Source organism: Eucalyptus grandis, chromosome 9 (assembly GCF_016545825.1).
Source record: "Eucalyptus grandis isolate ANBG69807.140 chromosome 9, ASM1654582v1, whole genome shotgun sequence".
Classification (NCBI taxonomy): Eukaryota; Viridiplantae; Streptophyta; class Magnoliopsida; order Myrtales; family Myrtaceae; genus Eucalyptus; species Eucalyptus grandis.
The window spans coordinates 35,886,361-35,955,233 of record NC_052620.1 but is presented as its reverse complement, the minus strand read 5'-3'; the positions used below and the strand labels follow the sequence as shown (position 1 = coordinate 35,955,233).

Sequence of the window (68,873 nt, the reverse complement as noted above, 5' to 3'; positions counted from 1 at the left end):
TTGGACCAAACCAACAAGATCGCGGCTAGGTCGTGTTTCCCATGACTCCAACTTCGTCAAAGAATCACTCGTGTCACATGGTTGCAAAGCAGGGTGGGGACCTTTGACATCAATAAATAAATTTCGGGGTAGAGATGAGCAACTCGTACTACATGGTTGTAGTCTAAGTGGTATCCACCTCAACACCATCCCAAGTGATCTTATGCGACCCAGGTCCGGCGGCAGGTAATGTGTCATGGTGTAGTGCAATACAAGGAATACATGCACGACAATCTATAAACAAACACCACTTCAAAAGTTTAACAGATAAACATTTATTCACAACTCCACACTTGCAAGACAAGGGGTTAACAATCACTTCTCCCCTTATAACTCCCATCTGCAAAAACATTTAATACTCACATTAGGGACATACCTAATATCCTCACTGCCAAACAAAAATGTTTTTTGAACAAGATCAATTCCGACCTAAGTCCTCTAAGGTCTAAAACCAGTCCCTAGTGGAGTCGCTAAGCTGTCGCGACCTACCCCTCAAGGAGAGGGGATAGGTTTAGGGGTATTTCTTAAAGGACAGACCTAAGGTCCATGATTAGGCACGGGCTCTCCCAAGCCCATACTTCACGCGACATTAGGAAATTCTAGAGAATTTCGCAAAAAATGAGTTGTCATTAGCTTATTGGGGTCAGTTAGAAACCAAGCGAGGCATGGGAGTATGCTTCACTTTCTACGCAACCAGAGAATCTAGGATCGGGAACTTAATTACACTAATTGACCAATTAGTGCTCTTTCAGTACCTAATTTTATTCATTTTAAAAGAAAAGATTTTTGTTAGGTAATTTAGATTGATTTTACACATATCCACTAACATGTGAGATGATCATACGGGTGCGCAATCATTAAAATAATAATTATAGCTATAAAGATCATAATTGCAACAAACTTGAGCATGTGCAATTAAACATAATAATATATGCAAATTACACATTTGATATAATCAATATACAAGCAAATAAAGACCTAATTATACTAAGAATGCAAGACATGGCAATTCCTAACCAAACCCTACTTTTTTTTTAGATTTTCGAAATTTTTTAATTTTTTTAATAAAAATAAAATAAAATAATTCTTTTTTTAAGGAACTAGGTCGGGTCCGGTCTGACCCAATCGGGGCGGGTCAATCAAACCCGCCCGATTCGGTCTAGTTTGGGGCGGATTGGTCAACCATGAGCATTCACTTCATCTTTTGAGTTGTCTTCCCATGTGCCATCTTTATCAAACTTGACATCTCTGCTTAGATACACTTTCAAAGTGTTAGGATCAAATAAACGATAGGCTTTAGATCAGGAGTCATACCCAATAAAAATGAGCTTTTTACTCTTGTTTTCTAGCAATGATCCCGAAAATTCTCAAATGTGAAACATCTGGTGTTCTCCCGATCCATGCTTCCTGTAGAGTTATGCCTTCAAGTCCATATGTGGGACATCTATTTTGAAGATAGACCGCACACGAAACAACTTCAGCCCAAAGCTCCTTGGACAAATTTTTACTCTTCAACATGCATCGAACCATGATGGTTCTATTTTTTCGTTCAGCTACGCCATTTTGTTGAGAAGAATATGGAGCTGTCAATAAGCACTAAATGCCATGATCCTCACAAAATTTGTTGAATATGGTTAATGTGAATTCTCCACCACGATCGGTCCTCAAAGCTTTGATAAAACGACCACTCACCTTTTTAGTCAAGGCTTTGAATTGTTTGAAAGTATCAAACACTTATGTTTTTTCTTTCAAAAAATATACCCAAGTTTTCCTAGTATAATCTTCAATAAAAGTAACAAAATATCAATGATTACCACATGAGTGAGGAGTGATTGGGCCACACATATCATAATGAATCAACTCAAGCAGCTTCTTCACTCAATAAGTCACTTCCTTTGGAAAGTTAGTTCTAGAATGCTTACCGATAACACACCCTTCACATAATTGATTGGGATGATCAATATGTGGGAAGCCATAAACCATCTTCTTATGAGAAAGCAAATTGAGTTCGCCAAAATTGAGATGGTCGAACCTTAAATGCCACAACCATGAAGGATCATATACATACGCCTTCAAACATCGAGACATATCATTCTTTATATTGAGAGTAAGCATCTTGTTCTTCGACATCTTTACATTCGCAATCAATTTATTATTCATATCTCTTAGCACAAGACTAAGATCTTTCATATGAACAGTATAGCCTTTCTCCAAAAGCTGTCCCAAACTCAAAATATTATTTGACATTTTCAGGACATAATAAACATTAGTAATAAACTGAAGTGCACCATTCTTCAAGCGAATCAAAATTATACCTTTGCCTTTGACAAGAATTTTGGAGTTGTCACCAAAAGAAACTTTCACTTTAATTGTCTCATCTAACTCAGTAAACATCTCTTTCTCCCACACGTGATTGCTTGCACCGGTATCCAAATACTACGTATCAGTTTGGCCTCCTTCATCTTCTTTGAACGCCAATAATAAAACTTGATTGGCATTATTCACCAAGTTGGCCTTTTCATCTACTTCATTACTCTCCTTGTTCCAGCAATCAGAAGCATAATGACCAAGTTTATTACAATGATAACATCGAATTTTAGATTTATCATACCATTGGCCTATCAAGTTCTTTCCTCTTCCACGAACAACTCTTTGAAACTAGTATCTACCGTCTTTTCGAGCAACATCTCCTCTGCTTTGCCAACAACCTCTTCCTTGAAAGCAACCTCAACCTCGACCACAATCACGATCTTGGTTTGTCCCACAAGTTTGCACGGGATCTCTTCTTTGCTCTTTCTCATCTCGAATGGTTAATCACATATGGAGAACTTCCTCCACTGGCTCAATATTTTTTCCTCTAAACCTTTCTTCATGGGCTTGTAATGAACCAATAAGCTCATCGATCATCATGGCATCTAAGTCTTTGGATTCTTCAATTGCAACAGCAATGTGGTCGTACTTCTTGTCTAAAGACCGAAGTATTTTCTTGGCAATAAGAACATCTGAAACGTCTTCTTCGTTTCTTTTCATCTGATTGACAATCACCAAAGCTCTTGTAAAATAATCGACAATCAATTCAAATTATTTCATAAGAATTACCTCGAATTCGCCTCTCAAAGTTTGAAGGCAAATCTTCTGAACTTTTTGTGCTCTTTGATGTGTATTGTGAAGAATCTCTCATGCCTCCTTAGCAGTGGTGGCATTCGACACATTTTCGAACATGAAATCATCTAAAGCTTGATAGATGATTGATAGGGTATATTGATATTTCGAACAAACCTTCTCCAAGGCATCCCTCTAGTTCTAGTTCAAGGTAGCTTCATCCTCTAGCTCATCATAGCCAGTCTTGACAAGTTCCCACACACCATAAGCGCCAAGTAGAGCTTAAATTCTAATGGCCCAATTACCATAGTTGCCTTTGGTAAGACAAGGGTATTGAAGAGGGAGTTGATTGTTTGTTGACGCCATGATCACAAACCATAGGCTCTGATACCACTTTGATGGAAGTAATTTGAAGATGAAACGTTCACAACTCACACAAGGAAGAGAAGAAGATAGATAGGCCTATAGATTTATTTTACCTTAACAAAAAAACAATTACAAGACTCCCCTATTTATAGACTTGTTACACGACCTTTACTCTTCATAATATAAAAAACTAGCATTCCGGATAAGATCTAGAAACTAATAAAAAAAATCACCATATCTCACATTATCTCTAAAAACAATCACTACACCTAGAAATAGTAGTAGACTCATTATAGATAATGATGAACAAACTTATTAAAGATAACGCTGCAATTATAGCTCTTTTTCAATGTAGGTATTGAACAGTTATCTGCATTGATGAATTTGGTTTAATTTCGAGAAAAGTACATGCCAAGTGTTAAAACTTGGCATGAAATGACACTTAAGTGCCAAAAGTTAGAAAAGTGGGACACTTAAGTGCCATCTCTAACGAACCTCGCCTAAAATCTTACATGACAATTTTTATTATTTTTCTCGCCCATGTGGCTCGCCGAAAAGTTGACACAGCAAAGAAACGTAAAAACAACGTCATTTTGGCATGAATTCGAATTTTAATATAAAAATTAATTTAATTAATTAATTAAAATAAAAGGGGGAGGGAGGAGGGACGCGATTGAGGGTTAATCTCTCACCGCCATTGCCTCCTTCCTACCATCACCAGGGAAGGGCCGAAGACGGCGGGGAGCGAGGGGCCGGCAACCCCCGGCCGACCGGGCGGCGAGGGTCGTGGCCTCCCGGATCCGTGAGGGCTGCCAACCCTCGCCAAATCTGGGTGAGGGCTCGCAAGCTCTTACCGCCGATCAGCGGGTCACCAGCCCTTGGCCTAGGGTCCGCAAGCCCTCCCTAAATCTGGGGTGAGGGTCACGGCCCTCCCAGGATCCGACGAGGGCTCGCAGGCCCTCACCGACATTGCCCCCACCGTCGCCAGCCCTTCTCAATGATAGCAGCGAGAGCTCGGCCCTCAGCCGTGTGCCTCCTCTCTCCCCTTTTTTAAAAATTTTTAAATTTTTAAATGTTTTAAATAAATTTAGTTTTAAATTAATTTAATTAATTTTGATTTTAATTATTTACCACGTAACAACATCGTTTTTTGCATTTTCTAGCCATATTAGCATGTAAAACAACGTTATTTTGCACTTATCTCGTCGGAAAATCACCACGTCAACATTTTGGCCAGATTGACACTTAAGTAATCTATTTTGCTTCAATTTTGGCACTTAAGTGTCACTTTCCTAACTTTTAGCATTTAAATGTCCCTCCGTACTAAGTTTTGGCACTCCAGGTATCCGGCACTTGTTTAATTTCTAACACTCTTTGGGCTGTGATGTCGCCCCATAAGTACAGTTTATGCTGATGGGATCCCATTCGCTGTGTGGTCTCTGCACCTCGAAATTGCGGGACCCCGAGGCCACGAGTCCTTCATACTCGCAAATGCCTGAAGGATGCAGAGGAACAGATCCATCCAATTCAGAAATAAGGACTAGAATAGGCGGTTCGGTTTCTGTCTTGTTGAACAAATCAATTGCCTGGCGAGCAACTTCGAGTAGCTGACAGTCCACGAAAATGATATGGGCTTTCGAGTGTTTCAGAAGCGTCAACACCATGGACGGGTCGCGCCGGGCGTTGAAAGTGCAGAGGATCGCTCCAGCCATGGGGACCGCGAAATGCAGCTCGTACGCTGCGAGGACGTTGGGAGCCAAGGTGGCTACCTGTTCAGAGACACAACACCCAAAGCTTAATCCTCTCTCATCTCTCATCCGTTAATCAAATCACTGCCATGAACTAGATGAATCTTTATCACGCACTAACAGAGAAGACACTTCCTAGGCGGCTACCTGTTCAGAGACACAACACCCAAAGATTCACCGGATCCCGGAGTTGATTCGAGCAAAACTAGGAAGTTTTGAGTGCATCTTTTTTCAGTCCGTCGACTCCCGTGACCGTTACCAAGGAGGAAATTTTCCATTTTACCAGGTCATATTCGAGAGGGACGAATTATCGAATATGCGACTAATGCGTTGGAAAGTAACACGTGAATTTTGGAAATAATACATGAACGCAGAATTCACGTGATTTGTTAGTGTCCCCACCCCTAGAAAAGATCGATCAAATGGTTCTATTATAGACAGTAAAGAGAAGATTACAATCATTCGTAATGCTCAACTTCAAGTGGTTCTGGGATTCGCCCCAATGGTCACCCTTCTAACATGGAAAGGGGAGGTGAGGAGTTCAAATCCCCACCTTCTCGGGGGGATGGGATGGGGACGCGTAAGTCTTAGGAGTGGGTTTCGACTCTCACGCCCTGCAAAAGGTAGGGCAAAAGTCTGAGAGTGAGTGTAAAGTAGGAATAAGTAGGGAGACCGACCCAAAAAAAAAAAAAACTTCAAGTGGTTTCTATCGTAAACACACCCAAACGCACAATAAATAATCATAAAAAAGGATAATATTCACTCGCTTATAATTCTCTTGGAGGAAGCTCTCAAAATCTCTAGGTTTTCATGACTTTCCCTACTAAAATAAGCTTTGAAAATAAAATTTTCGACAAATCCGGAACTAGGCAAGGCTGTCGCCAAGATAGGCCCGAGCGTTTGAGTAGTGCTTTGAAAAACATAATAGATATTGGACACTATCCAGGAGCTCGACCAGCTTTTTCTAAGCCTAGCGGCCGAGTTCACCCAGGCACCACGCAGACCGTTTCCTCGCATTTTCAACTTGAATTTTTTGTCTACCTAGCATCGAAAAAAGAAAAATTGGTTAAAAAAACTTCTTCTCTCACACCCACCCCCCAGGGATGGCGGGGCTGCCCAGCTTGCTCACACGAGATTTATTTTTGGCCTGAATCCAGGATCTCGGCAGGATCTCCGCCTTGGAGGGGTGACGCATCTAATTGGGGTGTTGGGAAATTTTCAAATCAGGAACCGAAAGTCATTTGTTCAAGTCCAACCAATTACATGCAAATTACCTTAAATGATAGTAATTTGCACAGTTCAAATGCTTAAGTTTAATCAGTTTACAGAACTTGTACGGTGTTTTATGGACCTCCAAATAGTTCGATCTCCATGTCTGTGTGTCGAATTACAAGGTAAGTATTCCCATTTGCTTACATTTTTTTCTCCTACGATCTATACAAAGTTACGATGCCTTTTATTCTGTCTTTTTAAATTACTTTTCCAGTTATATTTATGTCTTCTTCGGTCGAAAAAAAAAATCTACACGTCCTTGCCCTCTCATATTAGGTGGACCTAGGCACTCAGCTAGGCCGGCAAGTTCATGTCGGGACAAGCAAGTTGTGGTCATGGAAAAGCTTGAGCCCACGTGGACCCGACCCAAGCCCGCATGCTGAGTCCCACTCACTTCTAACTCAGACAATTCATCGATACCATTAATGATATGACGTATCGATAACAAAAACGATATGCCCACCCGACTCGAGCACACACCCACCGAGTCTACTTGTACCTTTTGAGCTCCTAATTCTAGTTGAAATTGAATGCCTCAATCTTTATCAAATCTTGGATGTTGATATTTAGTGTCACGTGAAATTTTCTCTTTTTTCATTTCCACGGGACGTAAAAGGAAAAATATATTGCGCGACTAAAGTGAAGTGCCGTGAGAGGTGGGCCCCTACGCTAGTGCTCTCCCTGATTTACGCCTCCGGCTGCCAATGATACGGTGATTATAGAGTCAACAAAAAAAAACAGAAAAATAGATTTTAAATATTCGAGTCAAAACAAATACATGTATAAATTGCTCATTGCCAAATTTATAGTCGTATCGTCATTCATCATTTCAATGGATATCGAAGAAAGTTTTGCTTGGAACATCGGCATGCTACGGTTGCTACGGTGATCATTCTCGAAGGAGCTTTGTCTGCCAGTATGCGCAAATTTTTTGGCAACCGCATACAACTAGAAGGAATGAAAGTGAAAATTTCTATATATCCTTTGTCCGCTTGTGAATTCCATCCCCGCCCCGTTGACATTTGCATCACGTCGACTTGTATTTTTAAGGACACGCTTTCCTCTACCCTTAATTGATTGGAGGATGAAATGGTTATATAAGAAGTCAACAACACGCTCTCATTTTGCTCCATTTTAAGCTATAAATCGAAAATTACATTTAAAAAAAAAAACTCATAAACATATCGTACGGATATTAAATCAACCATAAACCTTTTGATTTAATCAACTATGACCTAAACATTTTGACAATTTACAATGTAGTCCTTTTGACAAATTTTGGCCGGCAATCATTAAGTTGGATACTAGCTATTCTATATAATACAATTGCCATTGACATAGACAATTTTTTTATTTTTTTAAAAAAATTAAAATATATAAAAAAAAAAATTCAATCTTTCCTTCTCTTTTCTTTCATTCTTCCTCCATCGTTCACTGAGTTTTGGCGATGGCCTATGACCGGCCTCGAGCAAGGCTCGCCTAGCCAAATGGTGATGTCAAGCCTCTAGAGCTCAAGGCTGGCAAGGTCGACCCTTGCCAACCCTCCTCTATAGTCGATCGCTAGCAATGGTGACTAGGGAGAAAAAAGAACAGAAAAATGTTTAAAAAATTAGAAAAATTATAAATAAATTTGTCCATGTTTGCAATTGGCAACTAAAATTAGCCGTAATTGCTATATTGGCAAATCATCAAAAAGACTCATTTGGCTAAATTTAAAGATTTTAGTATTGACGTCCGTAAAATAGATTTGAGATTTTTTATTTTTTTTTGGATAATTATCCCACTATAAACTATTATCGCATTCATGCCATGTCCTTCATTTATCATTTTCCAAACTTTCCACTAGTCGATAATGGTAAAGCCCCAATAAGGGAGACCTTCGACCTGTCCCGGTCTCTTTTTAGTCTCTGCGTTGTTTGATATAACAGTTACACTGTGATTTTTTAAAAATTATAGAACTTTAGAACATTTTAATTACGATTGGTCTTATATATCAGGATTTGTATTGAGTTATTCTTATCATAAGAATAACAGTTACACTGTGATTATCATAATGATACTTCTTCGTCAAATATCCATCTAGAACCATCTGCAACAATGTGATGAAGTTTAATTTTGTTCTTTTGTTCGTCGTACTCCATGTTCCTCCACATCGTTGCTGTTTCCTGGCTCCCTCCTTCCTTCCTTACTTCACTTCCCCCTCCCCCCCTCTCTCTCTCTCTGTGACATAAACATGCACATTAAGATCGATATGTAAACTTCATTGCAGGGATTAGCAGCTTATTTTATGCAAGTTATTGTGAGAGGTATCCAACACGCATATCCTCAAAAAGGCCATCATTAGTGCATAATCTCTCCATCCATCATAATTCTCGCAGTGATTCCCGCTTCTTTCTTAGACTTTGTGTGTGTGTGTGTGTGTGTGTGTGTGTGTGGTAAATGGTCCAACTCAGATATTCATTTACTAGGTGCGGCTTTATAAATTCTCTATGCGAATGCATATAATCATGCTCACTTGTCTCGCAAGCTAGAGATCCCAAACACACGTATAGAGACAGATCATGGAAGGTTTACTTCAGTGCCCTGCGAATTACGTGCCTTTGACTCCCATAAGCTTCTTAGAGAGAGCAGCTTTCGTCTATGGCAACAAGGTTTCCATTATCTACGGCAATACGAGGTACACATGGAGACAGACCCACCAAAGGTGTTTGAAGCTCGCCTCCGCTCTGACGGGGTTGAAGATCTCGCGCGGCGATATCGTAAGTCTCTCTATCTTGTATCCCTCGTCTTTAATTATATTCTTGTGTTTCATGCAAATAAAAAGGGGTCCTCGCTTTCTTTCTTTTTTGCTTCCATTAGCTTTTAGTCTTCCTAAATCTCATGGTCTCAAATGGAGGGAATAAGGTAGTTGATCAGGGTAATCCTGTGACAAGGTATAAACCTAAGAAAAGTGGGAGGGACAAAGATCTTTCTGGAGATAGATTGTTCTTCACGGTGTCGAGTTCATGTGCATTTTGTGCACATGAACCATCGTCAGATCAGGCGAACATCTCGCTGGATATGCATGCACCAGAGATGCTACCTTGGGTCTTTTTTTCTTTCCCCGTCCCTTTAGATGGTATATCAAGAGGAGGAGAACCCATGGAACCGTACAGTCTGCCAAATGAGGTCGAGATGAAGGAGGTCAACGCGTCGCCATGCCACCTTCGAGCTCCTTCCATTGTCTATGTCATTTCATAGAAGTCCACATGCTGTGTGGAACAAACCATTAAGGATTGTCGACTACAACCACCACGAATATTAAACTATACTCCATAGACCAAAAACAAGGAAGAACTGTTAATACGTAACCTAGTTCATGTTAGTACTACCTAAAATGAATAGAAAGGATGGTTAAACAACGCATTCTTGTTTGGACAAAGGGAAAGAAACAAAGTGAAAGGATTAGAAGAGGTTGGTGATAGGGGGTGAGCATGGTCCAGGTTGGGCCAGCCCATCCCCTAACCCTAAGACCAACCCGCACAGTGTTGGTCCTCAATTCTTGAGATCGAGGACCAACCCTATTGAGCTTGGGACCGAGGATCGGACCAACCCAGTGGGTTAGGTCCGATTCCAGAGTCAACCCGAGACCAACCAATAATTTATTTATTTCCTTTCGCTTTATGTGATCAGAAAGCAGAAATTATCGAAACAGTAATCATGTCGAGTTAGATGTCGCGGTCTCAAAAGAAGAAAGAAAAAACCAATAGGTTTTCATCTGGTGAAAGCTGATGCGCATGCGTGCGTAAGTGTATGACTTAAGCGCACACGCATGCATGGCGGCGATCCCGGCTGCATATTTTCTTATCCTTTAGACTTCCTTGTGTGGTACTTCGAAATGATAACATTGATTGTACTTTCATCATATTGTACTTTCCTCGGTTATATAATATCTTACGAAGACTTACGCATAGAAGGAGAAGATAAAAAATATATGAAGAATTAGTCCGATACATAGTCATAATCTATACAGAATTCCCAAAGTTATTGATAGTGGAGCGTTTAAATGAAACCCGTTCCATTTTATCATTACACTTGCCTGGGGTTTGGCTTTTTCTTCATTTACTAAATCAGTCTTTAATACTCTAATAGTAACAGAAGTGATCACATGATGGATCTTAAATTACTGTTAGAATAACGATCTATTTTGGACCAAAAAAATCAATTAATAAATAATTATAAATTATTATGGAGCTCACTCCTTCAAAAACTTGTGACTCATAACAAATTATTATTTTCATAGTAATCCAAAGACTATTATGCCAACAAAGCCCAAAAATTAAAGAAATTACCTTATCAATCCTAAACATATTGTACAGATATCAACTAAGTCATAAATTTCTCAATTTTGTCAATTTAGTTATAAACTTTTATGCGAAATTTCAATCCTCCTAGCCAAATAACTAATGCGACGATTCAATCATTACCGGTTGTGCTACATGCAAAGGATTTGGAATACTCACTTTGGTTGGGACGATGCATGAAGTCGTTGTGGTGGGTTCTACGTAATCAGATAAGGCATGGAATGGGACTTATCTGTTTCCCTTTTTGTGGGTAAGGATTGCGGCATTTTCTTCATCTCGCACTCATTATTCTCAGAAGGGAAGCTTCAGCGAAGTTTGACAAAACCCCAAAGAATTGAATGGATGCCTATCATCATCTTGTGGGTAGCGACAAATCTCGATGCTTTCCATGGTCATCAAGATCTGACTTGAGAAAAAGCCTGGTGGGTGCTGTTCCATCCTAGAAAGAGGGTTGGACGGTAACAGCGTGTAGATTGTGGAAGTTACGTGCCTATTCCATGTGGGGTTTGATCAAAAGTCAGAGGCCGAAGTTAGTTTGGTGATCTGATCATGGCGATGACCCACGAGGAAGTCGTCTGCAGCCCATTCGCTTGGGCTGTACGTTGATTTTCCGGATATTATCATTTATTCAGAAGTACTGTCACTTGATAATATCTGAGAAAATTTTCTAACATTTAGTTTGTGTTAAAATAAAGCGGAAAAGAGAACTGGAGAAGTTTTGAATCTTTGAATATTTCTTTATGTATAATATTAATGATACATGAGCCTATTTATAGGCTGTTCTCGAGAACTATGTGAAGCACAAAATATTACAATATCAAATACAATCAATTAGAATCAAACAAGGAAGATCTAATAATATATCTAACATCCCCTCTTAAACCTAAGGTGATATAGAAGAGGTTAGCTAGAGTTTGGAGAAATGATCTTCAAAACGTCCAGGTGGACGTGCCTTAATGAAAATATTAGCTATCTAATCAACTAAAGAAGTGGGAACAAGATATTGCAAGGGGACGACATCCTGGTTTTATAATAAATCGAGCAACAGTGGTCTATTTCTTGCTCTACTAGGATATAAGGGAGTTTCCTAAGAATAAGTAGTAGCATGTAGTAGAGGGACGTTCAAGAGGGTCACCAGCCCAGTCGGCATCAGAACAAGTCGTCAACTCAAAGGTTAAGTTAGCAAAAAAAGTGAAAACTGTGAAATAAGGTACTCTTGACGTAGTGAAGAATTCAAAGAACATCAACAAGGTGAGTTGTTCATGGCACAGTCACGAATTGACTTACAATATGAAATAGCATAAGTGATGTCAAGACGAGTAACAGTGAGATATACAAAACTACCAACCAATTGTCAATAAAGTGTAGGATTCAAAAGTGAAGTCTCATCTTTGTGATCAAACTTGGCATTAGTCTCAATGGGAGTTGTAGTGATCTTGTTATTAGTAAATCCAGCCCAAGAAAGGAGATTAATGGCATATTTCTCTTGAGAAAGATAATAGCCGAAGGAATCTGATTCAACCTCAAAGCCTAAAAAATAGCTAAGTTGGTCAAGATCTTTCATTTCAAGTTATTGACTCAAATACTTTTGTAGTTTCATAATATTGTTACGATCATCGCTGGTAATAACCATGTTATCAACATATAAGGGCAAAAGTATACCTGAAGTACCAAAACTTAGCATGATAAAACACGTAAGTGCCAAAAGTTACCAAAGTACCACTTAAGTGCCATTTTTTTTTTAAATTAGACACTTGAGTACCAAGTTCGGCGAAGGTGGCCAGAAATCTTACGTAATAATTTTTTAATAATATAATTCACCTACGTGACACGCGCGGAGAGTTGAGTCAGGCGACAAAGAATCAAAACTACGTCGTTTTGTCTTTTCTTGAATTTGAATATATTAAAATAAATTTTTAATTTAAATAATAATAATAAATTTGATTCAAATTCATAAATAATAATAATGTAATAGTTATTTAATTATTAAAAAAGGGGGAAGATGAGGCAGAAGGGGAGGGCTAAGCCCTTGTTGTCGCCGAGAAGGGCCAATGACGATAGGGGAAGGGTTGGCCAAAGTCGCCGGCCCTTGGCTAGGCCCAGCCCTCATTGACTGCAATCTCCATCTTGCCTTTTTTTTATAATAACTAAATTTAGTTTAAATTTTATTTAATTAATTTTTATATTAATTATTTACCCACGTCGACAGCAAAATGACATCGTTTTCACTTGCCTAGCCACGTCAACGTGCAAAACGACGTCGTTTTGCATTTGCCTCGCTGAAAAATTGCCACATTAGCATTTTGGCCGAATTTTCTCGCCGTTGGCACTTAAGTGATCCATTTTGCTCTGATTTTGACACTTAAGTCTCACTTTCTTAACTTTTGACACTTAAGTGTCCCTTCATATCAAGTTTTGGCACTCAAAGAGTCCAATACTCACATATAAGAGTATCATATCAATAAGATGTTTGTTGAACAAAGAGAGCATTTTCATAGGGACTAGATGTAAATCCATGGTGTTCCATGGTGGAACTAAACTTGTAATACCATGCACAATAAGCTTACTTTAGTCCATATAATGCTCGGCATAGTCAATGCACTTTATTAGAAGTGTGAGTGTATCCAGGAGGAGGCTCCATATAAACTTTCTTAGTAAGATCCCCATTAAAAAATGCATTTTTGACATCCATTTGGAACAAAGGCCATCGCTTAATAGTAGCAACACAAAGGAGGCTACGAACAAAAGTAAGACTTGCAACTAAAGCAAACCTCTTATCACAATCAATGCCATACTCCTGAGTGAAGCCTTTTGCCACTAGTCTAGTTTTGTAGCATTCCATCGTACCTTCTACCCTCATTATGATCTTTTACACCAATTTGCAACCTATAGCCGACTTTTCAAGAGGCAAACAATTAAATCCCAATTATGAGAGTTTTCTAAATCTTGCAACTTATCCACCATTGATTGCTTCCAAAGAGGATTAGTACTAACTTCTCTATATGTGCAAGGCTCGTGAAAAGAAGCAATAATCGAATAACGGTGAAAAGCATGAAGCCTAACAGAAGCTTGACTTACACAAGTCAAATGACAAACAAGAGAAGAAGGAATATCTAAGGGTGGAGAATTAGCAAATGGCATAGACATGTTAAGAGCAATTGAAATAAGATTACCAGAGACATCTACATCAAGATTTGGAGAGGACAATCCCAAAGAGGAAGATTCAAGTGTGTTATCTTTAGGAAATAAATCGATGGAAGGATTAGTGAAGAAGCGAATAGTTGGAGAGGATGCAAAAGACAAAGAGACATGAATATCTCATGTTCCCAAAGGGTACCATTATGGGACATGCGAAGTTGATTTGAGATAGGATCCCAACATCTATATCATTTATGCTCAATGCCATATCCAAGGAAACAACATAAACGAGCATGAGATTCTAACTTCATGCATTCTTTAGGGAGAAGATGCACAAAACATGCACTACCAAAGACTCGAAGTAGATTGTAATTAGGAACACCGTCATATAAGTGCTTGTAAAGAGAAATATTACCTATAGTAGGTGATGGAATACGATTAATAGTAAACGGTAGTATGATAGGCCTCTCCCCAAAACTGTTCTAAACAAGATGCTAAGACTAGAAGATTGTGTACAATATCTAAGATGTGCCTATGTTTACTCTCTAGTCAACCATTTTGTTGAGAAGTCCTTGCAAGAACGATGAATAATAATACCGTTCTAAGAAAGAATTCTAAGGAACTCTTTGTCTCTATGTTACATGGCATTATTAGTACAAAAAGCTTTAATATCTCAAGAATATTTTGTCTTGATCATGGCAACAAAATTACTATAGATATGAGTGATTTCTTATCAATTCTTCATAAGATAAAGTCATGTATAACGAAAATAATCATCCACAAAAATCAAAAAATAACAAGATTCTCCCATAATGGGAGTAGGAGATAATCCCCAAATATCAAAGTGAATTAGATTAAAGGGAGCATAAGAGACAAAAACACTAATATTAAACAATAAAGCATGATATTTTCTCAACTTACAAGGCAAGCAATCAAAAGTTTTTATTGTCAATAGAACCTAAATGACCACTTCAAATCAGAGCACCTAAACTAGAGAAAGAAGGATGTCCCAATCGAGAATGTGAAGTTTCAAATAATACCACGGCAGCACAATGAGTGAAGGAATTGGAAAGCTTTAATGAAACAAGATCAAACAAACGTCCTACTTTATGGCCTTTCCCAATCGTCTATCTCGTCTATGGATCCTGCACACAACAACCATTCGAAGAGAAATGAATGTCAAAATCAAGTGCACATAGTTGTCCCACAAATATCAAGTTTAGTGAGAGTTTAGCAACCATAAATATATCAGGCAAGGACAATTTGGACATTGAAAAATGCCCCATTTGAATAACTATCTATATGAATAATAGGTGCTTGTGAAGTATATGACTTTGACTTGAATAAATAGGAATTAAAGATCATGTAGCAAGCAGAATCAAAGAACCATGGATCAGGATTTACCTAGGGTGACTGACCAAGTAGAAGGGTTAGGTACAAAGGAGCTGAAAGTACTAGATTCTAGAATGATAGAATGAACTATGGACCGAAGATCATCTATCCTCAATGGTAGCAGCAACGATGGATAGACGTGCATGCGGATCTCTAAACTGGGATAGATTGTTCCTTCCCATAAGTTGCTTAGGTTGTAGCTGATAACAATTGGATGATGATGACCAAGAGGACGACAATGCACACAATAAGGCTTGCACCATGAGGAGGAACTAGTAAGGGCAAGCACTACATCTTTAGGGGTAAAGACGAATAGAATAACACATTGCACTTTTAAAGTAGTAGCAAGTTGAGTCTCCTCCGTCAACAATTTCGAGGCAATTGCATCAAGATTAGGTAAAGGATCTCAATGCAGAAGTGAAGCTTGCATAAATTCAAAGGCACCATTAAGTGCCATTAGAAAATGCATAATACACATATGACCGTGGCATTCAGCAAACTAACAAGCATCAAAAGTCGTCTCCCATTCAGGCTCAGACAAAGCTTAGCTAATCTCATATAGCATGCATGGAAGATAAAAATTTGTTAATAGACCGACCTATCTCTTGATACATAAGATGTAAATTCCCTAAGAGTTGATACTGATGAGCAATGTCTAATGCGAAGTAACAATTGGCAAGAAGATCCCGGGCTTCCTTTGTTGTATTTAGGCGATTAAACCGAAGTCTGATAGATGGACTTGAAGTGTTTCAAAACCATGTGAGTATTCGATGATTCTTGCAATCCCACTCCTTTAAACGTTCAGCAAATTGATCATTGGTTCATCAATTGCCTGCATAGGTTCACGAATATTTCCAGTGACCCACTCCTTTAAACGTTCAGCAAATTGATCATTGGTTCATCAATTGCCTGCATAGGTTCACGAATATTTCCAGTGACGTAACACCAAAGCCTACATCCTCTTAAACTTGATACTTCCTAAGCCCATAAAATATAGTTTGATCCATTTAGGATGGTGTGAATAAGTACTGAGACTTCTAATTTATCCGTGATATGCAATATACATTTATAAATCAATAGATTCTATAAGGAATTCAAAGAAAATTGGTACAAAGCCAAAAAAAAGATTCAGGATGTCGAAATACCTCGGGAATCAATTTGAAATGCCAAAAATCAATCCAAAATAGTTCAAACTAGTCTAATCTACGACAGTCAATGTGGGTCAACATATAATTATTTTGTACTAAAAATATTAATCCAACAATTGTTAATATCATTCATTGTTTTAATTTGACGGCGATTGAATGAGGAATTCAAAAATTGCAAATACAAAAGAGTAAATTTGAAGGAACATGTCTTGTTTTATTACACTTGTCAAAGATTAGTAAGATTTCTTATAGTCTCAGACAGAGTTTGGAGTTCATGATATAGACTGGCTTGGAGCTCCTTTTGCAAAACAAGGTTCAAGAAAAATGAAAATCCAGGACAAGAACTCTCAAAGTATGACCAAAAGAAAAGGAAATAACTAAATTCGCCATGGAAAATGTGAGAGATAACTCACAAGCCAATGACATAGACCAAAAGAGATAACTCACAAGCAACGCCTGCGAGAGGCGAAAAGAAGCAAAAAAAAAAAAAATCACAACTTTAAGTCTGTGGGGGCGGCGGAGCAATGCCGACAAGAAGAGAGGTGTTCCATCATCACTCACGGGAAAGTCAAAACTTATAAGTGAGAAACTTGAGAGTGAGAATTTTCTTCTTTGCCCTTTATTTTTGTTATTTTCATTGTCTTTTCATATATATATTATTTTATTTTATTTTATTTTATTTTATTTTTGTGACCTGAAACCGCCGTACAGTCGGTAGTCGGCGGCATAAACCCGGGCAAACCAAGCCCACCCACCTGACCAGACCGCGGGTGAGTCGCACAAGCGACCGCGGGATTTGAACCCGTTCTCTTTGCGGGGGAGCAAAGTGCAACTGCACAACCACCAATGGGGTGGGTATATTTATATTTTGACCCCTCAAGTATTGAAAATTTTTAAAATTGGCCCCGTGCATGTCGGAATCACGTGTTGGAATTTCAAACTCGCGTGTCAAAGTGTGTCGGGAAGAGTTGACCACGTGTCGGATTTCCCGACACTCATTGACCTCGTGTCGGAACGTATCGAAATGTGTCGGAACGTGTCGAGTGTGTTGAACACATGTCAAAGTGTTGAACACGACACGAAAGTTTCCGGAAAGTGTCGATGCTTCTTAGCTAAGGAGTGGCGTTGACACGGAGGATGATGTAGGATAATGACATGGCAAACAACTTGGTTGAAAAGTGGCACTGACATGGAAGATGACGTCACTTGTTCAATGGACGCAGCGGATTAAGCGCGAGGCACATGGGTAGTTGGATCTCACGTGCAAAGGACTTAGGCGGCACGTGAGGGCATGTAAAAGGGATCCAGTGACTTTATATATTGGGTTGGAGTCGTCAGAGGATATGGGCCTGTTTGTTTATTTTTGTTTCTGTTCCCCGGAACAAAAATTTATGTTCTTTTGTTTTAGGAACAAAAAAAGAACAAAAATGTATTTAGTAAAACTTTTTTTCTCAGGAACAAAAAATATATTTTTTTATTCTCGGAACAAATTTGGAACAAAAATAAGAAGTAGAAAAAACTTTTTCTTGTTCCCGGTACAATTCCGAGAAACAATTTTTCCCTTTCCTCTTTTTTTTCTCTTTCTTTTCTTTTCTTCTTTTCTTCTTCTTCTTCTTCTTCCTTTGCCGTGCTGGCTTTAGCCATGGCCGGCACCGGCGACCAGCCAGACAAGGGCTAGTAACCTCGCCAAAGCGTCACCAACCCCCAGAGACACCAAGCCTCGCCCAAATCTGGCGAGGCCGAGCTTGCCCAACCATCAGCGAGGCCGACCTCGCGCCGCCTAGGTGAGGTCGAGCCTTGCCGGTGGCCTAGGTGGCCGGGCGAGGCTCGACCTCACCCAAGTGACGCAAGGCTCACCTAGCCACTGAAGCCACCGGCGAGGCAAGGCTCCGGCAAGCTCGCCCAACCGATCACCGACCACCACCGTGGTCGGTGACTGGCCACAAAGAGAAAGAAGGGAAAAGAGGAAAAAGAAAGAAGAAAAAAAGAAAAAGAAAAATATAATAAAAATATTAAAAAACTAAAAGAAACAACAAAATTATACAAGTTTACCAAACGCATTTCTATTCCTGGAGTAGAAATTTTTTTGTAGTTACTCAGAAATTGTTTCCGGGAACAGAAACCAAAAACAAAAAAACTATTTCTATTCAAAAATTGTTCCTTAGCACAGAAACGTTACCAAACGCGCCCTAAGTAACCTGTTTCTAGTGGATTTTGTTTATAATATCCAATTATTGCTTCGAAAAGAGCACTTAAGGCAACAGCATTAGCGGCCCGTGACTGGCGACGCATGGTGGCCTGTGCGGCAGATTCCCAAGTCTTAAGGTGACAAATTTTCAAAGTCTGACTCGTCCGAGGGCAACGAACTGATGATGGGATTTGTTTTTCAAAATGAGCAACGAGATTACCTGAACAACAATCGATGGCGGCGGTTCGATGATGTTATGCTCACAATTCGTTGTCATGTTAATGCAGGTTGCAGCTATGGCACCAAACGTCCCTGCACTGTACGAGCTCCACTTTGCGGTTCCAATGGCAGGCGCAACTCTTTCTGCGCTCAACGTAAGCCTTGACGAGCACACTTTGACGATCATTCTTCAACGGATACGACCCAAAATCATCTTTGTCGACTCCGAGCTCGCACACCTCGTCTCCAAAGTCATCCACAAAGAGAATGACACGCACCTCCAAGAAAACTACCACGATCACAAGCCACTCCTTGTCGCAATCCACGACGTCTCACCGGCCTGTCGAACCCACTGTGATCTTGAGGTTCGAGAGTATGAACAAACCCTAGCTATGGGAGAGAGCGATTTCCAAGCCATGAGTCCGGCCGATGAGTGTGACCCTATCTCGGTCAACTTCACTTCGGGGTCGACAGGGATGCCCAAGGCAGTGGTGTACAGCCACCGGGCGGTGTACTTGAACTCTCTAGGGCTGATCCTCCGATACGACATGGGAAAGTCGCCTGTGTTCTTATGGACGGTGGACATGTTCAGGTGCAACGGTTGGTGCTTCACGTGGGCAATGGCAGCACTCGGCGGTGTTAATGTGTGCATTAGGAATGTGTCGGCGAAGATCATCTTCGACTCCATTCAGCTCCACAAGGTCACTCATCTATGTGGTAATGGTCCATTTTTTGTTTATTTCACTATGGACAGCCCTATTGCACCACGGCATGACATATTAAACGTAGTCGAATGATGAGAATGATAAAGCTAATATGAACACCTAGAGTACGGTGAATAGGTGTTTAAAAGGATTTTTGAAAAGTAAAATAAATTTCAAACAAAATCTAAGAACCAAATAGAGTCTAATAAACAAGTCACTAGACTTCTGAAAAATATTTAGAATCAAATAAGAGATGGAATTGATTTTTGCAATACTTAAAAAAATGCAACAGATTTAAATAAAAAAAGTTAAAAGAAGAGAAAATTGCACACGAAATTTATAGTGGTTCGACTTAGATTAAGTTTACGTCCACTCTTCTACGCTAACAGCCTTCTAGCTGGAATTCACTATAGCATCAATAGAGAAGTACAAGTTTTCAAGTACAAACATTTAGTGGAAGATTCATTTTCTTTCACTAAGTCACTCTTCTTGTGATTTTTTCTCTTGAATGCAATTTGTAAGGACCGTCGATGAAGAACAAGTGGTTGGAAAGACTTCAAACTTTGGAATTTCAATTTTCACGCATTATCTCAAATAAACTAAATGACCTCCTTAAATATTCCTCCACGCCTCACTAGCCATTGGCATTTTCCAGAGAAATTTCTTCCAATCAATCTATTGGATAGAATCAATTAAGGAAATCTTATAGCCGTTTGAAGATTGAGATAAAATCCATTGATTTTGGTTGCCTATACAATCAGAATCTAGGTTTTCATAAGTAGATACTTCCCAAAAAGAAACTTGTCTTCAAAATTGATTTCATCAATTTGCGATTGATTCCATTAATGTATTTATAAAAGGTAAGTGAAATTTTTCACCAGAGAGCCAGGTATTGAAGAATAAATTCCTACTGCATTCATTCTGAATCATTATCGCAAGATTAATAAATTTGAGTCTAATTATATCTTTATTCGAGACTTGGTTTCAGTCTAGATTGTATTAGAGTGGCAAAAACTTTTGGAATGAAGACTTTGGCAAGAGTCTGCGATATAACTTCAGAAATATATTATTCTTCAAAATAAGAATAATAATAAGAATAAGAATATAAAAAATTTGTCAACTTCAAAACTTTGGTGGAAGTTTTCTCAACAGAATGCCTTTAACTTAAAATAAGTTACAATATACCATTCACATTAAAAAAATAGATAACTTGTGTTGAGATATGTCGATAACATATCATTACCTTAGTGTAGCAAAAATATAGAGGTCGGGACACACAGAGTGCCAAAACTTGGCACGGAGGGACATTTAAGTACCAAAACTTTGGAAAGGTACACTTAAGTGCCAAAATCGGAGTAAAATGGATCACTTAAATGCCACTCCGGCCAAATTGCTGACGTAGCAATTTTCTGGCGAAGTGAGTGCTAAAACGACATCGTTTTGTGTCTAATGTGTAAATAATTAACATAAAAATTACTTAAATTAAATTTAAACTTAAATTTATTTAAAAATTCTAAAAAAATTATAAATTTAAAAAAAAAAATTTAAAAAAGGGCAAAGGGGGCCGAAGGAGGTGGCTGAGGGCTAAGCCCTCACCGCCGCCGCCAGAAAGGCCGGCGATGGAGGGGGAGGGTCGGTGGGGTGGCCGACCCTTAGCGACCGGCGGTGAGGGCCGCGACCCTCGCCCCAAATCTAGGCGAGGCTCAAGCCCTCGCCGCCTCCCCGCCGTCGTCGAGAAGGGCCGGCGACGATGGGAGGAGCATCGGCCCGGGTCGCTAGGCCCCTAGCCGGGGCTAGCGACCGGCAAAGAAGGGCTTGTGACCCTTGCCCCAAATCTGGCGAGACTCGCGAGCCGTCACCGCCAATCGCGAACCCCTAGCCAAGGTCCGACAACCCCGGCCAATGCTCCCCCACCGTCGCCGGCCCTTCTCGACGACGGCGGGGAGGCGGCGAGGGCTCGCGGCCCTTACCACCGGTCAGCCGGGGCTGGCCACCTAGCCAACCCTCCCCCCTCCGTCACCGGCCCTTCCCGACGGCGGCAACGAGGGCTCAGCCCTCTCAGCCGCCTCCTTCTCCCCCTTTTATAATTTTAAGTTTTTTTTATTTTTAGAATATTTTAGCTGGTAGTTTAATTTTTATTTTGCAGACGACGTCGTTTCGGGTGATTTTGAGCCGAGTCAACTCTCCAGCAAGCCACGTAGGCAAGTAAAAATAATAAAATATTGCCACGTAAGATTTCCAGCGAGGTTCGCCGAAAGTGGCACTTAAGTGTCCCACTTTTCAAAGAAAGTAGCACTTAAGTGTCCTCTTGTACCAAGTTTTGGTACTTGGGCTATATTTCAGCCCAAAAATATATAATCAAGTAATTAGGAGGATGCCTACACTTTTTGAAACATGTCGTATGAAAGTATGGGTAATCGTAGGTTCATGCAAAATCACCCATGAAAAAGTAGAATTTTGTTCTTCTTTTTTCCCTTTCAACAGGTAAACCCACTATCCTAAATATGATTGCTGAATCCCCACTGGTCGACCGAAAGCCACTGCCTTCAGTGGTGGATGTAATCATCGCCGGCGCATTTCCGACGACTCCCGTCCTCGAGAGAGTCCAAGAACTTGGGTTCAATATTGTCATCGGATATGGCATGACAGAAGCCCTAGGGCCCGCCATCATCAGGTCCTGGAGGTCATCGCAACACCACCACCATGAGGAGGAGGATGACGACGACCATCATAACCTGAAATGTAGAGAAGGCCTCCAAAACATCACACTGGAAGCTACCGATGTCAAGGACCCGACCACCATGCGGAGCGTTCCAAGCGACGGGGAAACAATCGGAGAAGTCATGCTCCGAGGGAACACCCTCATGGTGGGCTACTTGGGCAACCCAATGGCAACACAGGAGGCCTTTTCTGGCGGGTGGTTCAGGACTGGTGATGTGGGGGTGCGGCATGCAGATGGTTGCATAGAGATGAAGGACCGAGCGAGGGACGTCATAGTCATAGGGAAGGAGGTGATCAGCACATTGGACATAGAAGCCGTCTTGTTGAGCCACCCGAAGGTTGCGGAAGCTGCGGTTGTCGCCCGAAACGACGTTGTTGCGGGGCAAGTCCCATACGCATTTGTGAAGTTGAAGGAAGGGTGGAGTTCGGACCCCAAGGAGATAGTAGGGTTTTGTGCGGAGCGGCTGCAAAGGGTGGCGATGGTTCCGAAAACGGTGTGTTTCGGGGAATTGCCAATGAATTCCACAGGGAAGGTGCAGAAGTCTGTGCTGAGAGAGAGAGCCGATGCTTGTCCATAGAACGAGCACAGCTTCGTAAGAACCAAATCATAATGTTATTGCTTCCCATTGAACTACTTGTGTGTTTTTGTGTTATTTGTCCTGACATTGCATAATTCGGATCGTCGTTAATTTCTCTTTGATGGAAGCATAGCTTTTCGTTTCTTTCTATTTTTAGTCAACCTTTTTAGCTAGAATCTGACCAGTAATTCGTAGTTATTCTATGAAAGCAAAGGTTTAAGTATTGGATATTGTTGACATGGCCATCCTCTTACTCGAAAGACAGTCTCGTACAAATAACCAGTTGTGATAACATGTGACAAACGAATCTAATAAAAGAAAGAAGAAAGGAAATAGGTCAAAACACTATATTTACAAAGTTTGATCCGAATGTTGACAACTACGTTCATGAGAAGAGCAATACATAATTCCACTATAGAAACAAGCAATATTGTGATATCTTGGAACATCACCCGACACATGTTCTCATATCAGTACTCTCTTTTAGCATGCGGAAGTGAAATTAAATATTTACGAATATTCTTTTAGCAATTAAAACCTTACAATTAACCCTTCTTTTATTTATGCCACATTTCAATTCACAACTTTATTACATTTCAAGCAAAAGACAAAAGTCTAGGAAGGAATAGGGAACAGACGTTTGGGTAATGGTAGGGAGACCTATCTCCATACTATACTTTCAAAAGTTTGCCTATATAAAGACTAGACTGAGTCATGAGTTGAAGCCACTCGATGGCTCGACTAACTCACCGTCAAGGTTCCGGTACCAGGTAATGAACCAAAAAACAACTCACTCTATGAAGCCTCCTACATCAACCCATATTGTAAAACTACATTTGGTATAATTCCAAACTCTGGTTCAAGCACACTTTTATAAAAGGTTTCATTATACACAGAGACTCCATAGTGCAAAGGTTGAGGGTTGTACATCCTGCACGTCTAAAAAATATAAAAGGGATGAGCTGAAGCCCAGCAAATGAAATCTCTAGTTTTAAGTTAGAAAAATCATCTTAACACTTCACCTGATATACAAAAAATGAAGGCACAATCATCCAATAAGTATGACACAAATATAAATAGATTTTACCTTTCTCATTTTCATTTATCGTAGACGTCATTAACCAACAGAACGTCCATCCAGACTCATGCACATGCACATCATATTCACAAAAATGTTTTGGTTCTACACATGACAATGCATTTCATTCTTTAATGTTTCATCCTCTCGAATACTCCAGGGGCATCCCAAGCACTGGGGCATATCAACTTCGAGACATCCTACAAACTTCCACCACATGGCATCCCCATCATAGGGGCATTTCGACTCTAGAGGCATCTCAAAACACTTCCCGGGACATCCCAATTACTAGGGCATTTTGCAAACTTCTACTACGGGTCATCGTCACTCGCCACTATACAAGTGACGAAATCACATTAATTTCATTCAAGCTATGATATATGCAAACTCACAAGCATAACACACATATTTTAACTCAATTTAATGCATTAGCCAAATAACTGCATATCAAATAACATATAATCATATTATGGTTGTCAAAGTATGAATATTTAATAAGTACATTCTGAGTCTAGACGTTGAGATGGTTTGGGACATTTAAGATCAAGTAAATCAAACAAGTATATTTTGAGTCTAAACATTGAGTAACACCTGGACATTTAAATCTGGTAAACCAAATGGGTATATTTTGAATCTAAACATTAAGCAGGTTCTAGACATTAAAAATCCGGTAAATCAAAGGGGTATATTTTGAGTCCAAGCATTGTGCAGGTTCTGGATATTAAAATCCGGTAAATCAAATGGGTATATTCTAAGTTTGAACAAACAAGTACATTCTGATCGTAAAATCTGAACAATCAAAAAGGTAAATTTTGGCTTGATAAAAGCTTATAGAACAAAAGAACATATTCAACAATGAACAAATTTATAAATGGATAGATTTAGTAATGGACAGAATCAACTAATGAACGGATTCAACAAGGAATAGATCTATTTTCAGTGAAATCTGTTCGAACCAATAAACAGACTTATCAACGAACAGATTCATAAGTTGATAGATTCAGCAAGTAAATAGATTCACAAATGAACATATTCGATCAAATGAGTAGATTCACAAAGGGGTAGATGCACAAATAGAAATATTGTATAGTAGAAAATTTCAGCAGAAACAAGTGAAATGAACAAATTCTTACTAGTAGAATTATAGTATAAAGAAGCAGAACGAACGTGTAATAAGTTATCAATATAAATATGGCAGAAAGACCAGTTTCTAACTACCTAGAATGAGGCAAAAATAACAAAACAAACATGCAATGGATTATCAAAACAAATATAATAGAATGACCAGATTCTAACTACCCAAAATGAAATAAAAAGAAGCAAAATGAACACATAATGCATTATCAAGACAAATATGATAGAATAACCAGATTCTAACTACCTAGAATGAAGTAGAAAGAAGCAGAACGAACATACAATGGATTGTCAAGACAAATATAATAGAATGACGAGATTCTAAATACTCAGAATGAGGCAGAAAGAAGCAGAGCAAACATGCACCGGGTTTTTAAGGCAAATATAACAAAATGACCATGTTTTAGGTATTATGAACCACATAGAACGAACTAAAACGAATCAAAGCGAAATAGAATGAACCTGCAAGAAACTATCAAAGTCACTTAACAACCACCATACCCACATCAAAACTTCACATCTCATCCAACCAATCAAGATAGAAGAGCAGAAGTACACCACAAGTCCATAATCAAGACGCCACGGACACTTAAGTGCCATAACTTCAAAACGGTACACTTAAGTGCCACTTTTTTTTTCGAGTGGGACACTTAAGTGCCACCTCCGGCGACCCTTGCCGGAAATCCTACGTGGCAATATTTTATTATTATTTTTTGCCTACGGCTCATTGGAGCTCCAAATCAAAGCATAAAAATTAAAAAAATTTAAAAAAATTAAAAGTTTTAATTTTAAAAAACTTTAAAACTTTTTTTAAAAAAAGAAAATTTTAAAATTTTAATTTTCAAAAATTAAAAAATTTTAAAAAATAAGAAAATTTTAAAATTTTAATTTTAAAAAATTAAAAAATTTTAAAAAATAAGAAAATTTTAAAAATTTTAATTTTAAAAATTAAAAAATTTTAAAAATAAGAAAATTTTAAAAATTTTAATTTTAAAAATTTTAAAAATTTTTTAAAAAAGAAAATTTTAAAAATTTTTTAAAAAAGAAAATTTTAAAAATTTTAATTTTAAAAAATTAAAAATTTTAAAAAATAAGAAAATTTTAAAAATTTTAATTTTAAAAAATTTTAAAAAAATTTTAAAAAAAGAAAATTTAAAAATTTTAATTTAAAAAATTTTAAAAATTTAAAAAAATTTTAAAATTTTTTTAAAAAAATTAAAAAATTTAAGAAAATAATAAAATTTAAAAATTTTAATTTTAAAAATTTAAAAAATTTAAAAAAATAATAATAAAAAATTTAAAAAAATTAAAAAATTAAAAAAAAAAAAGGGGGTGGGGGGAGGCGGCGGCGGCGGAGGTGGCGGCGGTGAGGAGCCGGCGGTGGCGGCAATGGAGCCGCCCGTTCGGCCTCCCACTCCCCACTTTTTTATAATTTTTTTAATTTTAATTTTTAAAAAATTTTAAAAATTTTTAAAAATTTTAAAATTTTCTTAAATTAAAAAAAATTAAAATTTTCTTAATTTAAAAAAATTAAATTTTCTTAATTTTTAAAATTTTTTAAAATTTTCTTAATTTTTAAAATTTTTTAAAATTTTCTTAATTTTTTAAAATTTTTAAATTTTTTAAAATTTTTTAAAATTTTTAAAATTTTCTTAATTTTTTAAATTTTTAAATTTTTCTTATTTTTAAAATTTTAAAAATTTTAACATTTTAAAAAAATTTTCTTAATTTTTTAAATTTTTAAATTTTCTTAATTTTTAAATTTTTTCTTAATTTTTAAAATTTTTCTTAATTTTTAAAATTTTTCTTAATTTTTTAAATTTTTTTAAATTTTTCTTATTTTTTTAAAATTTTTGAATATTTTAAATCTAATTTAATTAATTTATATACTATTATTTACACGTAGACGCGAAACGGCGTCGTTTTTGCATTTTCTCCGCCACGTCAGCGTGCAAAACGACGCCGTTTGGGACCGAGCTCGCCGGAAAGTCGCCACGTCAGCCATTTGGCCGGATTTTTTGCCGGAGTGGCACTTAAGTGTCCCATTTTACTCCGATGATGGCACTTATGTGTACCATTTTAAAGTTATGGCACTTAGGGTGTCCGTCTTGAGTTATGGCACTCAGGGTCCCGCACTCGGATAGAAGTAACTAAGTGAATTTAAGCTAAATTAACACTAGAAACTTCACTTACCTCGATACAACCACAAACCACGAACTATCAATTGCCTTCATCACCTTAATCGGTCTTGAATACGAAGTTTTGATCTCCAAATTCTTGGATCGAAAAGTGGAAATAACACTTGCAACTTCTGTTTTAATTTTGGAGGAACGAAAATGGGCTCTTTGGCAAGATAAAATAAGTTTTATTAAAATTAATTAAGATAATTTGATTTTCTCTCATTTCTAAGTGTAAAATTGCATGTAAATCTTTAACTTGATATGGCACAAATGCAAGGCAAGCTATTGCACGTGGCCAAGGGAAATTCAAGACGATAATGAGTCACCTTAAAATAATTATCACTTAATTTAAGCGTAAGAGAAATTAGACACGAAACCTTACTTTGTAAGAACACATGGCCATGCAAAGCTTTGTTCAAGGACATGTGGCACTTTTAATTTTAATTAATATATTTTGCAAGGGAAGACGTGGCAAGAAAACGTAATCTTATTCTTCTAGTAATATTAACACAAATTATTCACTATTATTATCAATTAACTAAAACTTACACAATTAATAATAACCATTAACAAATAAGACAATAGTAATTTAATTAATACCATTCTATTATTAGTGCACACATAATTCAATTCACACGTTGAACTCGAGGCGATTTACGTTTACGAAAATTACCTGGCACATCCCACCAAATTCGCGATTCAATTAAAGTCTCCGCGTGCTCGTCCAAATAAAAGCAAATAATACTTAGTTCAAAATCTAAGTATCATTATCATAACATGAATTTCCAAATATTACGTAATTATAAATACAAAAATTCCGAATGGCATTAATATAATAGAGATTACAATCGCTCAAGTACTTAAACACTCTCTTAATGTTTCTCAACTCTTGATTACTCCCAATAACTCACTCAATGTTTAGCCCCTCACAATTTATAATGAAATCTCACTCAATGAATTATACAAATTTTACTCACAAGAATTTAACTTACTAGAGAAATAGGGTACAATTACAATAAGCAAACTGCTCTAAAATCTCTGGAGAAGAATCCTGCACACATTTTTCTGGACAAAACATTAGAAGTACCAAAAGCTATGTACACTTTAGTGTCAAAAGTTTTCTTCAGATCACTTAAGTGCCAAATTGAAGAAAAACGATCATTTAAGTGCCAACGGCAAAAAATAATGCATGACCTTTATTATTAAAAATTTTATATGACTTGGAATGTTATTTAAAAAATTCAGTCCACATATCATTTTTGGCATTGAAGCGATCACTTTAAACAAAATTTTGACACTCAAACAATTACTATTTATAATTTTTAGATAACGTCGTTAAAGCACACTAACGAGTCGCATAGGACTGAGAAATTAATAAAATATGGTCACATCAGATTTTCAATTATCAAGATCAAAATTGATGTTTAAGTTATCGTTTTCTTAGTGATTCGAAAAAAACTTTCTTACACTAAAGTATCTGTACATAACTTTTGATATTTTTAATGCCATTATCTCCATTTTTGTTTAGCCTATTTTGTGTAGTGTCAAAGCTCTCTTTCTCTCTTCTCACTTCCTCTCCCATGAGGAAGGAAGGAACAAGACGAGGAGAAATGGCCATACTCATGATTGCGCTTCATCTCACTTTCCTCCGTCTTCACGATGGCTCCTCTCTTTTCTCTCTCTTTGACCCATACGATGAATGCCCATCAGTGCACTCTTCTTCATGCACAACCAACTCCCATGCATTCTTTGAAGGAGTCTAACTTGCTCCATTGATTGAAAAGAACAATAGGACAAACCCCTTTCATTGAATGGTAGCTCGTGAGCTTGCTGCTTTCTTTGACTTCATCCTTCCCCTATGGAGTGACATGTGGTAAGACAGACTTAATATTTCCCCTTCTTCCTTTCCCCATCTTCCTCTCACATGCAGACCATTTAATGTATGAAGTACAGCCAACATGCTAAACAAAATCGCAGAGGCGATCACAAAAGTCCACCTTGGACTTTATTTATCGAGAGAGGCTCGCGTGCTATCTATGAGATATATGGTTAATGTAGCAAGGGTACGAAGCTGGACTAATTTGGAAACATTGGGCAATTTACTTTCTTACCTACTATTCCGTCTAGTAGAATAGTCTAGATTGAGTAGATCCAATACTAACTCAAAGATCGACTCACACAATATTGATCCTCAATTTTTAAGACCAAAGACCAACCATATTGAGTTTGAGACCGAGGATTAGACCAACCCTATGAGCTCAATTTGATTCCAATGTCAACCTAGGACCAACCAATTATTTTTTTTTTTTTTTTAAAAAGACAAATATATTATTTCAAATTATATATCCATTAACCACACGATATTGAGTAACCAAACTATGAACACTAATACATATTAAACATAAGTATGAGAAAAGGTAACAACAAAAATTCCACACTTGCTAAAAGTAACAAACCATAAAAATGAACACACGAGGCAAGGCGAGGCAAGGGAATAGAGGCAAGTGACAAGGTGAGCAAGGCAAGCGAAGAGAGGATACCAGAAAATTGGCCTATGATATGATCTAGGGAAAACGAAAATAGAATTTGTGGTAAGTATGTTATCTCACACGCACAGCCCTTCATTGACCTCTGAATAGGAATTCCCTGTTAGCCACCAAATTCCTTTATACTAGGTAGAAAGGAAGAGATGAGAGATTTTAGGGATTCATAACAAATCACACAATATTATTTCTGGAAAGAGTGCATTATGTCCCTTAATGTTTACATATACTAACTTTTAGTGGCATAAAACAAGCAATAAAGACAAACACGCTATAATTTTTTAGACCCTTTTGTTCGATAACGGCCAATTATTTGCAAATGACAAGCTTCATACTAAGAGACTAACTTTTCTACTCTTGACAAACTTTTATCCCACTTTTTTTGCTTTTGCTATAGTGCCAAACAATGTACTACAATGCTATAAACAATACCAAACAGTGCCAAATAGTATGCTATAGTTCTGTGAACAATACTAAACAAACGCTACAATGCTATGAACAGTACTTTGAGTCAAAATTTTCAGCTTCCTTACCTGAACTTCTTGACTCACCTGGTTTGTCTGAACAGGTTCCTCAACTCCTTTGCTTATTGTGCCTATGAATAGGCTCCTCAGAGTTGTCTGAATCGTCCAAGTCTCATCTATCTTTTTGCCTTCAGTATTCCATGATGAGTCTTTTGACTTCTACAGCATCAAGATGTTCAGTACATGTATCATCTAGGGGCTTGTAAGAGCTGGATGGAATGTCAGCAAGATTAAAAGTGCTTCACTTCATAAATTGTCATTTGAGTGCTTCGACGAGCTTTTATACATCTTCAATTGCTAGGGCACGTTCCATATTTAATTCTAATGGCCTCTATCTTTTGGATAACTAATGAGAGCTTGTAGGAACATCAATGGAACATGCTAGAATGCCAAGTTGGCGTAGATTTCCAGGTTGGAGTGATGAACTTTCTTTACCAAGGCCTAAATGAGTGCAAGCTATAATTCACTACAATCAAAAGGATCTTGTGATAATAGTCCACTCCATGGATCTTGCGATGATGAAGCCGGATCTTGTGAATTTTTTTGTGACCCAAAAATGTCCGACACATCCATTCCATAAACATTATTAGCTTCCGTTAGCCATGCTTCGGGTGGAAGAACTTAATTGTGCTGGCACAATATCTTCTGCAACTCTCAATAACTATTGAGGATAAGCTAAAATTCTATAAGAAAGAGTTGTAAAAATCTCATTTGGAACAAATTGGGGTTTATATGTGGATACTCCAACATCTATTACAATTTTACACATATCTCCACTAGGTCAGACAAATAACCATGGCTTGAAAAATATAATAATTATATAAAGCTCTGGATCTAGTCTACATGCTCTGAGTTGAGTCTGGAAAATATTTTTCGATGCACCCAATGGTTTGAACCAACGAAGCATCTACCTGAAATATTTTTATTTGGCTTCTCCTTAAATGATTCTGCCGATGATAAGAGGCATCTTGACTGTGAGAAACTTGATGGCAATAATATAAAGATTAAACAAATAACAATAAAACCATTTGGGTTTTTCTAAAAATTCCTCTTATGGGAAGAAAGGTGAGAGAATGAATAAAAGGGTATTTTAGATGCAATCTATATGGATAAAGGAGAAGAACACCATAATCGCTGAAAATATGGAAATGATATTGCCACATAAATCTTCCAAGATTTTCAAAGAGAACATTGTCTTGGATGAGCTTAGGGATTTCTGGTGGGCACAAATATGAAGTGTGATGACCCTCGGCCCATTAGGTCGCCACAACATTCCCTTGTTATTGCTATTATTTTTATGCGGAAGCATATAACAACAACTCCATTATAACTTAAAACGACGCACAAGAAAATATAGAACTAGGCACTTTTATTTATTTATATGTTCTAGACGACTTAGGTCGGTACATTTAGGCCAAAAAGTTCCTTTTTTCTGGCTAAATCAAAACTCTGTCCCGACCATCCTACAACCTATTCACATGGCCATCTTCGTATCACGTCCTAGTCTATCCAAAAATGCTACATTCACTTCCCCAGAACCTCCGTCTACTCAACCCCGCTCGTACCATCACCATCGTCATCTAGGAGTGGAAGCAGTCTCACCATACGCCCATTAACCTGGGCGTATAGCACAATGAACCCCATCAATACAGGGCCCAAAGTGAGACCAACATCCACCGTCAGGATCACAGTGATCCGGATGAACGTAACATCAGGAAAATTAGGGTCGACTTGCTCCACTTGGTCCCACGTGAGATCGGTGGGGACGCCATAGAGCATAGTGGAGGACGCAAGTTGGAGAGGCATGGTTACGTGTCTGAAAATGTAATAATCCCACTAGGGGTGAGTACAACCACTTAGCAAATAAGAGTCTACTAAACTATACTACGCGAACCTATCACCACCCACTCAATGCAATCCAAAAATAAAGTACACAAACTGAAATGATTTAACTTGCATCGAATCTAAAAGAATCTCATAAAAACGGTATATCAAAGAGCAATGGAAATTTGGAATTTAAATTCATCCAGATTCGACTACCATCATCTTCCGGAGGAAACCGTATACCATCTTCCAGGCATCTCGCACCCCAACTGGCATCGCGAGGACCTCCGGGCCTTTATCACATTCCCCGGGCATCCGAAAGGCATCGTATCACCCCCTTTGGGCATCCTGACACCCAAGGCATCGTCGTCAATGTGGACCGACGGCATCTGTCAATTAAATACCACGGTGTAGCAATCCAACAGTTTAATTCCAAAATATCTTTCACGCTACTCATGCAAGGAAAATAATTCGATTCCGAAATCCAGAATTATAGTATAAACCAAAGTGCAAACAAAATCTTGAAGATACATCAAACCCACGTCAGCAGAAACATTTCGTAAAATCAAGATCTTAAACACTGAATCGATCATAATCAAAATCACGGTTTTCACCCCCGAAATTCGTATTGTTCTACCCGAAATACCTTTGAAATTCACAAGCATGTACTTCAATAACATTTTCAAGTTTCGAAAACTCAAGATTTCCGTATAATATAAGATAGTTCGTATATAAAGCCCCAAAATTCTGTAACACCAAAATCAGTAAAACTTATGGGTCCACAAGCCAAATCTGATCATAATAACAATCACGTATTTCACTCCCCCAAGCTCGTGGTCAACCGGACTACTTTTTGAGCTTCACCCGTAAATACTCAGTGCTACTTTCAGTAGAGCTGGCAAAATGAGTCGAAACCCATATTATGACTCATTTTTAGTTAAATGGGTCATATAGGGATCAAGTCAAAGTTAAATATGAGTTAGAAATGGTCCGAGAAAGTAAAGCACAAAAAAAAAAAAGAGTCTAAATGGGTTATTTTATTAGGAAAGGAAACTCACTTTAAAGTTTAAACCATGGCCTTTTTTAACTTTATAAAAATATTTTTAATAAAAAAATCGAAATTATAATTATTTTTCATATTTCAATTTCTTTCTTTTCTTTTTCTTTTTTCTTTTTCTTTTTCTTTCTTTTTCTTCCTTCGGTGGGTGGTCGGGGTGATGGCCGACCGCTGGCCGACGACCAGGCTAGGCAAGGCTCGAGCTCGCCGACAATCGCCAACGACCGGCGAGACTCGAGCTCGCCCGGCCAAGCGGGCCTCGGCCTTGACAGATCGGAGAGATCGAGCCCCGCCGACGCCGATGAGCTCGAGTCTCGCCGGATCCGGCGAGGCTCGGCCTTGCCGACGATTGGCAAGGCTTGAGCCTCGCCGGATCAGGCGAGACTCAAGCTCGCCGGCGTCGAGACGGGCCTCGGCCTCACTAGATCGACGAGATCAAGCCTCACTCGATGTCGGTGAGCTCGAGTCTCGCCGGATCCGTGGCTCGACCTTGTCGACGACTAGCGAGGCTCGAGCTTGCCAACGACGGGTGAGGCCTCGGCCTCGCCAAATCGTGAGATCGAGCCTTGCCCGACGCCAGCCTCGCCAAATCGGCGAGACTTGAGCTCGCCGACGTCGAGCGGGGCCTCGGCCTCACCCGAATCGGCAAGATCGAGCCCCGCCCGACGCTGGTGAGCTCGATCTTGCCTATGGCCGATCATTGGCCGTCGTCGTGGGCGGCGGCCAGCCAAAGAAGAAGAAAAAGAAAAGAGAACAAGAGAACAAGAAAATAATTATTAAAAATTAAAAATTATATTTTAAAAATTATAAAATTATATTTTTAAAAATAAAAATAATTTAAAATTTTATTTAAAAATTAAAATTTCGATTTTTTTAAAAAATATTTTTAAAGAATTATAAAAATTTCCATTAAATTTTTATTGAATAAAAATTATTAAAAAATTTATATCGCATAAAAATGTTTTAACAATACTTTTTTTTTAAAAAAATCGTAAAAATGAGCTTTTTTAGGTTTAGTTAAAAAATTTCATGTTACAGTTTTAGTTATTCAATGGTATGTTCACTTCAAATAGGAGAAGCATGTGCATAGTCTAATTTTTATAAATATTTCAATTTTTAGGTTTTTTTAAACTTTTTTTATTTTATTTACTATTTTAATTTATGAAGTTTTAATCCAATTAGCATGTAGTAGAAGTGGGTTTTCCTAGAATATTAATAGGTTTTGACAATACGGGTAGGGTCGAGACGGGTACGGGTCGGGTCGAGTCAAGTCAGGTCGGGTCGGATATGGGTCACTAAATTTACACTACAAGAATATGGGTCAAAACGCGTTAAATGGGTCGATCCATTTTCGACCCGACCCACCCATTTGCCACCCCTACTTTCAAGGTTCGCAATAACCACTGGTTCAGAAAGGTTCGTCTATGAATGTTTCCAAATCCACCAAATAACGCGAGAATCATAGAACTAATAGTAATTTGTAGAATTCCGATGAAACACGTCTCACCAAGTAACGACGGAATTCACATAGCATAAAATAGTCGACGTCTACTTGCCTTTAATCCGCGGTGGTGCAAGCTGGTGGTGCGAGCTGCGGGAATAAGGCGAGACGGCGATGTGGCGAGGCGGTGCAAGTGCCCGGTGTCGAGCAGCAAAGAGGAACAGAGCTGTGGGAATTTTGGTAAAGGTTCGCTGAAGACGTTGATGAAAATGAAGGAAGTTGTGGGTGCCGAGGGAAAATAAGAGACGGTCCTTTCTTCTGCTTTGGCTTCCCCGCCGGTTGACTATATTAGTCAACAATCTGAAATTTTGTGGCAGCTCATAAGGGGAACGCGTGGGCGAAAACGTGGCCATATTCGGTGGCCCTCCATGCCACCTTGAAGAAGTAGCTGAAGCATGCCTATGTCTTGGTCAACGTCTTCAATTCGCTGGCCAGCTAAGAAGGAAGAAACGTGGCTGCAAATTTTTGGGTCAAAGTCTTCCTTTGTTGGCAGCTGCGGAGAAGTGGTGAAGTTGACGTGGGGACAGTGGAAATTCTCGGCTTTCCCTTCATCCAGTGTACGTATGCATGGGGATGGAAGCAACTTTGCATCAGGAACTAGCTTGGCGACGTGCTGCGAAGAGTGAACATTGATCTCGTTTATGACATTTCATGAAGAATAATTTAAATAAGAAGATGGACTAGGTGATGGTCGAGCCGTCTTGGTATGGCAAAGACGTGATGATGAGGTGGTGCCCTTGGGATGTGATTAGGGGTGAGCGTGGTTCCCGGGTAGAACCGGGAACCAAAGAACCGAACTACCGGTTCGGTTCCCGGTTCTAAAGAGGCCGGTTCCGATTCTCGGTTCCCTTTTTCTAGGAACCGGCGGTTCCCAGTTCCGGTTCTGGTTCTCATAGGAACCGGAACTGAACCAAAACTGGTTAGGGTTCTAAAAAACCCCAACCCCAAATCAAACATCAATCTTTATCTCAGTTGTTCTCTCCGTTCTCTGCCTTTGCCCTTCCTCGACGCCGCTCGCCCTTGATGCCGCCGCCCGACGCTGCCACTGGACACTGCTCGTCCCACCACCACTCACCGCCTGCTTGCCCCGCCCTTGCCTCCCTCGAAGCCATCACTCCCTGCTCACCCTCGACACCGCCACCGAGCGCCGCTTGTTCAACGTAACTAGGAGCGAACACAAGCGACTCCACTGCGATTAGCTGGATGAGAATGTTGAGTGGCGGGCCTGAAGTGTCCTTCCGTGGATCACCAATGGTCTTTCCTTTTACAGCAATTCTGAGAAGCCTCGGTTCTTCTGAGCAATGGGTCTTGGCATACTCCAAAGCACCAGCCCGAAAGCAAACTCAAGATTTTAAGGGAAAAAAATCTGTTCAGCCAGACAAGTTTTCTCAGCAAGTTACTGAACCACCATAGAGAGAGTATAATTGACAAAAACTAGCTGTCGACCAGTTGGAGCAATGCCGTTTGCCGCTCGCCCAGTCGCCCTCGATGCTACCCAGCAATAGATCGTCTTAATGCTGATTCACGATGTCGATGAGTGCTCAATTTCTCTTTCTCTGTCTCTATTGCTTCTGGTTTCACCCGATGCATTTGCTTTTTCCAAGCATTCCCATTTGCACTACTGTGACAAGGCTTCTTCATAGGTTCAAGTAATCAAGGTGTCTTGAGATAAATAACAAGTTACTCGGCAATTCGACCTTGAAGGCATGACTTTAGAGGGAAGGGCATGAAAAAAGAAAAAAAAATGTATAGTTGGGAGATTCTGATCATTTGCATTTCCCGACTAACACTTAAGATAGTGATGTGACTTTGACGTGTGCATAGTTGCAGCCTTCAACAAGCAGGAGCATTTGCTTTCTTTTTTCGATTATGCATTTGCTATAAAGTAAGAGACATAAAGTTAGCAATTTTGGTGCTGAAGAGTGAATGCGATACATAATTTCCATCTTTATCTATATGATTGAGTTCAAATCATCGTGCTCCTTAATATGTTCTTCCATTAACAAAGTGATCCTGAGAACCTTTTTCCGTTTATAATTGTTCTAAAGAGTCATGTCAGCTCTTTTATGAACTTCTATTCTTATGATTATCATATTTTCAGTCTCTGACTACTTTCCTTAATGATGATTCAATACAAGGCTGTCGCTCAAATCACAGGAACTAACAGCTGTGTTTTTAGCCATAGGACTTTATTGTAGTGTTGTAATGGAGTATGATATCCATACATTACTTGATTCGGCTACGCTAGCCACCATCCTTTAGGTCATCTACATGATTTGCTTTAAGCTGAGATCGAGTTACATGGAGGACAAGACGATTTTGTTATTTACTTTGTGGTGAGTCTTCCATCCACACTCTATTTATGTTTATGAATAAGGCGCAGGATGAGGCACAACTTTTTCTTTAGCTTTGTTTCTCTAATTTAGACTCTCTATCTCTTCTTTGGTTACCATCAGACTTCCACCGGCAAACTATGGAATAGATATGTCCATCTTTATTTGTAAAATATTTTAAGATTATGTTTGGATGTGGGTGCCTGCATTCAAATGAAAAGATATATGAATCCTTGACATACAAAAGCTTCTCCTTTGGATTTATTTCTTTGTAATGTGTCTCCAAAAGACTGAGTTGGTTATGGCGGTCTGTTCATTTTGTTCTTTTGTTGTAGTTAGGTGGTAGGTATATGCTTTAAATTATCTAAAAAGCTGCATCAGTCAATAGATTTGCTTCTAAGGTCAATAAATTAATTCTTATATACTATAAATAAGGTTGAAGGTGTTATGGGCATTAGTCAATAGATTGTTTTATTAGGTTGCTCTATAATTCTTATGGCCTACGAGTACTATAATAAGGTTGAAGGTAGATTGGGCATAATAAAACCATATAATTGAATGTCTCTTGAATTTTCCACTTATTTTAAAGATTGTAGCCTGCTAGTTATTTGAGCTTGAACTTAACCAAATAATCGTGATTTACTCCCTTTTTGCCTTCGATCATTAACTTGAGCTGGTAATTTTACTCCAAGGCATCTAAATTAGAAAAATTTGAACATAGAGTTGTGAGAATCGGGGTTCTAATTGTATCCATTAAATTTTATTTGTTATTGGTATATTTACATTTGTTGAATTTTCCCCTTTTGCATTTAATGCAGGTGATTCCATGTGATGTGCTGTCTCTAGTGATTCACCCCTCAACACACCATCATATCATTAACAGGATTTGTTAGGCGTTTTGTGTTTATCTTGAAGCTGTTTCAGTGCTACCCCAGCTCCGTGTCATGCAGAATACAAAGCTATTGCAATGGCCAAATCTTGTAATGGTGATATGTGTGGAAAATATCCATGTCAATTGAAACCGAGTGTAAAAGGACATCTACTTCTTATTTGCTGGTCACTTGCACTTTTGAAGATAGTTTGATGCCTGAAGCCTCTTCATTCAGTTGATATCTTCATTTTGCATGTTTAAGTAGCAATTTTGCAACCCTTTTTATTTCTTTTTGAAAAATTCGAATGATCGCTTTCCTTTTTCTTTTGCCACTCGCTCCTTTACTCTAAATCTCTGGCTATTTCTATTGTGTATTCATGTCAGCCAAGTCTGAGATTGCTCATTTGTGAATGACAATTTCTATCCATTTGCTCTTTGTCCTGCAAAGTTGGCATTCCGCAATCACTCCAATGCATACGTATCACATCTAGTGTGTTGGTTTATACTATGCTGACAGGAAATTCCCATGGTTTTTTGCTACATAGCTTTCTCAAACATTGGTCTTATGTAAATGACAGCACATCTATTGGGTTTTTTTCTTCTCTATTACTGAGTTTGTACCACTCTTTATAATTTTGGGGTACTCAATTGATAAAGGAAAGGAGTAAGAAATTAAAAAAAAAAAAAAAACCTGTTGGAACCTGGAACCTACCCCGAAACCCGTGACAAGGTAGGTTCCAGGTTCTTGGTTCTAACGAATAGGTTCTAGATTTCAAAAAATGAGGAACCTATACTTGAGGATAGGTTCCAGGTTCTAGGCGAAACCTGTAAGGAACTGGGAACCGCTCATCCGTAGACGTGATGAGACGTGACAGTTCAGTACGGTGATGGTGGTGGCAAAACGGTGGCCGTGAATGGTGCCAATAACAAAGTCCGATGACAAGCTTGTCAACATGGCATAGACTGTTACGTATTCGAGGCTCAGGCGAAGTCCGGATATCACATGAAGGCCATTTGGGCTTTACTTTTAGAGCCTTGAAACAGCCTCTTGGATTCCTTACTAAATATATATTTATGGATGTGGTAACTATAAATTCTTTTGGTCAGGACAAGAAATTAGCAAGTATATTCTTTTTTTTCCCGCAATATGTTTAATCTCAAAGGAATACTTTAAAAATCATTCTACCTATCTAAGAAACTGAGGATGCGGAATATGTTTCTACTTTGAACTTCAATATCTAGGAAAATGAGGACATCTCCATCTTGACAAGGAAATGATAGCCTATAAAATGAAATTCAAATTTCTCGATGCCATATTTTACTGTCGAGATTTCTCTGAATGTAAAGTGGTGATACATTTTTCTCTTGCGTGAATCTTCCAATCTTGTGGCCACAAACTCGTCGTTTTCCATCAATTTCTTCAAGAAGAACAACAACCCAATATTCATCACTAGCATCTATTCGCAAAATTCTTTTTCCCGTAGAAGCGATTTGCAATGGAGGAAGATGTTGTAGAATTTCTTTAAGTTTACGTATAGACTTAGCTTTTTGTGGTCCCCACACAGGAGCATCTTTCTAAGCATTTGTTGCAGTGAACTTACAAACTCTGTGAATTTGGGAACAAAATCCTGGAGATAAGTAACTATCCCAAGGAATTGTTAGACCTACTTGTTGAAAAGATTTTCAGCAGGAAACTTCTGCAATTCCTTAGTGACATGAGGACCAAGATAATATGTTCCATCTTTGAGATGCATTCCAAGAAATTCAATTTCTTTCTAGGCAATGATCATCTTCTTATGCAATAACATGATTCCACACTTTCGTACCAGCTCAACAAATTGGGCTAATAATTTATAATGAGAATCTTCATCCAAACTGTAAAGGAGGATCTCATCAATGTAAATTTAGATATTGGCAAGAATAGGCTGAAAAATTCTACTCATGGCCTTCTTGAACATCAAAGGAGCTGTCTCAAGGCCAAAAGGGAGCACTGTCTACTGAAAATGTTGATTTGAGATGCAAAATCCAGTTTTGTACATGTCTTCAAGATGAATTCCCAATTGCTAAAATCCAATTTTAAGATCAAATTTGGAATACACTTTGGCTTGGGTGAGACTAGAGAATAAAGAGTTCCAATGTGATAGAGGAAATTTATCATCTTGCAAAAATTGGCTGAGAGGTTGGTAATTAATAACTAGTCTCATTTTTCCTCTACTCTGTTCAGTACGTTTGTTGACAAAGAATGCTTCACAAGCCTATTGAGAATATAAGAACTCAATTAATACTTAATGAAGCAAATCCGAACATTCCTTTTGTGCTAAAAGCTAATGTTCTAGATTCATTCCAAAATGACTGACTTTGGTGGGATTGACATCCTCATTTTTCTTGAAATAAAGACGGATGAAAAATTCAAGATTTTTACACAAAGGGTTAAAAGCATTTTTGGACAAAGTCTAAGTGAGAGTCTGCATATGCTTGCCAGATGCAATCTAAAATGCTCATTTGAATAGTAAAGAATCTTTGGATATCTACTAATTCCTAGAATTGTCCATTGAACTGTAGCCTATTTGGCACAATTCTAAGTTTAGAGATTTGTGTAAGAATATCTCAACCAATAATGAAATATTTATCTAGTAACTAGAACCAAGGATTTTGGTGGTGATTGAACACTGGAGAAAGAACTATATAGTGATAGGTTTGCTTTGAACTATTGTAGCAAAGGTATCTTCAGAAACAGAGTTTAAATATCGGGTGTATGAAGTCTAGTTTTTTTTCTAGAAGTATCTTTGTGTCAAAAATAGAAACACTAGCTCTAGTGTCAATGAAAGAAATGCAAGAAATATGCTTGTCATATTTGCATGGGTATATTTTAACAGGGAAATATGGGAGAAGAGAACGAGTGTATACACCAAGATCTTGGATTGTACGAGGTTCAAAGAAAAAAAAAACCTCTTCTTCAGGTTCTTTACCCGAACTTTCAATGTCACTGGTTTGTGACCTCGTCAAGATGGCACACACAATGTGTTTGGTCAGTTCATCTTCTAGGAAGAAAACTGATTCAACATTGTCATCCTGAAGTGATACTCCAATTTGCTTTTCTATTCATCTTCCAGGGAGAAAAGTGACTCAACATTGTCATCCTGAAGTAATACTCTATTTTGCTTTTCTATCTTTTGGATCAAATGAGAATTTCTTCCCCTGGTTTTAGGACAGTTCTTTGCAAAATGGCCCTTTTTTTTGTTGTAGATTAACACCCATCAAATTTTCTATGCCTTCCAAAAGAGTTTCGTCTAGAGCATCTCTTTATCAAGAATCGCTATTTGCGTCTTTTCTTTGTATGTCCTAAGGAGAACCTCTTGAAATGTCTTCATTTTTTGCATCAATCCCCACAAGAAGGGTCATCACGGGAATCTTTCATTGAACATTTGATTCTCACCTTAGGCTTTTGACAAGCTTGATCAAGTTCCTTGTTGCTCTTGAGACTTCTAAAAGCCTTCCTACGGATGCAAAGATCATCAAGGGTGAGATGTATCTGCTGCTAGAGTTCTCCAAGAGGAACATTGGCAATAATCTTCTACTTATTTTGAATGGATTTTTTTCACAATTTGTCCAATTTCTTTTGGAATAGAAGCCAAGAAGACCTGCTTCAAATTTGGGTCAGCGCAAGAGCATAGAATAATTTAAGCATTTCTTGGAAATGCCTATTCAAATGATTTTTCTACAAAGAGCAAGTATTTTCTTTCAAAATATTCTCGTTCTTTTCGGCTCAAGAAGATCTTATAGTTTACCAATAAAGAATTAGTGAATAACCTGGATCACATAATGAAAATCTGTTTGAAGTAGAAATGTCATTTGATCCTGATCAGAAATAGTCCTCACCAATCTTTTAAGCTTTTAATAAATCTACTCACGAACTCGATTAGTATTTCGTACTGATTTTCAATAGAAAGTGCTTTGATGTTGAGCCAAGCGTGAGAATCTTGTAATTTGTTTGGCCATTTGGAACATGGGATATCATCGAGTGTGAAGTAGTTGAAGACCTCTAATCTGGGTATGGGTCTTGAAGGTGCACCACTTCTAGTTCGAATGGATTTGATTCCATTTCTATTTCAAAGGGGTCTGCCATAAAGGTAGCAAGTACATGAGATACTGGTGTTTGCGGCTCAGAGGTTGAAATATTTTCAAAAGAAAAGGAATCTGATTCAAAGATATTTTACTTAGTGGAGTCGAATGCAACAATAGTTAGTATCTCTTTGCAAGAAGGCCTCAAGTAGATTTGAGACCATATGAGTAGTAGGAGGCTCTCAAAAAGGTTCAGGAGCTCGTTTCTTTTATTCACTAATCTTTCTTTGCCTTTTCATTTCTCTGATACAATTTCAAAGCACAACAATATCTCATTGATTCTTTTTTAGAGCTTCTTCAATGATGGAAGTAATTGATGTAGCCTTAGAAGGGCCCACGTCCGTTGGAATCCTTTACCAAGGCTAGGAAAATGGATCTGTAGGAGGAACAAATTTTCCATCCTATAGGAGTTTATTTGTCTCCTTAATTTTTTCATCTCAACTATTTGATCCTTCAAATAATTATGAGAAACATATCTTCTAAATTCCATATGATGGAGTTTCAAAAGAAACGTCTCAAGCAATCTATTTGTGACTGAAGCCGTGTAATCCACTTTTTGGTCTATATGATCAAGATGAGCCTGGATAGTTAAAAGTTTGGTTTCAATTGTCTCGAGGATATTATTATGGGCCAAAGCATTTTCTAACTGCCAATTCAAAATAGCCTCAATAGCCGTCACTTTCTTTTGTCTTCCATGATCATCAACATCTGCAGGGCTCATGACTTTAGGCATATAACGGAACCGATGTTGAGCATCTATGAATTCTTCTAATGCTGGGAATCGAGCACTAGAATTAAGTCTTTTCAAAGGTGGAAAGTTCGTAGGTTGGAACATATAGAAAAGTGGGTGAACAAGAGGTAGTTTTAGCTTTAGGAAATATGAGGGCTGAAGTGTTTTGGGTACTTCTAGAGGAAAAGAGTTCTTCTTATCCCATTTATAGATGAGATAAGAAGACTCAATCATGGGCTTTGGGTCTGCATGGCCATCATCAGGCGGAACATCAGATGTGTAAGGTTGCATCATAAAAATAGTAGGAAAGATAGAAAGCGTGGCTTCCTCCTTTTCTTTACTAAATTTAATGACAATCATGCCATCTTTTCTTTAAAATGATCTAGCACTCTGTGGACTAGATCAGCTTGGAGTTTTAGTTGATTTTTTCATAGTTAGTTACTCAAGTCTCTGGGAGTAACTTAACTAGCTGATCTCGAAAAATCTATCTAGGTACATGGATACAGGAAGTCTAATCATTATCCACCGAAATAAACAAGGCATTTTCGTAACCAAGGAAGTTAAGGTCAATGGCATGATTCTAGACCTAATAAACCATCTGGTAATTCAAGGTAGCAATATTAGAATCTAGAGTTCGAAGAACTCCAGTAATCTGTAGCTGAACTTTAATAGCTAAAAGAAGTTGTGGATCCAAGAGAGCCATATTAAAATTTGGAAATAGTGTAACAAATGATATTCTTGCATTGAGGGTAGTTTGAATGGTACCAATGCAAGCATAATGATAATCCAAAAAACGGGTGTCTAAATTAGCCATTCGAGCAACCACAAGTAATGCCTTCCTTCTATGAAATGAAAAAGCAAGTTTAATGGCACCAAAGTGAAGGTGCATATAACACTCTTGTATCCACTGCCATGAAAGGTCAGAAGGGATTTGAAGGGTGACAAAGTGTTCTTGCCGAGTAGCCAAGATAGGATGTTCGTCAAATTTTATATCTTCATTGCGAGTGAAGGGAGTTTTAGGGCTAGGTTTCTTTCTACTTTCTAATTTACACGTCAAACTGAATTGCAAATAGAATAGAGGAGGAAGTACCGGGGTTTAGAGTAGACAAAAGCAATATATATTATGTACAAGGTTTGTTCGGGTTGGACCCATCCTAAACTCCAAAAATCAAAAATCAATCCATTTAGTACAAGGTGTATGGGTCCTAAGATCAATGACCGACTCAATTCCCCTGGGAACTAGACCAGAACTAGTCGGGTTGGGCCAATTTAGGGCCGATCCACGGTTGACCCCAGACCATTGCTCAACCCTATCGCGTGCTATAATTTTAGTATTTATTCAACGGACTCAAACTTGAAACACATTTTAGCATGACCAACATTAACATGTTGTCAATATATATATGATAAAATAACAAGCCGGTGACAGGATTGGAGTTTCATAGCTCACTAAGTATTTATACATCTCGAGTGACTAGCAAACTAAACCTATACAAATAATATATTGGTTCCATAACATCTCTAGACTAAAATAAGTCGAATGTTGAACATCTTCAGGGCCAATACTAACATATTCGAATTATAAATCGGCCCGAGCATTTTGTCTCAATCAAATGAGACAGCTTTCGAGATTACCTTCTGTCATGGGCATGTCTGATGGTGGTAAACATAGTTAGGTATCGAGAATGACGGTTGCTCTTTGTTGCAAAATAGTAAATAATCAATCAATAATAAAGTAATTATAGCATTCACAGCTGGTGTAAAATTAATTTCTTAAGATTGCCTTCATCCACCCTTAATTTGATGGTTAGTGAGATTGTGGGTGGTCGGAACCCTCGGATATGATGGTGGGTAAGATCTTCCGTGAAAAGTTTTCTTGACGATTGTGACGTATACACTGATTTCGCTTCACAATCGAAAGGCTTGAATTAATTTGAGCAGAATGCTATCTATGACCGATTTATAATCTCCGCCAGACGGTTAGTTCATCATGGCCAACGCTGAAAAGGTTGGTAACTCGACTCTGTCCCAAGTTCTTGACCAACTTCGATCACGATTCCTTGCTGATTGCTGTACATCTCTCGCTATTCTTAAGGGTCAGTCCATCCTTTCATGTTGGAAGTCACCAGAAAAGACACTATGATTGTAATCTCCTCTAATATAGTAGAAATTGTCTTCACATACATGCAGAACATTTAATTTTCGTACTTCATGTCAATCCCAACGTCATATATTTAAACAACTTACATAAATAGTATCAGGAATTTCACAAAATTCCACATATATCACGTCTAGACAGTAAATGTACTAGAAAAACCAGGATTAGTAGGTCGTCCTAATGCTGCTAAAATTCAAGTAGGGGAAGACAATTCAGCCCCATCTTGGAAGGTAGTTCACGTGCTTCGATCCCATGATCGGGATACTCGAGTTCTCGTCTGTGACCTCTACTTCTCAAACGGGGTCGCTGATTCACCTGATCAAGATTCCATCGGCGACTCTATCTTGAAATGCTCCCCCCCAAGATGTCGAAAGCATTGGAACTTGATGCATCTAGATGAATAGAACGCCAAGTTTACCCTGTCAAATGGGTCGATAATTGCAGGCACATGTGCAGGAGACGTTACCTAAGCAGCGGGAGGAAGGGAAAGGAAAACAAACTAATCGTCTACCTAGCATGCCAGATGAAATCCGCTATGACGGACGAAGCCAATAGTGGATTGCTATAGCAGCAGTAAGTTCATAAGTAGAACCATACGGTTCTTTATTCCATATGATGCATCAGCAAATGAGATTCATACAGAGCAGGCTTTCATTATCTTACCACCTGCTGCTTTGGCAGGCGAAGACGGCATACACAGAGCTGGCGCTTTACCACCCTCCCATTCGAAACTTCATGGTGATGCTGGAGAAGTACTTGCAGCAACCCTGCCTCAAGAAGAACGGGGCAGTATTCATGGTGGATCTGGAAGGAAATCCGCTTGGCACACTATTACAGTCCTAGACTGTCATTAACCCGCAGAGTGAAGAGGACACCACTTGTATTGCAGCTTAGTACCCTACATCGTCCTCCTAGATCTTGTAACGACCCGGGCCTACTGTGTGATATTGTCCGCTTTGGACACTGAGTTCTCACGGTTTTAAAACGCGTCACACAGGTTAAGGGGCTCAAGCCATTATAAACTGGCCCTAGATTCCCTCCCTAAGCGATGTGGGACAAGAGAGGAGGCTGTCACACGTTTTAAAGCCGTGAAGAAAAAGACCGTGGCTGGGATGGCGGTTCGTCCGCGGCGAGGCGGGTGACCCAAAGCGGACAATATTACACAGTGGGGCCAGGATGTTACAGATCTAATCAGCACAATGTGCGAGCATCTGCATGAGCTAAAAGATTACACAGCAAAACTGCCAAGGCAAAAGAGATAAATTTCCTCTTAGTACAATGAAATGTAACAGAGATGAAAGCTGTAACAGAGATGAAAGCTGGCCGGTAAGAAAGACGCCGCATTCATGTCAATGTATTCATGTAATACATACCAGGAGCAATTTGAGACACCTATTCTCAGCTCCCAAGATAAATTACGCATATTGGTCACCTCCAAAAACCTTTTGTGAACCATCAACTCTTGAGAAACTTTGTTAATTATGAGACACTACACAAGAACAATCACATAATTGTGGGGATAGATTGTGTAATGCTTGGTTCATGAGAGGCTACCCATGGCCTTTGCTTTTTCCCTCAGAATGAACTTTTGGATCTTTCCAGTCGAAGTTTTGGGCAAATCCTCGAACACGACTGTCCGAGGAGACATGTAATGAGGCAAATGATCTCGACAATATCCTATGATCTCCTGAGCATCGATGTGACATCCCTCCTTTAACTTCACGAATGCGCAAGGCGTTTGGCCCCAGTGATTATCAGGACGCGCGACCACCGCAGCCTCTAGAACTGCCGGATGGCTGTACAGAACCGTCTCTACCTCCACTGTGCTTATATTTTCTCCCCCCGAAATTATAACGTCTTTCAAACGATCTTTTACTTCGACGTAGCCATCAGGATGCTTCACGGCGAGGTCTCCACTATGAAACCATCCGCCCTCAAATGCCTTGTCTGTCGCTTCCTGATTCTTATAGTAGCCACTCATGACGGTGTTTCCTCTGAACATGATCTCTCCTACAGACTTACCATCACTAGGAACACTCTCCATTGTGACCGGATCTCTAACATCGACTTCCTCAAGGCCAAGATGTTGTACCCCTTGTCGAGATTTGATGTTCGATCTTTGGTCAGAGGGCAGAGAGTCCCACTCGGGCTTCCATGCACAGTATGTCCCCGGACCGTAAGTTTCTGTCAAGCCATACAAGTGCGACACACTGAACCCGAGATCTTCCATCTTGGATAGGATTTGTGGAGGCGGTGGCGAACCGCCTGTCATGACTTCCACCTTGCGAGGAAGAGGTCGTCGATCATCCACTGCCGAGTTAACAATCATATTCAATACAGTCGGCGCTGCTCCCATGTGAGTCACGCTATGCTTAGCAATACAATCAAATATTCCCTTTGGAGAGACTTTTCGGAGGCACACGTTGGTGCCGCCTTGTGCCGCTTCTCCCAAGTCAAGCACCATCCATTGCAATGAAACATAGGCACTGTCCACAGGTACACCGGTATCGAGCCCATCCCATGAAGAAGAAATGTTGCAATCGAATTTAGATACGCACCTCTATGGCTATAGACAACTCCTTTGGGCTGTGATGTCGTCCCGGAAGTATAGTTTATGCTGATGGGATCCCATTCGCTGCATGGTCGCTGCACCTCGAAATCACCAGACCCTGAGGTCACGAGTCCTTCATACTCACAAATGCCCGACGGATGCAGAGGAACAGATCCATCCAATTCAGAAATAAGGACTAGAATCGGCGGTTCTGTTTCTGTCTTGTTGAACAAATCGATTGCCTGGCGAGCAACTTCGAGTAGCTGATGGTCCACGAAAATGACCTTGGCTCTCGAATGTTTCAGAAGCGTCGACACCATGGACGGGTCGTGCCGGGCATTGAGCGTGCAGAGGATCGCTCCGGCCATGGGGACCGCGAAATGCAGCTCGTACGCTGCAGGGACGTTGGGAGCTAAGGTGGCTACCTGGTCAGAGATACAACACCCAAAGCTTAATCCTCTCTCATCTCTCATCAGTTATTCAAATCACTGCTATGAACTAGATGAATCATTATCAGGCACTAACAGAGAAAACAACTCCAGACATCATCTTCCAAACCCTTTTGAAGGAGAAAGGTGTTAATTTGAGACACATGGACCACTACACAGTTTCTCACAAATCAAACCAGAATGGATCAAATTTTTTCCCTGATGAACAAACCGATACAGCACGCAAAACAAAGAGACGGAACTCATTAATCAGATCAGAATGCATGTACCAGGGAACTTGATATGAAACGTTTGCCTGAACCAATCCACAACTACCCGCGTTTCAGACGACTAAATTTCCCTGACAACACAGACCATGACAGGGGTATTTGAACCCAAAAAACCAACTCGAGCTCCGACTCACCACATCGCCCCGGGAGATTCCCATCCGGGACAGAGCAGAGGCCACTCTCCGGCACCGCTCGTGCGTCTCGCTCCAAGTGTACCTCACGTCGCCGTACACCACCGAGGTCGCGTCCCTGTAGACCTTGGCCGACCGCTCAAGAAGCTGATGGGAGTGAGAGGGGCGTGGTTGGCCGAGCAACGGACGAGGCCCTCCACGGACCTCCACGAACCCGGATCGGAATCGCCACCATCCCCACCGGCCCAGTGAGCGAAACCGCGAGGGCGGTTCTTGAATTCGGTGCCGAGCTGCTTTAGCCCGGGAGAGAGACGGCGGGTCAGTGAGCTCTTGAAGAACCGGTTCATGTTGACTGACACAGAAAGTGAGGGAAGACACTTCGATGGAGCTCAATGCTGGGTGCAAGAATGCTGAGATACGACCAAGAAAACTTGAGGGCCTGGCCTATCTCGAGGTTCTTGTCCTCAGAGACAAGAACGAAAACGTGAGAGGCCGAGAGGAAACAGACAAAAATCAGAGCTTGATGCGATAGACCACACGTTGGATAAACTGGGACTTGTAGAAGAATCGTCCAAATGCAGCTGCCGTGGGGGACCTATCAAGTTCTGCTTTTATATTTCTGATTCAAGGGTTTAGCCGGCAATGCCTTGAATTTTAAATACGTTTGATAATCTGAATTTGAATCCTAATAAGTATTTATCTAGTATTTGGTATATCCGGATACATCTTGATAAAATACCAAATAAGAAATCTGGTCCAAGGGTGAGATAAATCCAAATTGCATATAAAATATTTATAAAAAAAATAACCGTAAAATTCATATTTTATCTTTTAACGGAATGATAAAGTGACATGTCAAATATTGCTTCGCCGGCATCGCTTATACAAGGACCACCACTCAAATTATCAATGATCCTCACTTCCATGATGACCGTCTAGTCATAACCCCCGCCGACGATTGTGTTCCAACTAGGGACGGTGAAAAGGGGCCTAAAGATTTGCATGGGTCATCCTTCCCACCCTAGTCGCATACATCCTTCACGTCGAGGCCATGATGCACAATCCGGCTATTCATTTGCCAGCTGACAAAGAAAGACCAACACGCCATTAGCTTCTTTTCGATCAGCTCTCAAGTGTCGAGTTCCAACAAGAACATTGCAACGATATCGTGGTATAGAACCTTCTCTTGCGGGCCCGTCCCACGACATACACCTTCTCTGTCGTTGCCTCTCTTAGCCACTTTCTTTGGCAATGGAGTCCGGCCATATGACCCACACGATGTGCCTCGTACTATTCACAAGGCCGTGCCAAAATTGCTGAAATTGGGTTGGTTGAGAGAGGCCATGAGGTCGACTTCCCAGAGACGTGCTCGAGAAGGTTTGAGCCTTACCCACAAGAGAAGCAATGTCAGAGATAGGATTTTCAAAGATTCTTAAAGATTTTCAATCTTATTTACTGATTTTCGAAGATTATCAAAGATATTTTTTAAATATTCTACATCATATTTTAAGTTGCACCAAATATATGATAGGGCATTTTAGCGATTCGAGAATTATTGGGAGAATTTCAAACCCCCTTTATTTTATGTGTATGCTTCCTTGCTTCTTGGGATGTAAATGGAAATTCTAATGATTATTTTATGTGGGGCTTGCAAAAGAAATCTATGTGTCAGAGTGGATATTCGTGCCCACTTTTGATGGTTTGCAGGAGGTCCCTATATCCGGATGATTCATACAATTATTACCCCTCATCCCAACCTCGAATAAAAATAATAATGAATAAATTCACCCATTAATCATAAATATTTGAAAATTTCATATATTACGATTTTTTATATGAATTACTAATAAATATAACGAGTTATAAGATGTATTAATACAATAGATCATAATATATTAATTTATTAACAGTGAACTCATATCTCAATCTTCAATAAGGTAAAAGTCAATAGATCTACCTCAAAATTAGGCCTTAATTAGTGATCTAAATCCCCACTTCACGATAGACACTACTCTTCAAAGTCCAAAACTACTCCTAGAACTCATCCCTAATCCACACATTCATCTAAATCTTGACAAGGTAGACAGTCATCAAATGGATCTTTCTACCCTAGTTGCGTACATCCTTCATGACGAGCACATAGCTCACAATCCAACTATTCATCTGCTAGTCGACAAAGAACTGTACCATCAGCTTCTTGGCAACCATGCTCTTGAGCATCAAGTTCTAGCATCAAGAACGTTGCAACGGCACCGTGGTACAAAATCTCCCCTTGTGGGCCAAACCCACGATACACACCTTCTTCGTTGTTGCCTCTCTTAACCGTTTTCTTCAGCAATGGAGTCTGGCCATATGACCCACATTAAATTCCTCTTACTGTTCACAAGGTTGTCCCAAAAATACATGAACTCGTGTCAATTGAGAGACATCATGAGGTTGACTTTTCAAAGTCAGGGTTTGAGTCTCAAAGTACAGGAGAAGCAAAATCAGATATGAGAGGATTTTCAAAGATTTTCAATCTTATCTATGGATTTTTAAAGATTATCAAAGATTTTTTCTAAAGATTTGAAATCATATATAAGATTATACCAAATACATGATAGATCTTTTCACAATTTAGGGATATGCATCCTTGGATGTAAATTGAAAGTCAAATGATTATTTTATGTGGGCTTGCAAAAGAAACGTGTGTCAGAGTGGATATTCGTGCCCACTATTGATGATTTGCACGATGTTCCCATGCCCTATCCGGACGATTCATCCAATTATTATCGCTTACACCAACCTCAAATAAAAATAATAATGAAAAAATTTTGTCAGTCAATTGAAAATATTTTAAAATTTCATATGTTATGACATTTTATATATAAATTATTAATAAATATACTCCGTTATAATCTGTTATTATACAAGAATCCATCTCTCAATATATCATGCCATGTTGATTTTTGAGCGGTGAACTCAGATCCTAATCCCCATTCGCTTCACAACAAAGTGGAAATTAGTGGATCTGACTCGAAATTGGGCGTGAGTTAGTGATCTAAAGCCTCTCCTCCACAGTACACACTATTTAAAAAAGTCCAAAACTACTCTCAGAACTCATCCCTAATCCATACATCCATATAAAAAGTCGAGTTTTAGAAAACAAGATCTCTCTTAAATCTTCACAAGGGAGACAATTATCAAATGGATCTTTAATCCCCTACTTCAAGCGCGCAGCCAGTAGAAAGGCTTCTTGTAAGCAGCGATTCATGATGTATGGGAGTGTACTTGTAGGTAGCAGAGCCGAGCCACATCGATCAAGATACTATGTTCCTGTTTTTCATGCTCTGTTCTGAATCAAAATCAAAAATTGAAAACCTATTGAGGTTTTGCCTCCATCAGCAGCACTTGAAAAGAGGATAAGGGGCAATGTTGACTATAGGAAGTAAGTAGGTAACTTGCAAAACACATCAGAAATCAATAAGATGAAATTGAGCCGGGTGGAGGGAAATTAAAATATAAACATAAAATGCATTCGACAAATTCAGACACAGCATGAAACTTCAAATTTCACGTGTATTAACTTGAATTATCAAGTTAAAATTGAGGATCCATGAGTCATTGGTAAAGAAGGAGCGACATCCTCACACAACGTATGCCAAAATTCGGTTAAAAGAACTACGCTGTCTCATCTCACCAAGACCTGCTGTTGTTTTCATGTTTAACTGAGATTATTCATAAAACAAATAGGATTTAGGACTGTGAAGTCCCAAACAATAATGTGAAAAGAAGATTTTATCAAGAATGTGGGCAATATAGATTTCCATGCCGGGTCAACAAATTTCCTCAGAAGTTTAGAGGATGAAGACATCTTGAAGATTAGTCCAAAGCTTGTATGACTGCGTTAGTGATCTCTTGTGTAGTGCTGTCTCCGCCTAGATCCTTCGTCCGGTACTTTCCCTCTGATATTACTCGCTTCACGGCAGTTTCTAGCCGATCAGCAAATGATGGAAATTGGAGATGCCTCAGCATCATGGCAGATGATAGAAGCACGGCTACAGGATTCGCCCTCTTTTGTTGGACTAGCTTTTCATGACCCACGTTACCTGCTGAAGCCCCTTGCTCAAAAATGGCATGATCAGCCCCCACATTACCTACAAAAATTATATATTCGGTTTAGAACTTCAATTTTTAGATGGCAATAGCTGGGGCATTTCTTGTCTGTTCCAAAGAGCTAGGGCACAATTTTTTTTTCCTTTTTGGGTCGGCAACTAGAGAACAAGTTGAATAGCACATAATGTCATTTTATGAACAAAGGCCAGAAAGTTCTATTAAGAGTCCCACACAATTTGATTGTCCCTCTCTCTAATAGCTCCATGTCCCATCCTAGTTCCTACAACTCATACATGTACCTCACGAGAATCAATTTCCAGCCATGCTGAATGAAACATATAAAGAATACTAGAATGTGATCGAACATTAAGACATACCTCCTGGCATGACTCCAGTTCCACCAGCTATGCCAGCTGCTGTATTTGCGACCAGATTCCCGTAAAGATTGGGGGTCACCTGCAAATTACAAACTACACTTTAGTGGAGCTCATTGCTTTAATCAGGGTGCAATAAAATGCCGTGAACACAATATAGCATTTCTAAGAAGATGACCTGTAAAGTCAAGAATAAGTGACTTGAGTAATTATTGTAAAAGCTCCAACGGTAATGTTTCCCTCTCCATTCAGGTATCGTAGCCATTCCAATAAAATAACTATGAAATCTTGATTCTCGAACATAAAAGTTTTTATTAAAGTTGTCCTAGAGGCCTTCTATAGCCAACATCAACCATCATTGCTGCATATGCTTCCAAGCATAGCCAATTAGGTGCTGTTTGGTTACATTCCAGGGAACACCTGTTTCTATTTTTTTTGTTCCCAGGAACAAAAATAGAACAGAAATGCGTTTGGTAATTTTTTTTGTTCCGGAAACAATTTGATCCCGGAAATAAATTTAGAACAGAAACAAGAAATAGAAAAGTCGTTTCTTGTTCCCGGGAACAACTCAACAAACAAGCTTTTCTTCTTTCTTTTCTTCCTTTTTTTTTTTCTTTCTTTTTCTCTTCCTCTTTTCTTCCCTAGCTGGTCACCAACCCGGCGATGGCCGGCGACCAGCCTAACGAGGCCCGGTGACCTCGTTGGAGCCTTGCTGGCCCCCGGCAAGGTTGCCCCGAGCTCGCCGGCCACCGGCAAGGCTCAAGGGAGCCTCACCCAACCATGGCGAGGCTCGGGGGGGCCTTGCCCAGCCATCACGAGGCCAAGCCTCGCTCGGCCACAGTGAGGCTCGACCTCACCATGGCCAGGCGAGGCTCGAGGGACCTCTCCGGCCCTCATCTGGCTGGTTGCCGACCGGCCATGCTAAGAGGAAGGAGAAGAAAAATATTTGTAATAAAATTATTAATATATTAAAAGAAATTTTAAGTCACAAAAATTTTGGAGTTGTAACAAACGTATTTCTATTCCCGAAACAAAATTTTTTTATGATTACCAAACGCTTTAAAATGCTCAAAAACTGTTCCCGAGAATAGATATAGAAAAAAGTGTTTCTAAAAAGAAAACTGTTCCGGTATGAGAAAGTTACCATACACATCTTAGTTACCCTAAGATTTGTTGCTTATCTCAATGGCCAAGTGAACTTCAGGCTAGTCCTATGTCATATCCTCAATAAGAACTTGCCCTCAAACTGTCAGAAGAAATGTGTTTAATTGCCTTTCCCCCCATTCTACGTAATTATTATTGGAGAAAATTATTTTCCTTCTTATATAGTCTCAGCAACTTCAAACCTAGAGAAGCCTGTGATGAACTTGGTTCTTAACCATGGATGGCAAAATAAAAGAAAATATAGCATCTACACCTATACACAACTGATCTCCCTCCCATTGCAACACTCCAGAAATCACATTAGAACACATAGGAAGAAGCAAAACTACCATCAAAGGGAATTGGGCATGAAAATGTAAACTTAGCCTGTTTGCTTTCTTCCCTTCTGACCACAGAAATGAACAATAAAAAAGAACATTCATCAAAGATAACTTTAGTAGATTTCTATTCAGTTAATTCTCAAGTTGATATCAAGAGCAAAGAAGTGCTAAATCAATGCTTTCATCATAAGTAGCCTATAGTCCAAAACTAATATACTGCGATATCCTTCAAGAGCATGCTCTCTGCTTTCTAAACAAGTAGTTTGCCCCAGTTAAAGACACACTAATCATGAAATCTTTGTTAATATCATCAAATTCAATCCTCCAAGCCCTTCTCAGACAAAGTATGCATGGAATTGGATACACGTATACATAAAAGAGCAAGAAAGAAACTCCAAAAAGTCATAAAGGAATATTTTTTTTCCATCGTTATACTCCAACTTTTCCTTCCAGTCAGTACTCTGTAACCTAGTTGGGTCAACTTCCATCTCTATTCTGCAACCTATTTATAAGTCCCAACCAATAAATTCACTAGATTTGCTATCAAGATGCAGAATATATAATCTTTTCCGTAAGATAAATACTGAAAGAGCTGACACAGTATTTTAACAACTCATGCCTATAAATTTAACTTGCGAATGAAAATGTAAACATTGAGAAACTATACCATGACATCAAATTGTTCAGGCTTGGAAACGAGTTGCATGCAACAATTGTCCACAATGATCTCACTATACGTAATCCCAGGGTACTTTTTGGCAACTTCTCGGCATGATTCCAGGAATAGACCATCTGCCAGCTTCATAATGTTTGCTTTGTGGACAGCAGTCACTTTCTTTCTATTGTTCAAGTAAGCATACTCGAAAGCGTATTGTGCAATACGCTCTGAACAAAACTTTGTCATCACCTAAAAGAACGGTAGTATGAGATGCTTAAAAAGACCAAACTTTGCAATGCCGTCAAAAGGAATAAATGAAGAAAAAAGGATTGAGCAACCAAGTTCATTTATAGCGAGATGTTTATTGCATAATGAATAATAAGGTACTTTTGTCACAGAATTCGCAAAAAATGGTGCTCCTGAACCAATTGAAGACCTGACTTAAGTTAGTGATAATACATCATAGGTAGAACAGATCATCTATAGCAGCATTAGTCTCGGATCTAGCGGACACCATGTAAGAGTTAACTAGTCCGTAGGTCCTTTTCAAGAAATGAGGTAAACAGGATAGATATCACATCACTGATCAAGCAACAGAGTAAATAATTGACAAAAGATCAAATCACTCGAGTCAATATTAGCCCAGCACGTTGACTACCCAAAGCAAAATGCTTTATTCAGTCAAAACCAATGCCTCACCCTTGTAGCAAACTTAACTACGTTGAATATAGCAGCATATCAACCAAAACCATGCAATATGACTCGAAATTCAGTTGAAAGCGACACTGGTTATACAGCAACTAAACCATTGGAGACAAAATTAGCAAGGAGATTTAACATTCCTCGCTAATGTTGAAAAGGGCACAAAAGCCCCTGCTTTTTACATCCCACAATGATAGCCCCCTATAAGTTGCGCAGGTTTCTCATATGTTCGCTCGTAACACGTCGTGACTTCTTTCGTAAGATGATGGACGCAAGCGGATAGCGACTGCAATTTACTAAAAATGTGCCAGCTTTGGGACAAACAACAGGCGTGCGTGCGCATGCGGCATTTGAAATCCTCAGAAATGTTGGTTGCTACATCACTTCAGCAGAGGAAATGCCCATTTACTCCAAAATCGCACTGACATATCATCGAACACAACGACGACGCTTAAGACAACACTTTCCAAAGCCTTAGTTAAAAAGCACCTCAAAGCCATAAATCCAATCAAAGCACAACGACGGCAGCAGCACAAGACAAATGGAATCAAAACGATCAGGATGAACGAAACGAAAACCTGCGCGAACGAATCCAATCGCGGTACCTTAAGACTCTCGACGACACCGGGAACCACCTCGTGCTCGAGCCCCGAGTACTCCCCCTCCGTGTTCTCCCGAATCACCACGATGTCCACGTTCTCGTGCCGCGTCGGGAGCCCCGGCAGGTTGAAGCAGTTGACGAGGGAGGCGTACAGATCGAGGTCCTTCCTCAGCTGGACGTTGAGCGAGCTCACCCCGCCGCCCACGGGCGTCTTCAGCCCGCCCTTCAGGCACACCTTGTTCTTCCGGATCGACTCGATCACCTCCTCGGGCACCCGCTTCATGTCGCCGTGGACGTCGTACTTCTCGAAGTAGACCGGCGCGTGCATCGCGGACATGACCTCCTCGACGGAGGCCGTGACGAGCGGCCCGATCCGTCGCCGGGGATGAGGTGACGCCGCGCGGCGCCCCGTCGCCCGGCCGGGGCATGTAGGTGACGGATCGGGACTGGGCGGCGAGCGGGGAGGGGCCGCCGCCGGATCTGGAGAGGAGGCGCCGGAGGGACGACGCGATCGAAGCCCGAGCCATCGGTTCCGGCGAAGGCGGAGGAGGCGCGCGTTCGGGAGGAGGATTCGAGCTTCGAAAGTCGACGTCAATGGCGGACCGCTACGCGATTTGAGAATCGGAATTTCTGCGATCGGAAAAAATGAATTTTTCTGCGTCCTTTGTTTTTCTTTTTTTAATCATTTTTCTTTTCTTTTCTTTTCCTTCTTTTTCAATAATGTAATAAAGTTGAAAAGTAAGGGCGGCGAAAAATAGACAAGAAAAAAATTGAATATTATTTAGAGAGCAGTAGCACAAAGCGTGAGAAGTGGGACGGGGACGGGAGCGCAGTCAACGGGGCTTATCGGGCGCCACGTGGCGGGGTCCCGCCATCGAAGGGCCGATGTGGACGAGAGCATGATTGGTAATCAAGAGTGCGCCGCAGGGGATCGATCGAGGCGCGCGTGCGGCAGTCAACGGAGGTGGCGAAACGCAATGCGTTTTGGGTCGATGAGAATTTATTTTTGGGGGAATTAATTTTATTTATTTATTTGGGGGATGAAAGGAGGGACATTTTCGGGATTAAACGCTCCCCACTTGATTGGAACCTTTTCGTTGCATGGAGGGGACACCCCACCACGTCTTTTCAATTTCGATGCGGAGCAATTTTTGGAGCGGTAATTTATAAATATGAATAATCGCGAAATTGATAAATTATAGATAAGAAACTCCAAGATAAACGCATAATTTGCTTCTTTAACTTTTTGCAAAATGTTATGACCTTATTCTTGCTTCCTCTTCTTCTTTGTATAGATTGGCTCCTTATTCTATTCTTTTTCATTTCATGTTAAAAACATCGAGATCAAACTACATATAAACATATCGATGTGGTCTGTCATGTTGAGGCTGAATGGACCAACAATGATGATTTTAATGAAAAAAAAAGAATAGAAAAATATCGAAAATGTGCCCGAACTTTCCCCTAGATAACACTTACATTCTTCCATTTCCTTTTTTAACAATAATTTGATATCACTTACATTCTTGTGCTAGGCCGGTTTCTCTTTTAACTAAATCAATTTCTTTTTTTATGAAAATATTCGACTAAATTTAAACTATTTTATTCATTTGTTAAAATAATATAAAAATAATTGAGGAAGATTAATGACTAATACTTCATCAATTAAACATGAATGAAGAACGAGTATATCTGCAAATAATTTGAAAATAAACTTACATGCACTAGCAACCTAATAACATTTACATAAATATTACACTAGCTAGAATGTCTAGTAAATTGAGTGTTCTCGACACCTGGTTGTTCACCATGACTCGGATGATACAGTATCATTGTTGTCCTTTTTTAAACTTTAGCATGTTCAATTGAAGTCAATTCTTGCTACCCACCAAATAATAATAATAATAATAATAATAATAATAATAATAATAATAATCATTACCCTATAACATCCATTTTTAGAACTTTTTGCAAGCAAGCTGGACTTATTGTTTTTCATAATCCATTTGCTTGTATTGAACGGGACTCCAATGGTATCTACAGCACCGGCGGGGTCATTAAATCACGAGACATAGTGAAAGTAAATAAATAAATAAATAAAATTAACGACTCACCTCGCCTCCAATCCGACGTGGAAGACCGGCAAAGACACCATGAGCAGCGGAGTAAAGTTACTCTGGGTTAAGAGACCGATTCAAGAAGAACTAGTCCCGTCTTGAGGGAAAGCTTATCACTATTATCGGCATTTTAAAAGACCATTAAAAAAAATGTATAGGCCTTTAGCCTAAAAGAATCTGCAAAAATGCAAGTTACATTTGATAAATTCCTTTGTAAAACAACTTTTGATATAGTAGCATTTGGTAAAAAAAAAATTACAAAAGTTCAGGCTGTAATTTTCTTTTGTTTAATTAAAAAGGAATCAAACCTTTATCGAAGCGATGACAAGATCGCATGATCTCAAGCAACTCAAGCGAGGTTGCGCGATCTCAAGTCCATCTCCTAGGTCGCAAGACCCTAGGCGACGGTTGCCACTAGAGATCACGCAACCCCAAGCAACAAGGCCTGGGGTTTCATGACTCGGGGAGCATTGCCTAGGTAGTCCCATGATCTCAAGTTACCATCACGTGGGTCATGCCACCTCACCAACCCCTCACCGATCTCTTGCCAGTCAAATTTGACCTTGTCAACCCTTGTTGGCTGCCCTCACAAACAAGATGAATCGTGGCAATGAGGGGCAAAATCGGAAAATTGAAGAATTTGTTAGGGGAGGAAGAAAATGAATTATTTAACCATAATTTTAGCATTCCTTAAATGCTGAAAATTCAAGGCGGTCCTGCTTATTTTGGGCTTTTAGTTAATTTTGGGCTTTCAGCTTTTCTAAAATTAGCATTTAGCTAAAAGCCATTTCTAAAGACTTATTAAATACCCAGTATTTTCGCAAGAGATTTTAGAGGATGAAAGACCATTAAAAAAGCTTAACTAAACACAGACTCTTTAGTTAGGGTAAAAAAACTTTTATCGGTTTGTAGGTTTTTCTTATCGATTTACAGCATGAGGACTCTCATAATCTAAAGGAACTGAGGCAATGGAGTTGCTTGGCTGGACTTCTGGTTAGTTGTGCCACTGCTGGATGGTCGATACAGACAAATTTTCTCATCGGGTTTGATTAGTCTCTCTCTTTCCAGAAAGTAGCATGGGATTAAATAAAGCCAATTACACAATAAGGGAAAGCAAAACACTTTGGCTCATTTAGTAGTACAAATTTGAGTCTAAATATAACCACTCGTAGTGGCGTAGTGGTTGAGCGCGGAGTTCCTTTTGAGAGAGATCGAGTTCAAATCACCGCATCGTCTCGCCTTACAAGAAAGGAACCCACGACTTATCCTACAGTAAAGGTAATGGTGACTCTACTACTTCTCCTTACAAGAAAAGAACCCACGACTTACCCTGGGCGGCAAAGGTGACGGTAACTCTACTTTGCTCCTCCGGGGTTTATTCCGCCACGAAGCACGAAGGTTCCCAGGGTACCAAAAGAAAAATTTGAGTCTAAATACGATTAAAAAAATTATCATATCCGATTTTTGGCAACGTTTATTCAGATTGGATAATCTCATAATACTTGAATAAAAGATTCCACACCGAGGTGGAATGAATCCGGAGTGGATAAAAAAATAAAAATTAAATAACATCTTTGTCATCTGACAAACATCATTGATGAACCCACGATTCTTGACACTCTTTGTAGATGTCTCCCTGCTCTCTAATTGGTCCACTGAGGAATCGCCAATTGTTCTCAACTTGCTTAAGTTCGCATCGGACGATTGCGATTCTAAACCTCCGGATGGTTCAATTATAGGAAGAATCAATTGAAACTGACCTTACCTCTCCTCCTCCTCCTCCACCAGGCCTGATTAATAGTCACGATCATTCACATCATCAATCTCATATGACAATTTGTTGCTATTAGTTTCTCCTAATTGAACCCCGTCATCTGCTCCTCCTCCATTACTGTTCTTGCTACAGCTAACCGTGCGATTGTCGTCGCCGGCAAGAGGCCAAGAGACAGCCGAAGCCGTGGCTGGATCCGAAGCCGTCTACGACGAGGAGTAGCCTAGACAGAAGGCATTTTAGCTCGCTGAAGGGGCCACTCATTAGCGAAACAATTAAGCGTTGAAGGGTGGAGGTACAATCCATGAAAGAAAGATGATATTCGAAGGAGTTTAAAATGCTTTTAATCATATCTTAAATGGCACCATACATAGAGATTTTCTACAACCTGAAGGATATTTGAAACAATTCTAATCTCATTTTGTCTTATCCTATCATAATTCCGACGACCAAACACAATCTATAGTTATTGATATGATTGTACTCTTCTCATATTCATCTTGAAATATTAAAATTCAAACTCATCAAATTGTCTTGATTAGATAATAACTACTTTATATCTCAAGAAACTTTCCTTCAGGTATAGGTGTCGAAATAAGTCATGACCCATATTTTAACTCATTTTTCATCAGTTGACGGCCATATGGGTTCTTTAAAATTTTCAATATGGGTTAGGATGGGTTGGGTCTAAAAATAACTCACTTTTAACCCATTTATTATTGTTAGGATTCGACGCACAATCATAATAATAATAATAAAAAAAGAGTAAAAGCAAGAAGGAGAATTAAAAATAAAGTTTTATAATGCTTCACCCTTAAAGTAGACTACATCTAATAGAGGATTCCATTACAATTAACATCTCACACATCTTTGTTACATCATCAATTATAAGAAAAAGAGATTATATATACTCAGTAATTATTTATGGACTTAAACTCAAATAATATGAATTCAAAACTATAAAAGCCTTCTAACATCTAGAGAGCACTGCCCCATGCCATCCTGGATCCCCACGGAGTAGGATCCTGTGCCTTATTATCAATGAGGAACACAAACCACATCCTAGCAATTATATCTACATGTCCACTCTCAACCCACTAAGAACGATGAAGCCATGTCCAAATTTGCCTCCGTCCTTCCATTTACTCAACTCCCCATCGCAATTCTTCTCTTTGTTGTCGTCATCCCTCTCCTTCTTCATGTTCGTCTTCATTTTCGCCGTCCGGCGTTGCTGAGAGCTCCAAGAGGAGTTGCAGCCATCAGATTCGGTGGTAGTCTAGGAACTGGGTCGAGCTCGCTTGGATTCGGGTCTAGAGGGTTCGGTTTGAAGGTTCTTCGTGCCGTGAGCTCCTTCATTGGTCGTAGCTCCGCGAGTGTAGGGCTGTTTCAGTCGTCTACCACCGCAGCAGTGATACTGTGGTGGTTAGCAGTGATACTGTGGTGGTTGTACGGGCTGTTTCATTTGCTGCCGCTAAGGCACGGAGAGAGTGGATGGTTTGACGCGCGCGGTTAGAGAGCGGAACGAGGTTAGTTTGATTGCATGTAAAGTGTTTTTAGAAACGACTATTAGAGAATCTAGCTTTGACTGCTCATATGGCTCGACAGTGTGGGCTAAGTTTTGATATAGTGACCTGTTTTACTTTCTGTCCCCAGATTCTGCTTCTCCCCGAGACATCTAAGTGAAATAACTTGAGGACATAGCTTGGTGTGAAGAGTCCAAAAGTCGAGTAAATTTTTTAATCGACCCATTCGATTCCAAGTGATTAGCTGAGTGAATTCAGTATTTGCAAATTTCTGGTGTGATAGTATTTTGGAATTTGGATCAAACTCTCATTTGCAGAGAGTCGTTCATCTCCTCATCATATTGCTCAAATGACTAAGGTATTGCTGTCACAGCAAAAGTTTTGACTTCCAAATTGCTTGAATGAGTATGGGTCACTAGATTTGTACTACGCTAATATGGGTTGAAATGGACTAGATTGGTCAATTTGGGTCAGATCGTTTCCAACCTGACCCAACCCAACCCGCCAGTTTGAAGGGCCTACCTTCAAGTTTGCAATCTGTCAAATATAACATTAACCTCAAAACACCTAAAACAAAGGAGCCGGATCGGCAGCAAAGATTGACCAGAACTGGAAGTGAACATCTTTGTAAAGAAAAAAGTAAAGTGTGGCTCCTACATAATTAGCCTAACGTCCCTGTCAAATGGTTAGGGGGTTGGTATTTGTAGTTGTTGAATGAGTGAGTTGGTGAGTGATGCATAAGTTTCAGCTTCGGTCAAGACATTCCTCCTTAGATCTAACAGAGAAAGTTCTGAAAAGTCCCAAAACATCCTTTCAAACAATGTCCATATTTAGTCCTGATTCGTGTCAATAGAATCAAAAGAGACATCAGAAGATCAAACAGGGGAGGAGCTATGAGATACTACGATACATGCTCTGTTATTCAAGAATGGCCATTCTAAAACGCAGACTGCATTTTGTGTTCTGCATATGCTAGAATCAAATCAAGTTCTCAGACAATGCAAATGCTTACAGCTGAAATTCTTCTTAATCAGCATTTTATTTCTGCAATTCTAGTACAATCGAATCAAGACCTCCAACACTGTAGTTGCTTTCAGCCAAATTTTTGCTCCAACCCTTTGTTTCTTGGCTTATATAAGAACCAAAACATCCAAACACTTCCCCTCCAAAAAACCAGGACAGAACCCAACTCTTCTCACCTTCACCTCCCAATTCCACAGAGAACAACAACATGACATCAGGAAAAATTACAGAAAAAGGAGGGGGAAAAGCAAATAATTAAGCACTACTTTACTCTATATAAAAATGAGACTGAAATCCACAATCCATGGAATTGTGGATTCAAATCTAGGCATGCCTTGCCTGGAAGTCTCTCATGAAAGCAACCAGCTTCTCAACACCAGCCAAAGGCATGGCATTGTAGATTGAAGCCCTCATGCCTCCCACCGACCTGTGCCCCTTGAGCTGAACCATCTTCTCCTTCGCAGCCTCCTTGATGAACTCGGCCTCCAGCTCCGACTTCTCCAACGTGAAGGGCACGTTCATCAGCGACCTCACCGACGGCTCGACCGGGCACCTGTAGAACCCTTTGCTCTCGTCGAAGGCCCGATACAGCAATTCGGCCTTCTTCTTGTTCTTCTTCTCCACCTCCTTCAGCCCGCCCTGCTCCAACAGGTCCTCGAACACGAGCCCGCACATGTAGATCCCGTAGCAGGGCGGCGTGTTGTACAGCGAGGCGTTCTCGGCTTGGATCTTGTAGTCGAGCATCACCGGGGTGATCCCCTGCGCGTTCCCGATCAGATCCTTCCTGATGATCACGATGGTGACCCCGGAAGGGCCGACATTCTTCTGCGCCCCGGCGTAGATCACCCCGAACTTGGACACGTCCACGGGCTTGGAGCAGAAATTCGAGGACATATCAGCCACCAAGATCCCGCCTTTGTTCTTCGGAACGGGGTAGTCCTTGAATTCGACGCCGTGGATCGTCTCGTTGGCGCAGATGTGCAAGAATTTGGCATCTGGGTCCTGCTGGACATCCTCGAAAGATGGGATCTTGGTGTACTTCTCGGCCTTTCCCGACCAGACCACCTTGGCCTTGCAGTACTTCTGGGCCTCCTTGAAGGCCTTGTCGCCCCAAGAGCCGGTGACGATGTAGTCGACGGAATCGTCGGGGTGGCAGAGGTTGAGGGGGACGGCGGCGAACTGGGTGGTGGCGCCGCCCTGGAGGAAGAGGACGGCGTACTCGGGGGGGATCTCGAGGAGGGCCCGGAGATCCGACTCGGCCTTCTGGATGATGGAGGTGAAGTCCTTGCCGCGGTGGCTCATCTCCATGACGCTCATGCCGGATTCGCGCCAGACGTAGAGCTCCGACTGGGCCTTCAGGAGGACCTTCTCCGGCAGGACCGCGGGGCCGGCGGCGAAGTTGAAGATCCGCTCCTGGGCCGCGGCGGGGGCCGGCGGCCGCGGATCTTGGACTTTGGTGGTGGCGGCGGCGCATTTGATCGAGATGGGCTTGGGGGCGGTGGCGGGTAGGCGGGTGGTGACGGGGAAAGCGGTCCTGGCGCCGGCCGCGGCGGCGGTGGAGGGGGTCTTGAGCATGAGCGAATGAGGGGAGGCGGCGGTGGCCATGGCGGCGGCGGCGGCGGCGGCGGCGGCGGTGGGGAGTTTTATTGCGGGGGCCTCCTTATGGGTGGGTTGGTGGTGGAGAGATGTGGAAGGGTGAGTTTGGGAGAAGAGAGTATTTATAGGGAGAGAAGTATCAAGTCATCTTGGGATTTTCTTGCAAGGAAGGAAGGGACCAATTATAGTCAAACTGCCTTCTTTTTTTTCCCGTTGTTTTTTCCTATGAGATTTGGAGCTTTGCCATGGGGGTTGGTGAGGAGAGGTTCATGTCATTTCCATTCCATTGTATCCATTGCTTCTTCAGATACTCTCATTTATGAGAAGTTCATGAAATCAGTATGACATTCATGGAAATTCTTCTCTTCAAGTAAGTATGGAATTACTTAAAAACTCAGCCTCTCTCGACTGAGTTATATACTGTCAAAGTGTGCTTGTGTATGATCTTAGATTGGAATCAAGAAATAAAAATATTTCTCGATAAGCATTAGATAACTCTTATCTATTTTACATCGATTTGAGACCAAATATTTCATGATTTATCTTTTTTTTTAGGTGGAAAATTGCACCGATGGTATTTGTAATCTTATTTAAATGTTTGGGAAAAAAATGCAATTGAATCCTCAACATTTTTTTGACTACTCGGTTAATTTTTCTAATGTGACACCTCAAAATATAATATGATATTTTCTAATACTTCCCTACATATATCATGATGTAGTGACGCATTAAAAGACGAATTTATTTAGAAAAGAGTAAATGAAAGATCTCCCAAATGTTAGACCCCTTCCTCACGGTCCCCCTCTCTCTCTCTCTGCCCCCTCTCTCTCACTCACTTTATTTTGTTTTTAATCTTTTTGGCCCTTTTTGGTCTTTCTTCAATTTTTTTGTTTTTATTTTTCTTCAATTCCATTAATTTCTTTAAATTTTGACTTATTTTGACAAGGCACATAAAAACTATTAAACGGACCACGTCAAATTTCGAATGTTTTTGTTAAGCCGTCGTTGAATGAGCTTGATTGCATTGATTTTAAAATGTTTAAGACTTAAAATTAGAACTTAATTGCACATATGATCAAAATATATATATATATATATATATATATAATGCTTTACAAATTGAATATTTTCTCATCAAAATATGTATAACAAGTGTCTCAAGAGTATTCATTAATAAAAATCCTTTTGATTCTTACTATACATAACTCGATAGAAAGATCCCTATTAGCAGATTAAAACCTCTCAGAGTCAGTCAAATTACTGGATATTTACTTCTCTCGAGCGTTGAAGTTTCAAGTCACTGCCAAAAAAGGGCACTCAGGATGGCTTTGATTTGATTTGCCTTTCCTTGCACTCCAAGATCTATCACAACTACAGAATTTTCAATAATAATATTCAAAACTTGGGGCCGCGCCACATGCGACACACGCACAAGCGGAATCACTTTCTCTGTCACTGTCTGGCCGACTGCAACTTGACTTTTCGGGACTATTTTTCCAGCATCTCTTTTTCAGATACGGAATTCAAATCAAATTTGACTTCCTTTGTTGGAAGCTGCCTTCTAACCATGCCCACTTCACCTCCTTCCGCGAGAAAACAAGGTGCTAGAAAATCCCATTCAAGAGTTTCCACATTACCATATAAGCATAACCCTATTTCAGTGTTCCTGCATCACCGTACGAGCATCAAGAAGAAACTAGTTCTGGGCAAAAAGAAAAAGCACTTTCAAGCCAATTAGTTTTGAAGAAAGACGAGAAAGGCAAAAATGAGACAAGGAAAAACGACACAAATAATGTTCAATTTAATCCTCTCAATGTAATCCTTTTATTTGTTCAAACGACAAATCAACCATTATGCGATGATGATGAGTCGACGTGTCCATTTTTCATCCATCTACTTTGGAAAAGGAAAAGAAAAGAATAGGACATCAACATATTTATTGTTAATTGATGATGATGATTATTATATCTTGAATTGAGATCAACATTTAGCGGAGGTAATCCATGTGTAACTTTTTTCAGTCCACCGTTCAAAAGTAAATGATTTGAAGCTAAAATCAGCAAATTCCATTTAACTTGAATTAACAAGAAGACAAAATTAAACATTTTCAAATAGTTTATGCACTGGATTCAACATTTATCAATACTTCAAGAACCACATTAAACAAATTAAAAGTCCAAAAATGACAACGCATATTATATCAAAGTTCAGAAACTCTTTTCCCCGCGAAATTATCATGTCTGACAAGTTCCTATCACTTGATCTCACCAACCAACATGGCTATTTCCAACCCTTTTCTTGCCCGCATTATTTCAACCGAAATGAGCTACGTCTTAATCCACACAATCAAGCATGCACATGCTTCTCACAGTTGGCAATTTAGCCGAGGAGAGTAGAACCTGTAAAATAACTTAACAATCATTAACGTATTTTCCTAGTTTCGCTCTCTGCCAAGGTGGTAAAAAACCTTATCAAGAATTAGTAGGAGATTTCAGCAACTTGAAGCAGACCGTGTTTGGAATTAACGAACAGGCTGTATATTTCTACAATGCCTCTTTCAGAACGATGATCAGAAACCACCAGCAGCAAAGAACTGTGTCAAGACTAGCCCTTTAAAGAAACACCACAGGGTAATAAATATCTCGCTAAAGCATCCTAAATTTGCATACTCTATCTGCTTCGTAGTTGATGTAACAAATACCAAAGTTGGAACTGGAAGTGTCAGAAAAACTAGGATGCTGTTGAAGTTAATATAAACTTAGGGCCACCAGTCCCGACAATATGCTGATATACACCTGCAATAAATAGGCATAAAATATTATAAATGCATAAAATGAATCGAGGAATAAGACACATAAGAGGAGCAGGAACTAACCAATCGGTTATCCCTTATGAGTTATCCTGTTCCCGTGAGTAATCTACAACTACAAAATTTCTCATCTGAAGACATCACAAAGCAGGAGCCTGTTTTTCCTTATAATTTCCATTGAAATTGTTCTCATCTGAAAATATCAGATAGCAGGGGCCTACTACTTTCCTCCTCAACTAATACTTCTCTTTCTCCGCTTTGCCTCCTTTAAACCTCTTTCAACGATCAACACATTTTCCTGCTTTCTTACGTCTTTGGAAGTTGATTCATGCTTCTCAGTTATGTCCAGCTGGCTCTTAGATGCTGAATTTTTTGAAGAATGCCGCTTTACTGCCTTCACTCGCTCTTTAGTTCCACCCTTCATCTCCGCAAGAGTTTCATTAATCCTCAACCTTTCCCCCTTCACTACATTTGCTTCTCTGCGTGAAGATTGAAATGCCTTGACAAACTCTTGACATTCCTCAACCTCTACAGATTTGTATGCCAAGCCACCCCTTCTTTTCTTCGCAACAACCTTTTGCTCAATAGAAATGCACCTCCCCCCATTAAACTTCTGTTGTTCATCAACACTTCCTTCGAGTGAATCAGAACTTGACACTGGTTGACTGCTCTTATTATCATCCTTGAATACCTCTTGAGCTATCAAATGGCTTAGAGAAGCATGCCTCGACTGCTTGCTGATAACAATTTCTTGTTGATCCCCAACAGCATCCAAAAGCTTCTTATCCTCAACAGCCTCCTCTTGTTGCACTACTCCACCACTCATAGTATTCAAAATGATTGTGCCAAGAACATGTCTTGTTTCACGAAGAAAACCCTTACCAAGTAACTCATAGTTAATTTCAAAACACTCTCTTCCATCATTGTAAAATTCAACATCATTAACCAGCACTTGAAAAATTTCTCTAACATTATTCGCCACCTGCTCTTGGATGAGCACCTAAAGGAGAACAATCAGGTGATATATATCAGCATATCCAAATAAGCGATTGCAGCACAGAAAATTTTGACATGTAATCCAGTTGGGACAGCAACAATTACTCAACTCCTCGTTCATCCTAATTGGATATTTGGTGTGTAAACTGCAGATGAGGATTCAACTATGGAGATCTTCAATAGGACTCTATATCAAGAGCCCTAATATGAGTTACCTAAAAGTATACTGGGTTTTACGTATGACTAGCCATGTAATGCGTGCTAATGCCTAGCACAATATACAAAGAGAACCTTTTTTATGCAAATAACTAAAGACATCTTAACAACTAGGTTTAATACCATGAAAAATTCAAAACTAATACACTTGTAACAAATTTACCTCAAACTAATTTTTTGACTAGCAAAAACTCCAAACTAATAAATTTGTGACAAACTTACACCAAACTTATTTTTTTTACCACCAAAACCCAAACTGATATATTTATGATAAATTTACCCTCATTTAGTTTCCATTAAATTGGATTAATATCATAAAAATCACAAACTACTATATCTATGACAAATGAAGGGAAAAATCCCAAACCGTTACATCCATCAACTGCCACATGTCACAAACTCAGCAATTTGACTACAAAATTTAACGGAAACTTATGAGGGTAAATTTGTCATAGATATACCAATTTGGAAATATTGAAATCAAAAATTAGTTTG

At 39.5% G+C, this 68,873-nt stretch overlaps 2 protein-coding genes and 2 pseudogenes across 2 annotated transcripts; 1 reads left to right on the top strand and 3 right to left on the bottom strand.

Moving 5' to 3' along the window:
• The first annotated feature begins 9,074 nt into the window (after positions 1-9,074).
• On the top strand, positions 9,075-23,053 carry LOC104420751 (probable acyl-activating enzyme 1, peroxisomal). Its single transcript, XM_010032538.3, has 3 exons — positions 9,075-9,286; positions 19,024-19,672; positions 22,144-23,053. Exons 1-3 carry the CDS (start codon positions 9,089-9,091, stop codon positions 22,956-22,958), a joined length of 1,662 nt encoding a protein of 553 aa, XP_010030840.2. The 5' UTR covers positions 9,075-9,088; the 3' UTR covers positions 22,959-23,053.
• A 23,280-nt stretch (positions 23,054-46,333) lies between these two features.
• LOC120288033 lies at positions 46,334-48,862 on the bottom strand (annotated as a pseudogene).
• Positions 48,863-52,051: 3,189 nt separating this feature from the next.
• Positions 52,052-56,981, bottom strand: LOC120288306 (annotated as a pseudogene).
• A 5,762-nt stretch (positions 56,982-62,743) lies between these two features.
• Positions 62,744-64,467, bottom strand: LOC120288289 (phosphoserine aminotransferase 1, chloroplastic). Its single transcript, XM_039302088.1, has one exon. The coding sequence runs from the start codon at positions 64,364-64,366 to the stop codon at positions 63,086-63,088; it is 1,281 nt and encodes a 426-aa protein (XP_039158022.1). The 5' UTR covers positions 64,367-64,467; the 3' UTR covers positions 62,744-63,085.
• Positions 64,468-68,873: the final 4,406 nt, after the last annotated feature.

Excerpts from the sequence above, each read along its gene's own strand:
- LOC104420751 (XM_010032538.3), top strand. The coding sequence starts at position 9,089 with ATGGAAGGTTTACTTCAGTGCCCTGCGAATTACGTGCCTTTGACTCCC. Across the intron at positions 9,287-19,023 it reads AGATCTCGCGCGGCGATATC|GTTGCAGCTATGGCACCAAA; the intron begins GTAAGTCTCTCT and ends ATGTTAATGCAG. Across the intron at positions 19,673-22,143 it reads CAAGGTCACTCATCTATGTG|GTAAACCCACTATCCTAAAT; the intron begins GTAATGGTCCAT and ends CCCTTTCAACAG.
- LOC120288289 (XM_039302088.1), bottom strand. The coding sequence starts at position 64,366 with ATGGCCACCGCCGCCTCCCCTCATTCGCTCATGCTCAAGACCCCCTCC.